This window comes from Semicossyphus pulcher, unplaced genomic scaffold (genome assembly GCF_022749685.1).
Source record: "Semicossyphus pulcher isolate SPU_LCO1_2020_fin unplaced genomic scaffold, fSemPul1.0.p SCAF_13, whole genome shotgun sequence".
NCBI classification, from domain to species: domain Eukaryota; kingdom Metazoa; phylum Chordata; class Actinopteri; order Labriformes; family Labridae; genus Semicossyphus; species Semicossyphus pulcher.
This window is the reverse complement of record NW_027211637.1, coordinates 6,358,072-6,416,098: the sequence shown is the minus strand read 5'-3', so window position 1 is coordinate 6,416,098 and position 58,027 is coordinate 6,358,072. Positions and strand designations below refer to the sequence as shown.

Here is a 58,027-nt window from a genome sequence, read left to right as displayed (position 1 = left end):
GAAACTTTATTTGTATTACATCCTGGAAGGATAATTAAAGCTACAAACTAACATATTGAAACAAAGGTACAGTAAGTTCAAATAATTCCGAATAAATTGAATGAGTACATTCAAATCAACTTACAACTCTGCTCTTAGTGTACTCACATAGTTCCATGAACAATTTTATATATAGATGGAGGTGTAACAAAAGAAGGCTCTATAAAAATAAAATCAACAATGATCTACAACATGCAATCCTAATGTTTCTGTAAACAAATACAAATGTCCAAAAGGTAAATGTTGAATAACAAACGCAATAGATTACTTTATATACACGAAGTTGGTGATACACATGTATACGTACAGTAAACACAGCGAGCGAGACTTATGTAAAGTTATAAGATATATAGCCCTCCACCCAATAACTAAACACAGGTTGAAGCTGACATTTTCGGGTAGAAAATAAAAATCACTGTTGCGGTAATGTTACTTTTTTTAGTTTTATTTAACACACATAAATAACCACAAAAACAGGTGGCAAATGACTGATTTTGTAAAAGTTATAAAGTTAGAATTTTGTATAAAATGTTTTTTTCTTCGATTACGAATGTATTCTCTGTTCTTCCGTTTCACGTTGTATAAAATATTAGGGAAGTCTATTGATATCAGTTGAGGTTTGTTTTATTTTGAAACATTTGACAGGAAGTTTGTCATACATCTTTTAGTGTACTTGACTCACTTCCAACAAGCATGGGCAAGATACCACCGGGGGCTACCAACTAAACACAAAGTGCAGCCTGTTGCTCGGACTCCATTGAAGCAACATGTCGTGGCTCTTCGGCTGGGGGAAGAGGTCACCGCCGACGGTGGACGAGCAGGCGGCGGCTGCTCCTGCTGAAGGTGGCGGGGGAGCCCCTGGAGGTTCAGGGGGAGACAAACCCGGGGATAAGTGGAGCAACTTTGACCCAACTGGGCTGGAAAGAGCTGCAAAAGCTGCAAGGGAGCTCGACAAATCACGTGCGTATGCATTTTAATTTAATTTTAACCAATATTTAACCAAAGTTTTTGATTCATTTCATCATATCTTTGCTATTTTTATGACCACAATGTATTAATCACTGTGTTAAATGGAATAACCAAACTTTCCTGTGTTGGCACGTTCTGTTCTTTTTTTGATTGAGTCCCACAAGCCGAATTCCTTAGAAAATACACATCTGAGAGTTAAGTGTCTATTGCAATCTTGCACACAGTGAACGTCATGTTTAATGAGCATTGCTGAACTGCCGGGTGTAATTATTTAATTCGGCTTATACCTATCAGATTGGGCTGCACAATATAGATAACAAATAAACTTTTTAAACTTGTTTTTTAGACCTCCACCAAGAACTGGAGGCCAGGGGCTGGCAAAAGCTGTGAAACATTTTTCACCCGACTGTTTTGCCTTATTGTTATGTGTATATACTTTTTCAGAATTCTCAAGTTTTGAAATGGACTTTGGCTTGTCTGTTCTCTCTCTTACATGAGGGGGGAACAGAACAAGTCAAGCTGCTGAATTACTTACATTGCAGCACAAGGCTTGCAACATGCGTGCTAGCCTATATGACCTCCACGCTGCACAGCAAAGTAGAGAGTTTTAGTGGGCGTGTCAGGGAGCAAACAGGGAACAAAGTGTCCTTGCGAGATCAGCCGTTCACCTGTCTCACACATCATTCTCTTCATGTCAGTATGTGCATTGGAACATACTTCCTGTTATTCACTGTGTGGGTGTTTTTTTACCTGCAGCTTGCCAATCACAGTACATATATGTTTTTAAATTCACCCTTCAAATTTCTGCCGTGCTCTCTGCAAACTCACTGACAAACAGGCTTGGATTTGCATCTTTTTGGCAGCTGTCTAAAGTTTATTATACTCAAAAGTCGAACCATAATTGTCCCGGTTGTTAACATTTAAATGGGTCAATGAATGAAGCAGTTTTTTCTTAATTATTTCAACAGGACATGCCAAGGAAGCGCTGGGTTTGGCTCGCATGCAGGAGCAGACTGTACAGCTGGAGCATCAGACTAAAGTGAAAGTAGGTGCTTGAGAAGGGGGATTTATTGCATAGACTGTATAAAAAGAACCCTAATACAGAGTCTAACCTTTAAAGTGCCTCTGAGTAGTGTAAGAAAAGCTACTTGGAAAACATTGATTTGCAAGCTACTCATTACTTCACACTGGAATAAATTGAAATACAAAATGCTCAAATTGACAAATGTACAAATTAATAAAATAAGTCACATGCCATGCCACAAGCCAAATCTGATGTCAGTCAATACATCATAAACCTCTTCAACAGGAATATGAGGCGGCTTTGGAGCAGCTGAAGGGCGAGCAGATCCAGCTCCAGGGCGAGGAGAGACGGAAAACACTTGCAGAGGAGACAAAGCAAAACCAGGCGGTATGGAAAAACACTGCAAGCATCATGCTATTCTGCCAATAAAACACAAGTTTCCCACACAAGTAAGATATTTTTAACATGTGAATGTAATAGTTATTTTCTCTATCACCTCTAGAGGGCACAATATCAAGACAAACTTGCCAGACAGAGGTATGATGATCAGCTCAGGCAACAGGTAATTCTTTTAAACGGACACTTTCAATTAATGCCTGCATACCTTGAACGGAGCGATCATGTTAAGTGCTTTCTGTCTACAGCAATTTGTTAACGAGGAGAACCTTCGCAAACAAGAGGATTCAGTGTTGAAGCAAGAGGCCATGAGAAAAGGTAGAAGATCTTGCATTTATGCTTTTTTCATCCACAAACAATGTTTGTTAAAAACTGGTTAATTGTCCTCCTTAAAGGTGCAATAAGTACGATTTGGGCTTCTCAGTAGCAGAGAATGACCTATAATATATCCACAGGTGCCAATAAGGTTAATATAAATAATAATAATAATAATAACTTAGACTTATATAGCGCCTTTCATGGGACCCAAGGCCGCTTTACAGAGTAAACAACAAACAGACAACAGAACAAATCAAGCAAACAAATAAGGCAGAAAGAGAGAAAACTAGCACTGAAAACAGGGGAAAGTGGTGAATTATAGTCCCAAGGCCGTGGTGACCCAATGGGTTTTGAGGGTGTTTGAGGGATGGAGAGCAGGCATGTATCTGTGGACCGCAGACTCCGGGATGGGGTATAGGGATGGAGGAGGTCACAAGGAATGGGTTGTGAGGAGGAGGATTTTATAGGTGATGCGGGACTTGACAGGGAGCCAGTGGAGGTGGATGAGGGTGGGGGTGATGTGCTGCCAGGGCTTGGTGCGGGTGAGAACCCTGGCGACTGAGTTTTGGACATATTAGAGCCTGTGCCGGTTGTTGAGCAACCACACAAAAGATAACGCCATGATCAGCATAATGGATAAAGGAGTGAAAAGAAAAGAATAAAAGATCTGTATCTTTAAGTTAAATCTATTTTTCTTTCATTCTGTCAGAACTGGTCATAAACATGTAGTTATTAATATCTGCTTCTTATCCCCCCAGCCACCATTGAACATGAAATGGAGCTGAGACACAAGAACGACCTGCTTCGCGTTGAAGCGGAGTCCAAAGCTCGTGCACAGGTGGAGCGGGAGAACGCAGACCTGATCAGGGAGCAGATCCGCCTGAAAGCTGCTGAACATAGACAAACTGTCCTTGAATCTATAAAGTGAGGGCAAAATGACTTTCCACCTTCCTTAATCCTCAGAGTAACTGGCATGTTATCTTCTAGTATCTGTCTCAGCTGTTAAACACGAAGTCTCAGAGGGCCTAAGTGAGTCTTTCTGCCACGCTGGAGGCGGTAGGTGTGATAATTGTGTTTTGCTCTTGGCAGGACGGCCGGAGCGGTGTTTGGGGAGGGATTCAGGGCCTTCGTCTCTGACTGGGACAAACTCACAGCCACGGTAAATCCATGTCAGACCTGTCACGCTTTGTCACACTTTAACCACAGGAGGACTGCAGAGGATTATGGGAAACAGGGGTCTTCATATTTGATATGACATACAGTATGTTTAAAGATATGTATGTTGGGTGTTTTTTTGCCACACAGGTTGCTGGGTTGACGCTGTTGGCTGCTGGAGTGTATTCTGCCAGGAATGCCACAGGCGTGGCCGGGCGCTACATCGAGGCTCGTCTGGGCAAACCGTCTCTGGTCAGAGAGACCTCCAGGATAACTGTTGCAGAGGCCATCAAGCACCCAATAAAGGTCACACTACATTCCACTTTTCACATTTACACCGTTTATGTGATGTTGGTTTCTGCTGATAAAATCCAACTCATGTAATCTTTAAAAGTATGAGATACATGCAGCATATGTGAGTAAATAGAATGTTTTAATGATCGTGCTTTAGAGATAAATTAATGCTTTTTATTAGAACCACTGTTCACAAATAACAGTTAAATGTCTGGAGACTTATTGTAATTCAGGTTTTTGACATCAGCCTGTAACAGCTGGAAGCGCATCTAATTTATTTTCCGACAAGAAATTGTTTAAATGATTTGTTTATTCATGTGTTGTCCGCAGCAAATCCAGCTTGTCCTGCCAAATGGACAGAATGAGGGAAAATTTCGAACATGAAAAAGGCAAAAACGCCAGTGTAGTGTGTTAAATGAATAAGTGCATTCATTTTATTTGAGATAAACAAACATAACATGGGTAGATGTGTCCTGAATGTAGTTATTTTTTAGGACACTATCCCAAAATCTGTTTTGCTTACAAGAAACGAAACAGTGGAATCAGTTTGCTGCAGAGCAGAAGAGTCAGTCATTGGTGATAAAGTGTTTAAAATGATGCAATGTCTCTGAAAAATTATAAATACATACTAAGAAATCTATTCATAAGCACTCAGACTTCAAACATAAATCATCTGACTAGCTGTCAGCTGTTAAATGATTTGTGATCACAGCATCATTTTTCTCTGTTTTCCTCATTTGTAGACAACTAAGCGTCTGAGAAGCAGACCACAGGATGCCTTGGAGGGCGTCGTGCTCAGCGTGAGTCATTTATTCTGATATCGTTTGAATTCCACCTTCATGTTATGACTTTGTAAAGAATGCTTAATCTTGTCATTGTGCCGTGGATCACACAGGCGGCTCTGGAGGAACGTGTTAGAGACATTGCCATTGCCACTCGTAACACCAGACAGAACAAAGGCTTGTACAGAAACATCTTGATGTACGGACCCCCTGGAACTGGAAAAACACTCTTTGCCAAGGTGCGGCTGGGTCAAACTCCTTTTTAATTTTCTTTCACTTTTCATGTTTTTTTTGTTAGATGTTCTATTGTAGTGGTTGACAGTTAAAGGAGAACACAGTGACTATTTTTACTACTTATTGCTGATTTAAATTCAGTATCGATTCAGTTTATGAAAGTCAAAAACAGCTGCGTCTTCCCTGGCAAAAACCTTTCCTTTGTGATGTAATGCATTATAAGTTTCTAAATTGTTTCAAATCTGTTCAAAAATGACTGGATTGTTGGCATGGCCAGGGATTGCCTGAACACAGAAAATACCACAGCAAGGATTTGATACATTTCAAGCGCATGTCTTTCTTCATAAAGCTGAGGGTCAATTGTGAAGCATTATACGTTCTATATATTTAACTTGCTCATACTTGAAGGTTGGTTTTGCATTTCAGTTTTTTTGCCCCCCTTAGAAAAAATATTTCCATTACCTTTCAGAAACTGGCTCTTCATTCAGGGATGGACTTTGCCATCATGACAGGTGGGGACGTGGCACCCATGGGGCGCGATGGAGTCACTGCCATGCACAAGGTGTTTGACTGGGCCAGCACCAGTGGGCGAGGGTAGGGCACTTCAATATGATCTATTAACATTCAATGAATTTATACCACAATGCATATCAGCTGTTGCATAATGACTCTGAATGTTCAATAGTTTAGACATTATGCTGCGTTACATACTGAGCTGCTGTGATTCCACTTGCTCATTACATTAAATGACCTAAAGGCCTTTTTTAACTCATTCTCTTTGATGTTCTGATTCCCTGCAGCGTCTTGCTGTTTGTGGACGAAGCTGATGCCTTCCTGCGTAAGCGAGCCACAGTGAGTTCAGCTGCAGTGCCATATGCATGGTGATGATGCCCTGTGTTTTAATCATATATTCATGAGTCATGATTTTTGCAGGAGAAAATCAGTGAGGACCTCCGAGCCACGCTCAATGCATTCCTGTATCGCACTGGGGAGCAGAGCAACAAGTGGGTATCTTACATTATTTACTGTGCATGGCTGGGCATTAAAAGGTCATTGCCATGACTGAAAAGGTCACTGACCAAGTATTGTCATTTTCTCTCCTCAGGTTCATGCTGGTGCTTGCTAGTAACCAGCCAGAGCAGTTCGACTGGGCCATTAATGACCGCATTGATGAGATTGTGAACTTTGCCTTACCGGGTCTGGAGGAGAGGGAGAGATTGGTGCGCCTGTATTTCGACAAATTTGTGCTGGGTCCTGCCACTACAGGGAGACAGTGAGTACACTTACTGTATTTCAATCACAGATGCTGTTGCTGCGCCATAGCAGAGGTGATTTACTACCACTAAGGAAAGCATTGGTCCCTAGAGGTAGCCTTGCTAGCTCAAGTTGCATAATGGTGTATATAATGTGTTCAGTCAAGAAACCAAAGTGGTGTCGGAGTCTTTACTTATTGCTTTTATGAAAGGGTGTTTAAGGACTCCGGAAATAATACAGAAGCTGTTGCAGAGTGCATTGGTCAGTTGAAACCAGCAAATGCAAGAACAATCAATAATAAGAAACACGTTAAAGCTCAAGGCTGTAACTATACCTCTTGTGCTCAACCTCAACAGGAGATTAAAGCTTGCTCAGTTTGACTATGGAGAGAAGTGTTCAGACATCGCAAAGCGAGCAGAAGGCATGTCCGGTCGTGAAATCTCCAAACTCGGTGTGGCCTGGCAGGTGAGTATTAAAACTGTTTCACATTAAATATAATTTCACTTTGAAACAAATCCAAAGCCAACCTTTCATTGATTTGTTTTTTCAAAGGCTGCCGCATACTCCTCTGAAGATGGAGTTTTGACCGAAGCGATGATTGACTCAAGAGTTGATGATGCCATCATGCAGCATGCACAGAAAATGGACTGGCTGCTGATGGAAGCAGGTGTGGGGGTCGGCAAGGTCGGCGTTCTTGTCCCTAAGGAAATGGCCGCAGGAATCGCAGCTCAGGAAGCAGCTTCACTTGCACAAGCCGAAGATGCAGCCCCAACTATACAACAGGTTCTTCCAATCCTTGAGGCTGTGAGCAGTGCTGCACAGGCAGAAGCAGCCACAGCACCTTCAGAAGTGGAAGCAGAGGTTATCCTCAAGGAAGCAGCAACCTTAGTTAAAGAAAGTGAAGTTGCAGGAACAGTTGAATCTATTGCTGAGACTGCTGCTGCTGTCCCATTGGTGCAGGAGGTTGAGGCCATCAAGGACCTGACTGAGGAGGTTCAAGGCACAGCTATAGTTACAGACACTGTTGTTCCTGAGGTGCAGGATATAGTCACTGAGGTTAAAGAGGCTGAGGGTATACAGGTTTCTGCTGTTCAAGAAACTGCTGCTGTTGGTAAAGAAGAATCAGCTACTGATGCGGCTGCACAAGAGACTGAGGCCACAGAAGTCAAGGAGGGAAAAGATGTAGAAAAATTGGAGACAACAGACTCTGCTGTGGCTCAGGAGACAGAATTAGAGGCTGTCTCTAAAGTTGTTCCAGAGTCAGAGGCTGCAGTAGCTGGACTCTCCCAGGAGGCTGTTGTCCTGGAATCTGAGTCAGCAGCCAAGTCTGTTGAAGGTTTAGAAACTGAAGCTACAGCCGCCGTGGAAGTCGGAACTGATGCTGCAAAGGTTGTAGAGGAAATGGCAAGCAATGTAGCTCAAGTAACTGAGTCCATGGCAAACATTGTAAAGGAGGCTGAAGTTATCGCAGCTGATGTTGCCAAGGTGGCTGAAACTGTTGCAACTGTCACTGAAGAGATTGAGGCCACAGTCATCAAGGAGGTTGAAGCAACGGAAAGTGTTATTCCCAAGGACGCAAGTGAGGTTTTAGCAGAAGCTGAGTCTGAAACATCAGAGGTTGCTAAAGAGGTTGAAGCAGTAGTAGCAGATGCAGTCAAAGAAACCGAGATTAGTGCTACAGAGGTTGTGAAAGAGGTAGAACCTGTGATGACTGCTATAAAGGAAGCTGATGTTATCCCAACAGAGGCTGCTGTTGAAACTGAAGCCAAAGTAGAATCAAAGGAGCCCCAGACCACTGCCATTGAAGGTACTGAGGAGGCTCAGACATTGGCTTCAGAGACTGCTGCCAAGGAAGCAGAAGTCGTCCCAGCAGAAGTTCCTAAAGAATCAGAAACAATCATTGCAGAAGTTTCCAAGGAATCAGAAGCCATCGCAGCAGAAGTTCCTAAGGAAGCAGAAACAGTATCGGCAGAAGTTTCCAAGGAGGAAGTCATCCCAGCAGAAGTCCCCAAGGAAGGGGAGGTCCTTCCAGCAGAAGATCCTAAGGAGGCAGAAATAATCACTGCAGAAGTCTCCAAGGAAGCAGAAGTCATCCCAGCGGAAGCTTCAAAGGAGGCAGATACTGTGGCTACGGAAGATGTGAAGCTGCCCGAGACTACTGAGGTTCCTGCCAAGGAAACCGAGTCTATAACAACTGAAGTCTCTGTTGACACGAGTTCAGCAGCTGTTCCCAGCCAAGAAGCCAAGGTTGATACAGAGGCTGTTGTGTCAGACCAGTCTGAAAAAGTTGAGGGTCCAATCACTGAGAAGTCAACTTCCTCTCAGACTCCAAGCACTGAAGAAGCTGAACCCAGTCCAACTGAGAAGCCTCTTTCAAACAAGCAGAGTGGAGATGACTCCGAAAAACCACAAGCCAAGCCAACAAAATGATCTCTTGGAATCCTTGATAAAATGCTTGTGTAAATGAAGAGCTGTAATAATTCAAACTGTTGAACCTTATGTCTGAAACATTCACCTTGAATTCCTGTCCTTTCTTCTATCAATGTTTGTAACTCAATTACTGTAAATGCCAAGATAAAGTTAATAGTTTGATCATGGGCTGTAAGCTTCTCGAGTCTGAGTAAAAGGATGTGTGGACCACTAAGATTATCCGGCTCCTGCGTTCTGCTTTCTTCCTTTCTCTTCTCTGAGCATCCATACCATTTTAACAGTCTGTGTCCGTCTGACATTTGCAAAATTTGCCCTCTAAAAGGAATTTTCATGCATGTTAGCTGACCAGTTCTGGCAAGAGTTCAACTACCTGTTTGCAGAACATCCCTCCCTGGCACTTGTTAGCAAGAGCGCTGGTGCAGTTGAGACCTGCCCTTGACAAATGTTCTTTTTTTCACCCTTCATAGAAGGACTGTGCGTTCTGCCAGAGACTTATTTAAATGTAACTTTAGGTCTGAATGTGACACCACATCCACAGTAACCCAGTTTTGCCAGTAACCAGTGTACATAAGGTGTGTCAGACTTGTGGTGTTTTTTTTTGCACCAGTGAAAATTGCACCAACATTGATGCAGTTAAAATTGGTGCCAAATTACTCAACAGCGTAAAAAGAAAAATAACATTGTGGAGCCATCTCTCAAGCACAAATCACGAAGCATTCGCTGATTCCAGTTTCTGAGATGTGAGGATTTTTGCCTTATCTTATCAGCAATTTTAATGTCATCTGAAGCTCTAGAAAATTGCCAGCGTTAAACATGAACTATGTCCCGTGGGCACAAGATTTCATGTCGTTCACACACTGTTGGTACAAAGTTTTTTTTCCCAATACTGTAGCCTAAACCAAAACACCATTACGGTTCAAAAACATCCAGATTCCTTCCCACTAGTGGCCTGGTTCCCACCTTTTTGATCCACCAAATCCATTAAATAGACCAGTAATGAAAATGGAGTTTAATAAGTTAACAGTTCTGTCTTATATCGAGCTAATGTACAAGCTTTAGCTAATTGGTTGTTGTACAAAAAAGCAAGACTAACAGAGACAGAGTGGGAACCAAAATACAATTTGTTTTAAATATAGTTTTCAATTTAAAGACAATATAATTTTGAGCTGTATGAACTGTATTGAACTGTAACAATTAAAACCTTAAGACCTAGGAGCTTGAAGGTCTGTGGAACCAGTCCAGTGGAAATATTCTAATGTCTATCCCCGATTGTTATGCACACTGATAGATTAAACCATGACTTGAAAATTGAGAATAATAAAGAATAAAATGATATCATTCAACGGTAGTTTAGAGTTTGTTAGAGTAATTGACATTGTGAATACCTGGTAACTTGAGGGACTGCCCATGCAGTTTAAAAATGTCTAAATACATCATTACTTAAAGGATGGCTTCTGTTGATTACCTTGAGCTGGTGGACTAAACAAGCTGTCATTTTATGGTCAAAAACAAAGATTTCTTGGTTTCCACTCACTCATTGTTTACAGATTTGATTGACATGAGTTGTATTCAATCCTTTGAATAAAGGAGGACCTATTTACTTTGACGTCATTATCATTGACAATGTGACAAATTTTCTTTTTACATTTCTTAAATCCGAAACATAAGTTTAAGTCACTTTTATTACTAATCAATGCCTTAATTATGCCTTATTTTAATATTTTTGGTGCATTTAATGTCATATTCATGTATTTATATTTGATTTTGGAAGTTTCCTTCTTCCATAATCCTATAGTTTTTAAATAGGTTGGATTTTTGTGTCATATTTCATGGCAGAATTTGATCCCTTTAATATGGTTTGGCATCGACGCCGGACGCCACCACAATGCCAATTTGTATTTGGACTAATTGCACTGTTTTTGGGGTGCGATAGCATATTTATCTAACATTTTATCTTTGGTTATTTGACGCAGATATGAAGCTTAATATGCTTATGATCTGTTTTCTATTGCATATGGTTTTACGGTTTTACACAGGTTTCTGGCAAAGTTATGATTTGGACCGGTTTTTATTTAATTGGGCTGAAACTAGTATTTTTGGCTTTCAGAATGCTTGTAAGACTGTACAAACAATTCAAAGGTAGAGGCAAACAACTAGAAGCGAGTTAGCCTACTTGATTCTCATATTTCTGTTTAAAACGGATCACAAGGGAACACAGCTTCCATCAGTACACCAGCAAGTATGGGAAGCTAACCTGCTAGCTAGCTTGACGGTCCTGCTCTCTGGACGGTAACGGGTCGAATTTATAGTCACGGTGGAGTGCAGGGACGTTAAAATTCATGCAAACGGTTCAATGGACTCAAAATTAGTTTCCCTTAGTGCAGCATGAGTCATTTGCATTTTTTATGAATTTCGGAATTAGCAGACCATCAATATTTGACACGTGATAAAAAGGTATCAACATAATCAAGGAAATTTAAAAGATGTCAACTAAGGCTCTTAACATGTTTATGCACGTTGTTACACTTGAGGGATTAATGATTAAAGAATGGTAAGTTTCTGCTGTAGTTTATACTTCCAAAGAATAATTGACATTGCTAAAACGTGTGTTAGGTAATACTATATGGGACTGTGTGCATGCAGGTTGAAATATAAATCTATTTGCTTAAGAATAGGCCTACCCAACCAAGGAGAAATTATAATTTTAAATTCACTGTCACTGGAACGAGTCATACTGTTCCAGTAACATTAGAGGGCTTCAGGATGTCATTGGCATTGTTAGTCATTTCAGAAGTGTTGTTAGTCAGCGCTCATGAAATTTCTATTTGAATTATAATAAACGGAACTGAAGCTGTCAGCGGGACCTCTCTGTATAATCTGTCTGTTGTTGCTGCTCTGAAATAACCTCTCACTATGAGAATGTGTTCCCATCTTCGCTCATATGATTGGAATGACACAATCAAACATCAGAGGTCACTGTTGTGCTTCAATGGCACTTTTAATAAAACAGACATTTCATCCTCACAACAGCAATGTCTGGACAGAGAGGACGAGGGGAGGGCCGGGCGAGGGTTCCCTCTGCTGATAGGCTGGTTGCTCCTGATAAGTGAGAGGGAATTGGATAAAGAAAATTGAACTGTGCTGTAGAGCACAGCGTTAGGAAGGTGGAGGTGTGTGTGTGTGTGTGTGTTCAGTGTTTGTTTATATGTGTGTGCGTATTGAACTGACTCATCTTGGCTGGCATTTATTTCTCCTCCCGTGTCCACTAAAGAATGACAATATAGCAAAGAGAACCCCGACCAGAACCCTACACGCTCCCCTCCCCCTCACATATTTACAGGAAAAATTAATACATTCAGTTAATTCACTAAGTAACAAAGCTAATTAATCTGTGTTTTAGCAGAAATCACATGGTTTCACATCCAGTTTTCAAACAAACTCGTCTTCCCGTTCCATTCCTCTAATCTTTACGCACACAGTCCGTCATAAGGTTTCTATTGATAAACGACTCACACAAAAATCCCCCCACGCACCCCCTTTTTAAAGACTGTTAAATCCCACTTTCCCATATTTATAACTATTTACAGAAGCAGCAATCTAACCATCACAAAAACCCACCCACCCAGCAGTCTCATTCACCCTTCCCCACGCCAACAAAGTCCCACTCCCACCCAATAGAGAAAAAAAATATCCTGACACCCGTCTTGCCGCCCCCTTCCATACGCTGCCCACATCTTACCCTGTTCTAAAAGAGCATGCCAAGTTTAACAATGAACACAGAAAATGTCTCTATACAGAAAAAACACCCTTAAAAATGTTTTTTTTTTCTCCCTCCTCCCACAACGGTGGACGTGGACATAAGACAAGATTTTAGTGGAAACAAATAATCATCATCTTGCTCCATTTTTGGGATTTTTTTAGTGCTGACAGGGGCCCGGTTTAGTCATAAGAAAGTCCTGTCATTAGGGGGGCTATATTATGAACAGTGGGAGGGCAGTTTTCCAGGGTCTCTGAGGCAACAGTTGGCCAACGGGCAGTTTGGGAAGGTGGTCGAAAGGGTTTTGGAGAGGAGAGGGGAGTTTTAGAGGAGGAAGGGTTTTTATTTTTGTTTTTATTTTGCTGTTTTAGAGTCAGAGGTGGCGGGGACTAGGGTGGCCGTTGTGGTAGAGCTTCTGCTTGATGTGGACCATGTTGCCGCTGGAGTCTTCCAGCTGTCTGAGCTGGGCTCGGCGACGGAGGTCTCGAAGGTTGCAGAACTGAGGCAGCCATGACCAGGACGGGGTGTCTGGAGGAAGGAGACAAGAGGCAAGAGTGAGGTCACAGGAGGAAGGTGTTAGCATGTGATTTATATTGTGCTTTTCTGAAATGGTTGATATATGTGGGTCTGTGTCCACCTGAGATGGATGCAATAACCCCATGATGGATATGACCCTTGATATATTTTGTTTTTACTCTAGAGCTGATTGTCAATTTGAAGCTATTAACTTGAATTAGTTCTAATAACTCACAATTTACTAACCAATTATGTGTGGCTGAAATCATAGACTGTGTAAAAGAGGTGTTTTTATGCCTACAGGTCTGTAAGGAGAAGCGAATGTTGAAGTGTCAGTGTAAACTTGCATTCTTTCTAATGACCAGCAAGAAGTTCAATGTATGGAAGCAAATAAGAAGCCTACTTCTTTCTTTTATAATCTGAAGATATAATCTCAAAGATGTTCATTTAAATAAATGTCTGTTAAGCCACTATCTATCACCGAATGTGGTAACACAATGGTGATTGAGCCTTTGCATTTGCAGTAGTAATAGTATTATTATGGACTCAAAAAATCTCAAGCTGTGCCCAGTTAGTGACGCATTTTCCATCAGCCAGCAGTGGTTGGTCTGCCAGAGAAGGTAGGCGGAGCTAAGCGGCTGCTTTTCCGCTCTCTGCAAGTGTTACGAGTAAACAGTAATCTACTGTGGCTGAACAAACAAAGAAAAGATCGACTACAGATACAACTTCAAAAGGAAATTCAAGAGTTACAACCATAACAAAGGGAGCCAACCGTGGACGTCTAGTTATCTAGGATGTATGCATCCATAGCTGCCTTTCATTGCCATTAGGTACTGCCAAATAAAATGAAACTGAGAATTTAGAGATTATATCTTTAATCTAAGTAAATTATTTTCTAAGAAGTTTACAGTCCCCTCAATATCATGGTGTTCCTTTTTGGTATTGTTATGGTACCATTTAGATCAAAACAGACAATAAAGCAGGGCACACTTTAGGACAGGGCTACATTCCAAAATGTTTTGTTCAGCTTTCCGTTATAGGAGTGGGCTATTCAATTTTTGGTAAGTACATTTTCTTTAAGGCCATTTTTTTGCTAGCATGAATAAGCATCTCAATTAATACACAATTACCTTGAATCATGGATGCACCTTGTAAGCTGATAACGTAGCATTTGCTAACCCCTTGCTCCTCTCTAGCTCCACCCTTTCATCCCAATATGCTACTTTCAACCCTAAAATACTAACCTGGCGACTGCAAAAATGGCCAAACTTAAGCCTTCAAAATAAAACATCCCAATGGGGGATGTCATGGTGGCCACGCAATCCATTTCTAACACGCAGTCTTTGATTTAAATACAACATCCATGGGCCTAATGAGGAAAATATGCTCCTAAAACAAAGCAGGACTTAAATAAATATTGCATCTGGTATTCATATTTTGTCATAATCTCCACATGCCATAATCTCATCATCACTGCGTCTTTACTTCTTCTCAAATGATACATAAACAAATGTAATCACAGTAATTTGCTTTGTTGCAAACCAACATTTGTTGTTGTGCAGACATGAGCGATGACAAGTGAATGTAAGCTTTTGAAGACGGCAGCTAGACAACACTCATGAGATCCACACACAATAGTTTGAAATCCTTCTTAGCCTGATTTTCTGGCTCTAAATCCAGTTAGAGGCCGACAAGACATAACAACCAGCAACAGAGAGGCCTGATGTCTGTGCTGCAAACTGTCCTTCTTAGTGTCAAAGTGAATGAGTCCTCTTTGACATTCATTCTGTCCTGGATTAATCTGTGTATTTGTTTATGAGGAGGCTGATGTTGGCTGTAATATGATGGCTTCTCTTTCATCGTTATGCTCCTCAGTTTCAGTTTCCCTTAATGGTATAAACTCTGCTTTTCTGTCCTATTGAGAACACAATTTAGATGAAAATGTTTTATGCATTTAAATTGTCAAATCTAAAGTAAGCGAAAAATATAACCTTTAAAAAAGCTGGTCGTGTACCACAAAATCAAATCTTCCATGTAAGATTTAGTGTTTTGAAAAATGGGCCAGTTACCTTAAAAAAATGACCCAGAATCCGATGCATTAAGGTTTCTGTGCTCAACGGTGCGAATCATAAAAGTGAGTTATGAGCTCCACACGGACCTCAGACTGGGAAAGCTGGTGTTTGATATGTCTTTTAGTGACCAGCTTCATCACAGCTGTAACAAGTTTTAATCCTGGGAAGTAGGGGTGAGGTTTTTACAGAGAGGGCAGAGCGATGGAGACGAGATAAAAGATTGGAGCCCTGAAATATTGGATGAGAAATTGTAAATGGCATCAATCTGTTCGAGTGCAGCACGGTGTTGCCCTTGATTCTGCACATTTGTGTTTGGGATGTTGCACATGTGACATCTCTATTAAACTGGCCTTATTTCTCTACAAGCAGGTGAGATCAAGGCTGAACCCTCCATTTTTAATGCAGCGTCTAATTTACTTATCTTCCTTTGTACAATTAGCGGCGACCTTGCTGTACATACATTACACACAGGCTTTACAATAGAAAGGTTGACCTGCTGTGAAATAAGCTTCTGTCTTTTAACAATGACTTATTTCATGAATGCGAGGTATATAACATGAGCAGGGGACGGGCAGAGCAGACATTCGTGCTTGTCGGGTTATAAACCGGAGCCGGCGAGGCAGAGCGAGGTCCACAGAGACAGCAGAGAGAGAGAAAGAGAGGAGGGGAGAACCCCAGACAGCAAACCCAGAAGCAAATGGCCCTGCTAGAGGATGAGCGAGAGGAGGGGTGGTGGAGGTGGTGGTGGTGGTGGAGTTGGGGAGGAGGGAGAGAGTGAGTTATTTATAGCTGTGAATGGGTATGCTGTCCACAAGGACTGCTCTGAAGGGTATCCAAAGGAAAAGGGGCAACGAAGACAGGTTTCTCTCATTTGAATAAAAGGATGGAGATGGAGATGGGGGGACGGAGTCAGGAGAAATGATAATGCAAGGTGGAAAATGGGAGGCGAACACACAATTGTTATGCTCTTTTAGAGGAGAGGAGAGGGAGAGGGAGGTTAAGGCTGAACAGAGAGCCATCATTTTCTTCAATTATTGAGATAGTTTTTATGTTTTGCAAAAGAGACTCTAATCAGTATCAGATATTAACGGAGCATCAAGAATAAGATATAAAAAAGTAATTGCATCAGGAAATGGCCAGTAGTAGATTCAATAAGTGAAGAGGGAGGAGCTAGAGATAGAATTAGGAGGAGGGGGGAAGCAATGGGAATCAATGTGCATCTCAATGTACTCCATGTGTGTGTGCGTGTGTGTATGTGTTTCTCACTTGCCATTCCAGCTGCTCTCTCTCATTCTATTTATAGCTCTGGAGGAGAAAGTGTGTGTGTGTGTAAGTGGGGGTGGGGATGTGACAGCATCACCATCCTGCACCCATATAACACACACACACACACACACACCCATCCCCGCTCTGTCAGCCTCACCTTCACTCCTCATCTCGGGGAGGCTAAACGAGTCTGACCTAGCATCAACGTCACAGCCGACACACACACACACACACACAGGGACACACAGAAGCGAGGGGCATTCCCTCCCAGTACAAAGAAGAAGCCTATATCCCCCCACTCCATTCTGCTGATGATGAATATGGATGCTCTCTCCTCCCTGGGTGTTTTTTTTATGATGATGTATTTTACACTTGTGCACTGGAGAAAACAGCACTGTCTCACTCCCTGCTGCAAAACCGTCCACACCTCTGAGCAAAGCAGCAGCCTGCAACTATTAAAGCCTGTACAAGTCAAGCCCCTTGTTTATTCAACATATTCACACGGTGCCATTTCCTCCGGCGTCATGTTAATTTCTGTTTTAACGTAATACAAATATCACAACTAAGGTACATTTTAAGAATAAATTAAGAACCTTAAATATCAAAGAAATTAATTAAGGTCATATATGACATTCTGCATGTTAAACAGGATTCTATTTGTGGGGCTAACTTAGATAACGCTAAGCTAAGGTAGCCTACTCACTCTGCTAATTACTGCTTTACCCAATTACTGTTACAGAGACACGAAATGCGAGTGAGCTATTTGTTTTTCTCTTGTTTCATTTCACTTATGTTAGGGGTTGTCCATTGTGTGATGCTTGAATGTCTTGTTTTGTTTTGTGTGGACCCCAGGATGAATATTAAAGCTAACTAACAGGGTTTTTGATAAATATGTCGAGGTGCGAGTTGTAAACTTTGGGAATCTGTTATCATTTAACTGCTCCCGATTGATCAGCAACTGAAAAGACAATTGATGGTGAAAATCAGTGGGGACATTGAGTCATATTTCAAGGTGAAACAACATATTTGATAACCCAAAAGCTACTGTTAAACCACAGCTATTGTTAGCATTCAACCACTTCCTAGCTAACATTACAGACTATACGCTAGGAAAGGCTTAAATTCATGTTACCAAATTCTTGTAATAGACCAAACAGCAAGGCAGTGGTTGAATGCTAACGTTAAATGTAGTTTAACAGTAGCTAACAGGTTATCAAATATGTTGTTTTACCTTTAAATGTGGTCAGATAGCCCTTGGAATTTTTATCACCATATTCACACAACGGCCATTTTCCTCTGATACATTATTTTAGGTTGCAAACACAGAGAATCTGACAAATTGTTATCCATTTGCCACTTCCTTATTAATTAGCAACTTAAAATATAAAGGAGAGGGACAACACAGAGGGATACTATCAGGACATATTTCAGGTTTAAACAACATAAATAGCTACTGTTAGAAAACCGCTAACATGAGCATTGCCCCACTTATTAGCTAACATTCCTGTTTGATAGTGTTACCCAATACAACTGAGAGGGCTAAAATAATTCTGAAATTGTAACACCACACTCTTATAGATAAACACTAATGTTAGCTAGGAAGTCGTTGAATGCTAACGTAAGCTTTTGTCTAAAGGTAGCTAATGGGTTATCATTTAGCCTTGTCTCATATTCTTCTGGATTTTAACTAGCAATTGTCTTTACAGTTGTTGATCAATTGGGCAGTGGTGAAATTATCACAATTTGTCAGATTCCCTGAGTTTATGTGATTTTCAATCTGGAACAAAGCAGTAGGACAGTATTGCCTTTTTATAACAGCATTTGAGCTTCCCAACCTCAGCGTGATGTCAGAGGAAAATGGCCTCCATGTGAAGCAGCTCTTGATAACACAGAAATATCTATCAAAAATATCTATATTGTGTCCTTAAACCCCTATTTGTGCGTTTCCATGTGGATTTCATAAAACTTTGAGTATTAAACGACGTTCTTAGATTGTTGCTTGATACTTTCCAATCTTGCCTGAGGAGCTTTTTCATAGCAGTCCAAGTATCCAGGTCACATATCACCTACTTTAGCGTTCATCCTTTAAACTGAAGATCCAGGCCACCTCCATTATACAGGCCTGCCCCGAAAAAGCAGGGAGCAGAAGGAATATTTAAGCTCCAAATCCTGATTTTAAAAGCTTTTTTTAAATATTCAGTATCGCTAAATTTAGCTAATTAGTGCCAAATGAATGCAAAAACTTTGTTAGCCTTTCCCCCCCAGAGTTTGATCCTGGCAGGGAGGAAAATCCTGTGAAACCTCTATGAATGTGAGAAAAAACTGTAATCCTGGATGCTAATGCTGCCCTCATCAGTGAGCATCATGCCAGTGAACAGATATGAACCCTCTATGTTGACGATGGTTCATGTCTCCTCAGCAGAGCTCCAGACTATGAGGGATTTCAAGCTGCCTGGTCGTGATTTCACACTGGTGTCTAATATCTGCTTAGCTTCAGGGTCCCTGAAAGCCTTTTATTTCTTTGCTCTTGTCTGCACATCCACGCAAGCCAAACAAACTGTTACCCCACATGTTCTGTCTCATTAAATCTGCCGCATTTTGCTAAAGTAACATGCATCCTTCATCTGTCAGCAGGAGATGGTAAGAGAAAATGAAACAGATATTTCAGAGAGAGAGAGCGCTGACAGGAGACAGGAAATTAAGGAGCAACTATCACACTCAGTTGGATTTAAACACATGGTATGCGGGGATGCAGCTTTCACTTCAGCACAGCAGATGGTGGGAGTGAAGTCATTTCTCAATCTAGAGCCTGGTTTGAACCAGCCTTGGTAACTGCACTGTGTGTATTCTTACATTTACTCTATTAGATATCACACAAAAGCTTAAAACAAATACCAGCTTGGCCAGTTTTCCTCATCATGCAATAAACTTTCAGCTATTACTGCACATGAATTCATGTTATCTTCAGTCTAATGACAATTGACAAGCTGTGCACTACACACATCTACACACTGAGACACTTTATGTATCAATCTGCGTCTTATGCAGACCATTAAATGTAACCCACATTTTACACATGGACACACTTTCTTACTATATGAAATGTCCTTATTGCCATAACTGCCTGTATTAAGACGAAGCAAACATGCACAAAGCATACACGCACTAACGAGTCACTCGGCCACAGTTCAAACCAGGACGATCTTGCACTAATGTGACAGCGCTAACCACTGAGCCACCGAGCGGTCATAATGTTCTCAATGACTGGGCTTGATGACGCAGACATTTCTGGGCCATACAGCTCCTCTTGATGCAATAGTGAGATCATTAGTCGAGTTAAAGGCCTTGCACTCTTATGGTAAAACAGCATAGGCGATTTAACAGTTTTGGTTGATTATTAGACATCTTTTCAGGAATGTGTGGGTTGGAAAGTCGGTGCTTGATTGACCCATTAAGACAAATGTACCTTTTTAACAGTGTGCTCTGCAAGACCTGATGGGAACATTGAGCTGGCAGGGTGTGGGCTCTGCCACTACTTTAAAGCTGGGAAAAGATTAATTTAATTACATCTTCTGATAGAGATTCAACGTCATACCTGATGTCTTAGCTGCTGCCTGCCCTCCATTTAAGCAGCTTTTCCCACCCTTGATGCTAAAAAAAGAAGTGGCGCAGCCAAATGGAGCAGAGCCATTATTTTTAATTCATAAAGTCTGGTGACATCACAGACGTCTAGCAAAGCTCCGCCCACATTCAACCTCAGTCTGATCAGCAAGAAAAAATAGAAGCACCTGTGAGAAAAATTGAAAAGGTGGTGCCAAAGAACGGCTATGTGATCCAAATCACATACTTTTTCTTCTTATAATAAAACGAACTGCAGCTGCACTTATAAAACACGAACTGTGCATGCAGTGTACTATTGGTGCATACTGTTTCCTCATAACATTGTGGCTTGAACTTTGACCCTCTTGCTCATAAATCCATCAAATTTTAAATATTGTTAAGAAAAAGGTTGCCTTGGGGAAACAAAATGTCATTTGCTGAACAAATACTGTCAGATGTATACATGAGCTGTGTCTCAATTCAGGGGCTGCATCCTTTGAAGGACGTGGGCTACGAAGGATGAGTCATTCATAGCCTGAGTAGACCACTAAGGCCAAACTGAAATGAGACAGCCTGGTCCACAGAGGATTTACTGTTTGTGTCACCAGCTGTTCCCACCCTTACTTACGCCATCTTGTTTGAATTGGCGCGCAATGAATCTCGGGATATGTTGGGCCGCGAAGGATGCATCCGATGGATCCTTAGTGGCCAAGGAAAAGGAGGAAGCATTTGTCGGCCACATCTGAACGAGCCTTCGAAATGGGACAGCCTTCGACGTGCCGCTGTGACGCAATTGGCCTTCAAATACTTTCTTTCGAAGGATGCAGCCCCTAAATTGGGGCCAATATTGAAAGCTGTTACTGTTACTTTGAAATATAGGTAGTTTTAAATGAATTGTAGCTAAGCATTATAGTATTATTATTTTATTCAGTGTTATATGTTAACAAAAACTGTGGCTCAGAGTGATAGGGCGGGTTGTCCTCTAATCGGACGATTTGCGTTTAAATCCCCAGCTTCTACAGTCTGCTTGTCGAAATATCCTTGGGCAAGAAACTGCTGTGATTGTATGTGAATGTACTAAATGGTGACCTGCACGGCGCTGTCAGTGGTGTATAAATGTGTGTGTGAAAGGTTGGATGCTGACATGTAGTGTAAATTGCTTTGCCTGGTCAGAAGAGTAGAAATGTGCTCTATAAGTGCAGCCCATTTTTATTTTTATAGTTATATGATACATAAATGTGAAGTAACTTCCACTGTGCAGAAGATTGTGAGTCAGAATAGCCAAAAAGCATGCTGGCTGGCAAACAGTAAAATTTGACCAGATGCAGAAGGACTTCCTGGTATTTTTGACAAACATCTGTTTGGACATACTAAATCATTATCTGGCAGACTGAATAAAATGGAAGTTTGAGTATTAGAACGCAGCCAAGGTCATTTTTCCTGAAGACATTTATATATGTCACAGTACAAAAATCACAGGTGTCATCACTGAATCGTTGAATCATCACTGTCATGGCTTACTGGGTAACTTGAATGTAACAGAGGCCTCGTTAATTGTATTAGTAACACCTGCGCTTTTCCGACTGTGACAAGTCAAAATGTCACGTGTAGATCTTCCTGACCAAAGCAAGGGCACAATGTTTTCTGTCAGCATGAGCGGATAAACACATCATCCTGGCTCAGCGATCTGCTCCCAATCTTCAATGCATATTTCGCTCTGCTCAGCCAGAGTATAAACAGATCAAACAGTATCTAGTTCTGTAAAAAGAATAGGTGTGCTGTTAATATAAAAGGAATAGTTACATTATGTTGGGAGCCAATGCTTATTCGTTTTTTTGTTTCCTGAGAAGAGTGATGCGACTCTCCTGTCTGGGCATTAACTATGGAGCAAGAGCCAGTCTTCTGTCTAATTTGAACTAAAACATTTATTTGCAACGCTCGGCGCTAGACCTTCATCAGGCAAATGGTTTGTGACAATGAAAAGCCATCTTAAATACGGAGCGGCTGAAAGACTGCAAGTAATCAAATCCCTCACGTGCATTAGGAAGGCATAAAAACCAAACATCAATTCTAAATATGTCTCCAGTATCATACATGGAGATAGAAACAACAGAACAATTATATATGTATCGACAAAATATTGACAATAAATGGGCAGATTATTATACAGTTAATGCTAAAAGTCCAAAACAGCAATATTTATGGTTACGTTTGTAGAAGAATCTGCGTTGATGCATTTATATGTCACTAAAAAACAGCAAACATAAATAAATAGAACCCTTAATAAAAAATACAACGAGGTCTTAGGAAATTGCATAGGGCAAACGTTACTTCAGTTTGTGCATATGTTAACATAGAATAATCAATGTTTTCTCTAACCTATCACCCCTCAGTAGATCTCTGTAAATAGATCATACCGCCGTCTTAAAACTACACATAGAGGGTGTCATTTAAGGATGAACATTGTATATAGAAAAAGTCAACACCAATAACACATTTACTTAGTATCCTCCACAATACAATAAGGGCTCTAAAATCCATGCTGCATCAGTGCAGATAGATAAATGGGCACATCTGGCATGGCTCTGTCCAAAGCTCAAAAATACTCCGACAGCCTCTAAAGCTTTATTTTTTAAACACGCTATACCTTGCTCGCTGAATCTGAACATATACCACTATAAAAATGGCAATTTGTTGTTTTACAGTGACTGAGTGCTAGAACTATTTCCTGGCCAGGCACAGTGATCTGGTTATATGGTCCTGTTGTTTCCATGCAACCCAGTCTCAAGGTAGTTTGTCAAAAAGCAATGAAATTAGAACATATAGGTTCTTCTATGAGGTCATGAATTATGTGTTTTTCCCTTGTAAGTCAGTCAGCCTTTCAAACAAATGGAGTTCAAGCCTTTAGGAAGTAAATTGACGTATTATACAGCCACAAAGTCTGCTGAGACAGTGGTTGGGGGGATTGTTGGTCAAACAAACGTAAGTACGAAAGTCAAAATTGAATTTAATTAACTGATTCTAAGGACCAGTTTGCCGATTTTCAACCTCAGTCCTATCATGTTATTATGGGGAGCTAATGCCATTATGGTAGGAAAAAAATGCAATTTCGCTCTGTTCCTTTGGAGGACGCTATCCGCTTCTCCAATGGGCCCTGGAAAACCTCTGCAAGAGTACGTAAAACGCGCCCACCGGTATATTCTCGTCATATTTCGGATTCTGTACCGCTCTGAGCCATTGTCTGCAGCAAAAAAAAAAAGGTATTTGGAAACAAATTTGACGCTCAGATTTGATCTTTTTTCTACACCTGGTAGTTTTGGTGCCTTAACGAACAGAACTGTGACCCTTTTAAGTTGCGGTACTAAAACTACTATAAGGTTTGGGAAAGATTGGCAAAATATTGGGTCAGGATTTTGCAGAAAACTGTGAAGCCTGTCAAGGTACTTTTTGTGCCACCATCACTTAATGTGGCTGTGTCGAGTGACACGAAAAGGCTTTCATTTTGCAGGCACTGATTACTGACACGAAAAAAGGAGAAATTTGTGTCAATTCATACTAAATATTCATTATAATTTTGTGACTATTTCACAAAATGCCATGTGACCAGTTTCAAGATTTGAGATGTTTATTGTCACTCCGGTTACACAAGTACAATCTTGTGGAATTCTTTAGCCAGGAGGCTCCATTTAAAAAAGGGTACGTATTAAATATTAAAGTCATAAAATATAATAAAATAAATATACAAAACAAAAAGGAAGCAGTTTGCCAGGCAACCAGCTGGGAATACTAGAAGTCACTGTGCCGGAAATCATTTCTATAATTCTCCTTGACCTTAACTTAGCCTTGGACAGAGTGGACTACAGTATTTGAATCATTTCTCTGAAAAGGCATTGTTTCTGTCTGATATGGTACAAAACATGTTTACTTTATAGCTGATTAAACAATTTCCTTCTATTAAGTTTGATGGACCCTACTCTTTTGAGGAGTTCTCCAGGGATCTACCTGGGGTCCCTTATTATTTTCTATTCAGATAAGGGGATAATAAGGGTTAAACAAGTTGAAGCACTACCAATCTTATGTGTAGTCTTGTCAGCCTCTCAACAAACAAGAAGCCAGAAGCCCTCAATCTCAGTTTAATCATTAGTTGCTCAAGTCGAGTTGTTGTGTTTTATTCAAATGGAGCACATCGCTAAGATGAGATATTCCCTTATATAGCGCTGGAGAAGGTCACTCGTGCTTTTATCTCCTCCAGGCTTGATTGTTGTGGCGCACTTACGGTCTTTGCAGGAGAAATATCAACATACTACAGTTAATGCAGAGCACTGCTGCAGGTCTAGTCATGCTCTCCAAGAGAAATGACCCCATTACCTAAATCCTCGTCTCCCTTCACAGACTGCCTGTCAATTGTAGAATTGATTTTAAGGTTTTAAGTCAGCTTATTTGTGTGATTTGTTAACCCCAAGTGAGCCTGATTGCAGCTTGAAATCCTCTTTCAGGGCCCTTCTGGTAGTTCACAAGTCTCTCCTCATCACCATCAAATGGTAGACTTGCTATGTTTAGAGTGTGGTTCACTCAGCTGTAGGAGTCTACGTCCAAGGGAATCATTGTTGCAGTGTTAGTGTCCTCTTTTGAGTCCTTACTCAAAGCACACTTTTATCTTTTCCTTTATTTTTTTTTCTTGTATATCTCTATTTATTTATTATTATCTCATACATAGATAGACAGCTAAATTTCAAACATAAAGACCAGCTACAGTCATGTTTTAAGAGATATAAGATGCTCTGCTTAAAATAATCAATTGTGTCTGATATGTTTTTTTCTGCAGAATAGGTTTAATTACCTTGTAAAAATCCCAAGGCAACTTCTCCTTCTCTCTCATTAAAGAATATGTGCTACGTTTCTCCTTTTGTAAAATGACAGCCATCGTTTAGCAGCAACTTGTTAGCTAGTTTGAAATGTATTAATGTGTAATGTAATGTATAATGTATTTGCAAAAATTATGATGAAGGTTACAGCTGGCTCGAACATCGCAGAAGTGGTTGCCATAGGTTGCACATAATGATATGCATAGCGTCACCCCGTCCATTAACGGGACTGGCTCCTTAGGTTTGTGACGTCTCAAACCTGCCAATCTGAAAACGTGTTGTTCAGCCTGTCCTTGGTACACTGCAGTTTAAAAGCAGACAGGCCCAGCCATGGAGACGACTTCTTATGTTGTCCCTGATATGTCTTGTAGCACATGAAAAACATCACATGGAGATGTTTACAAGGTTAAACACTTGATTTTCAATGGAGGGGGTCTGTAAGGGAGTAAGGTAGTCTCTTGTCATGAATGGCATGATCAGGAATATAAATTTAGGGCATAACCAGTATGCCCATTAGCTAACTTGTAACCTACAAAGCTGTTTTTTTAAATCATATTTTTGTGTATAAATATACTTATGCTTTGCTAAATTTCCAAAATAAAGATATCTAGCCACGATTCTCTCAAATATATTGACGGAAATATGATTTCGCCCATCAGCTAACTTGTATTCTGCAAAGCTTTTTTTGGCTTTCCATTGAGGTTTGACTCAGCCAAGTGTTAATTAAGGGTTTCATCATAATTCCAACTGCTATTAATATTTTATTTCACATTATTGCAGTGCCCTGCTACTTTTCTCTTAAAGTGTCCCGATTGAGATCATTAAGGGGTTACAAAGGTAGACAGAAGCTAAAGTTAGCAGAGTTTATTCTATCTAAACTAATGCTACTCAACATTTTAGCTAACAGGCTTATTGTGATGGACCTGGTGTAGATATACAGGGCTTGGATTACATTACTGTATGCCATCAAATTAACTTAGGAATGATATAATGAAGTAAATATTTATGGGGAAATTAATTTGAATCAGCAGTTTGTGAAAGAAACAACAGAAAAGGGATAATTCAGTTATTTTGTTGCATTGACTAGTTGTTTCACCAAGACCTGTCTCTATCCCGAATCAGTTAGGAGAATCGACACCATCGCAATTCTCATCAAGGTTTGACTTTATGTAGCTAATTGACTACTTCATAAATACTGACTTTAATATATTAAAAACATAGTAATTACACTTAATAGTCGTGCTATTACATTAGCATATGATTGCTGCTTTTTCCTGAAAACAAATTTAGAGGAAATAAGGTTTGAAGTGTACCAGCTGTCCAAAAAACGAATTATTTAAGCCTCAACTAATGACCAACGTCTGAATCATCACATAGTTGGAAGGTTTAGTGTGGTTTTCTGAGAGGTTGCAGTAAACTGAGAGAAAAATCAGTGATAGGAGCCATAAATTGGCCCAGCAATGAGGGGGAAGGCCCTTTACCAGAGCTCCACCACCTGCTGTTTTAACATGGTATGTGCTTGCTGTGCGGATGTGTATGGTGGATAGAGATAAATATATTTCTGCATGCAGGCATTTTCCTAGTAGCCTTTCAATTGACACCACAAATCCTGCTTATTTTGCCTGTAGAATTACTTCCTGAGTTTTCGTTTCTTGTAACATGCTCTGACTTATTTCATTTCCTGTGGCATTGCAATCACAAGCAAAGTGAGAAGGTAAAGATTTGTATGATATGAAAGGGATTTAATGAGCCCCTTTTTGAGTTTTATTCGTGTGTATCTGCAGCAGACCAGCTGATAACGTCCAGCTTACCGTAGTAGCGGCTCGCCCTCCAGGCCCTGACGGCACAGTGTAGGACTCCGTCCAGCCACAGCAGCAGCCAGCTGATACAGAAGCCCAGCAGCAGCCCCAGCATCAAGTCCATCTCCTGCTTGGTCACACTGTCACTCACAAAGTAGTTCTCTGATGAGTCCACCAAGGAATGGTCCCCGTCATATGGGATTACATAGTGGACATGATGCCTGTGGGGAGGACAGAGAGAGGAAGGTGATGGAAGGGTAAGATATCCGTAAACCAACATAAATCCCAGGTCAAACTGAACATTTCTTTGCCTTCTAAAACACATACAGAGAGGTGATAACCTGAAGGAAAAACCTAAGAAGTTGCCAATAAAAAGTAAACCATTTGGCTAAACCACAGGCCTTAAATACAGCATCAGTACTGTCTGGGATATATACGCTCTGGATCTCCAGTGTAGGCACGAACACCACTCATAGATTTAGATGTTGATGATTGTGTTGTACATAATGTTGCTTGAAAAATCTCTTATAGGAGCTTTTCTTATTTTTTCTCAGCTCATTTAGCCAGATCTTAGTGTAGTGACTATCCAATATTCCACTGTTCTAAATTTAGTCACTTGCGTAGGAAGGTCTTGACGCGTGTCCAAAAACAACTGTCCAGAATGAAGATGACTTGGGGTGCTGTTCCTGTTTATTGCAGAGTTGAGACAGACCGAGAATGACTGCCAAGTTAATGTAATGAAATGATGATAAATCTAATATGGTTGCGTTACATTTACATGCTTACGGTTAAAGATATAATCTCAAAGATTTTCATTTAAATAAATGTCTGTTAAGTCTGAATGAGGTAACACAATGGTGATTGAGCCTATGGCCCACTGATGAAAGCCTTTACGTTTGCAGTATTATGGACTGGGTGTCGGTGGTGGAAAAAATCAAGTTAGTGACGCGTTCTCCATCACCCAGCAGTGGTTGGTCTGCCAGAGAGGGTAGGCGGAGCTAAACTGCTGCTTTTCCGGTCTTTGCAAGTGTTGCGAGTAAACAGTAATCTACTATGGCTGAACAAACAAAGAAAAGATAGATGACTACAGATACGACTTCAAAAATAAGTGAAAATCCAAAGAAAAAGAAACAAACTCGACGCTCAGATGAAGGAAACAGTCTAAAAAGGAAAGCAACCGTCAGCGAGGAAAATCAAGAGTTACTACCGGAGCCAACTGTGGACATCTGTATATGTGGAAAGTGTGCTCCCGCAATTACCGTTTATCGCCATAAGGTGCCGCCAAAGAGAATGAAACTGAAATCTTCAAGATCATATCTTTAAGTTACAGTAATAATCGTTTGTTCCCTCCCTTCCTATTCACCTGTGACCTATAAACACCTGACCTTGTCATGTGACCAATTACCCAAACACTATACACAACCTAGTGATCAAAGTGAATCATTCTACCAATATTTATACAAAACTATTAAAACATAAGACAATAAACATTATGCTAAATTGGCTCCTACAGTTAGATTAAGTTTGTCACTCATAACTTTACTTGAATAGGTGATGACCGTTAAATTTGATTTTAATCATTATTATTATGAAAATGAACTAAAAACACATTGAAATGTGAGGAATATGAAATATGATTTTATTTACTTGCATTCACTCAGCATGCAAACATTTACCTCTCATTTTACATGCATTCACACTATTTCACCAATCACATGAAGCTCCAGCTAGCCAACAGCTACCTCTGCATAATTGGTGTTAATTTGGTGGCAACTGCAAAGTTATCTAGCACAGTGGCTGAGGAAGGTGAGGAGGGGATCATAATGTAGCTGACAATGACCTTGTGGTGAAAGAAAAGCATTTCAACTATTTGGAATTATATTAAGTTCATGTGAGACGCCATGTTAGTAGTAGACGCCAACACAGGTCAGTATAAGACATGCAGAACAACAGAGAGACAAAGAACTGTAACGTTATAACTAAAATGCACACTTCAATATTTCTTTATTCATTACAAGTCATATTGTCATTGCAACCTTAAAGGGGACATATTTAAGCTCTGCAATCAATTTTCTATTATTTGAATTGGTTTTTGAATCACGTTGGAAAAGTTTGTTTCATTTAAAAATTGTATGCATATTCTAATTTAATTATTTTTCGGAGCCTCTCCTTCCTCCTGACACAAACAAGCTGTTTTTCCATTCAAAGGTCAGACCTTAGCCATGATTGGCTGACAGTATTTAGTGACCGCGTAGCCCCTCCCCCACGTGGGGGAGCGGCTGCACTGCACTGTCACTCCAAAGGTGTAGAAAACATGGCTGCTCTAGGATCGGTTATTCGGCCTTATATGTACAAGCCAGAATCGCCAAGAGGTATCGGAATGGTAAGCTGAAATCTTGACTTGACTACAAGCTTGTGCAAAAATGCAGCTTGAGACGAATGACGGTGAGTGACGATTGGTTGATTTCAGCAAAAGCAAGGTTCTACGTAGAAACCTGCAGCTGTTCTGAAAATAGATGAATATCCATTTAAAAGATACGGCCCCTTTAAACAATGTTGACACACATTGCAGACTTCCCTGATACGGTGCAGGGCTACTTGAAACAGGATTTTCCACACACCCTTGTCACTGTTTGATAACCTAGTGTGCTTATATATACCCTTATAGCATATACTGTATATTGCAGCATGCAGCATCTATGTGTGTGTAAAGATGGTAAAAGTGTCTAGACTGTCTATCTTGCACAGGCCTATGGTGTTTTTATATTTCATATGCCCACTTTAGCTTGGATGATGTCTAGAGATTTCGATCTAAATTTTAATCAGATTGCACTAATCCGCACTTTGCTGGGTGTCCCCAGGCTGCACTCCAGGCAGCTGTGGCTGAAAAAGTTTGAGGAAACCGGCCTGGACTTGCGATTTTACAGAAAAAAATCGAGGACCAAAATAAGGAGAAGAAACACTGCACCACATTCTTCAGTGACTTCTGTTTAAGTGCCTTTTTGCAAGGCATTTCCTCCAGCATCCTAAAAGGTATCAGCCACACCTGCTCGGTAAAACCTTTCTGGGTGGGTAAAATTTTGCAAAGACAAATACATAATCTAAAATGGCCTGATTGTGCATGTATTGTTACTGAATGACCTTGCAGGAGATAACTCATATAATGCAAGATCAAAAGAAGCTCTTACTAGAAGGTCTCTTTAAATGTGTTCCAAGTTGGAGAGAAATGAAGGGACTCAATTTGAGTCTAATTTTAACTGTTTTTCCACAAATCCACAGGGTGTGTGATCGCTGCTAGCCAGGTATCCACATCTCAAGAAGAAGAAAAAGGTAAAATATGGAAAAATGACGCTGACAAGGACACTTCATGTTCAGTATGTAGTAAATCAGTGAACAAGTCACTGTGTTATATTACAGCTAAGGGACAGCATGACATTATTAAAGGCTGCAGCAGCTGCAGGTCAACAATCATCCACTTCCTTACATTCACTTTACCACATCGTCCAGTGTTGACTCTGCTTCATAGTAAAACAGATACATCCACTTTATAAACCTTACTCTACTAATATTACCTGCCCTCCTGAGAGGGGATGAAGGCATTTTCAGATCTAACAACACAGCCAGCTTTCTGACAAACACTGAGGGAACACACAGGGGGGAGCTGAGAGATTTACCTGCTGGAAGTAAGTACACATACACACCTCTGCTCACACTCTTAGGGGCATGATATTCATTCAGGTTTAGACTGATGCAGGTTTTAAGGCCATTAAGTCTTTTCAAAATAAAAGAGCACTCTAGTAATTGTATGCTACACTTCTATACAATTGAAATATGTGCAGGAGACAGATTGAAATAAGTAGTAGTATTAGTAAGAATTGAAGCAGCATAGACTGAGATATCCTCACTTGTAGTTTCTGCTATTGGCCAGGCTCCAAAAACTCTGGACTCGCTCAACATCTTCTGCAACATGAGAGTGTTTTTTGTTAGACTCTCCCTGCCTGGTAAATGCCCACACCTTTACAGTTCTACACCCACACCTTGGTTCATAGATTTATAAGGCAGCCCCCGAATGATCAACCAGCAGTAAGCTAATGAGAAGACTTTTAGTCAACCAGGTTTTCATAGGTCGGTTAGTAAGAGAGAAATATATCAGCTCCAAGTAACGTTAAAAAATCAGAGTTTACGGTTTATTGACCATAGCTGGGGAGGGACAATGTTATGCTATGTTGACGTTAAGTAATTTTCAGTCTGTTTTTGGTTGTACGACACATTCAGAATCATTACCACTTTTGTTTCTCGCATTGTTTGTCGTTAGCAGCAGCGCTTTTCACATGTGCACTTGTAAAATATTTTGGAGGCTCATTATAACGCTTTTGTACGGTGTCAAAATGTTCATTATAAAATTCTTATTCAGCTTAGAAATTTAAAACATTCTGATGCCTCAAAGAAAACACATGTTTAGACGATTAATATCATAAACCTGCAACGACTACTTGAGTAATGGCTTATGACTATCAGTCAAATAGGGAAATCTTGAGTCAGTGCACGCTTTGCTTATCTCCATCCATAACTGACACAAAACCGAATTAATGAAAGCTGCTATGCTTAGCATTCAGTGTCTGTTGGGTTGTAACTGCTATGATGCACTGAAAGTTTACTGGATCTTTAACTGATGTTGCCAAAAAAAATGCTCAAAGAGAGGAAGAAGTGAGGATCAGAAGCAGCTGTGGATAAACAGACAGAAACACAACTTCCTCAGAAGAAAGTCATCCCCTCCTTTTGATTGACAAATGGCTTCAAGGCGGTTCAGTGCAGATATATTACAGCACTTAGCTGTGAACACGGACAAATAAAAACAGTTCTTGCAGATTTGCACCTTAAGTATCTGACTGAAAAAGTAGCAGGGCCACAAGGGGGAATCAAACCCTCTGTTGGACCTCACTGAGTCACAGAGGTCCATTAAACTTATTCTACATTTAACGATAGACCAAAATCTTCCTCCAGGTTTCTTTCATTCCCAACGTCTGTAAATAAATATAAACATAAGAATATAAAACAACATAGTGATCCTTCCTGTTTACCTTTAAACTGAACTTATGTGGACTTGCAATCCTGTTTGAACCTGAATCCTAAAAATCATTGTGTATGTACCTTTTTGGGTATAAAAATAACAACTAGTAAATTTTTCTGTGCTATTTAAGAATGAAACTTCCACAATAAGAGCTTTTAGATCATCTTAGGACAACTATCCTGCAGCTCTTTACAACAGCCTGACACCAATTAGCAGGGCGCACCCAGCAACACACAAAGTCCACTCCTAGATCTTTCCCCTGCCTCAGAGGCAGATATTGTAGGCCAGGCGTTGGCCCGTCAGAGAAACTACAACCACATCCAAATCAGAGCGCAGAGGCTGCCAAATAAAAATGACACTGGCTGTGTCCTCGAGCCTGATAAGGTGAACGCTGTGGGCGTCACGACACCTCCACGCCTCACGGATGGAAGGGCAGGCGAGTGAAGCCCGGGCTCAGGACTGCTCTGTTTATCCCACATTTCTGCTGTTTAGGAGAAAACAGGTGAGTGACTCTGATTCAGGAGAGTTTCCAGGTCAGTGAAATACAGTTTTAGGTACAGTAAGCTAAAGTTTAACTGAGCTTATGTTGGTGTTTTACTGTTTTATTAGTGCAAGTGCATGTCTGCATTGGAAAAAAAAATCTTAAATATAAAAACACGGCTAAATTCTTCTTTTATGAGTTTATTTTTTGCAAAGCTCGCTCACATTTGTAACCGGGCCTCTTTTTGCAGCAGCTAGGATGACATGATTGTCAAAATATTACTAAGGAGGACTACCAGTTATGCATCATCTCATCCCAAATCCTGTCATATCGCATCTGTGAGTGTGTGCGAGAAGCCTTTCCCAAACTTTGACTCAGATTATCCCTCTCTGACAGGCGTAATCTAATAGCACCTGATGATGACCCATTTGTGGATTTACAGGCTTAAAAACACACAGTGAAACTGGCCTCTTAATGCTGCTAATGAACTGCTTGTATCAGCCCCCTCACTGCAGTATGCACGGTATAGACTGCTGTTTTGTTTTAATGTGCATCTGTTCAGCTTGCACCAACATAGTGACATCTCCTCTGTTCTCATGGCTGCAGGACACAGGTCAATCAGAAGATCTGGGGACAATAAAGGTGTAAATCTATTGGATAAAAGGACTCTTGCTTTAAATCCTGCTCTAACACTGTTGCCATACCCTCTGGCACTGTAGACTTAAAAACAGAAAAAACAGAGGCCCACTTGTGCCTCTGCTCAGCCCCTGCTGTATTGCATGCTTACAGTTGCTGGAAAATGCACAATAATGTTAATTAAATCCGGAGTAATTTATTAATGAGTGTCTTGCTGCTGTTTTTCCCCACTTCAACCCTGCTCTCACTGTGACAGCACACAGCAGGTAGGCTCATGAGCAGCCTCAGCCCTGTAGCCCCTTAAGCCGTATAACCACATCACACCAACACTCATATGTTCATCATTCGGCTCAGCAGCTTTATATTCTCGCTGTTTCGGCCTGTTTGCAGCGCACTTGATGCTCAGATTGTTTTTGAACGGCCTTATATTGCTCATAGTTCATTACCTATTTATGGCTCCGACACACACCTTCGTATATGCAGCAAAGCCGAAATCCTCGCAGCCGAGAGCTGTATTATAAAACACACACCGACCGAACGTGTCATCGCTATTTCTGTTATAGCGAGAATAAATGTGAAATCTGTGAAAACACGAGCCGCTGAAAGAGCGCAGACAGCCTGAGATCTGGTTCGTTTTGCGGGGCTTCACCGCCAGAAATCTTCGAGGCCTCTTCAGAAAATTAAGAATTGACGGGTAGAAAAAAAACACACACCACCATGTTTATCCCAAATAATGTACGAAGATGACGGCATTTACCTTCCACAGTTGCAGTGACAGACGCGGTCCTCCCCTCGTAGATGCGGTAAGATGTAGTTGTGAAAGCGATCCAGTAGTGCGTTCATGTCCATTAAACAGGCTATCGCCTGCAAAGAAGCATGCAAGTCAGCTGGGACATGTCAAGCAATAAGGCTAGGCTACTCCTGCAGACAGGGGAGGATTCTATTCATTATTATCATTAAGACACAAAAACAAGCATCATGAAGGAAAGGAGAGAAAATAGCCTTGGCACATCCTCCCGTTTCTAAAAGAGGGGGACTCTTGCCTCAAACGGACTTAGATTATTTATTTATGACAGCAGGTAATTATAGGTAGGCTAACCTACTTCCACATGTCATTGATAGGCCTGTTTTATTGTAATTTCTCTTAAAATGTGATTAATTTATGGCACATTTGAATTAATCTGATGATATATTAGCTTTAGTGAGTGAATTAGAAAGCCTTATTGTGGCTGAGGGAGGTGAAATTTCTTACCATTACAATTGAAGCACCAAGAATCATAAAAATCATGGTGGTTGTGATCATATGCATCAAAACTTCCAAACTGGCCGCCGTCCTTCAGCCCGGGCTTCTACCCGCGGCAGTGGAGACGCTCCGGCTGGGCTCTGGGCACTCTGTCCCGGCAGGAGCCGCTCATGGAGCCGCCGCGCCGCTCCTGGCTCCCCGTCCCTTCAAACTGCCCGGTCTCCCCTCCGTCCCCCCTCCTACACACGGCGAGCCGCTCTCTCAGCCTTCACTGCGCCCTCTCCATCCAAGTATCCTGTCCCCCCCCCCACCCTCCGCCTGGTCGGTCGGTCGGATGCGACTGCCGCTACAGCTCCAAGGAGGCAGTCCTCTCCTAATTACCGATGCAAAAGTGATCCGTTCTCCCTGATGTGCTTCTATCTCTGGCCCAGATTAAAAAAGAAACATAAAGAAAACAAGTGCTTCCTTGATATCCTCTCCGGGTTTCCTCGGTGTCCTCAAGTTATTCCAAACCGGGCTGCGCTTTAAAACCGGCGAATTCTGTCCTCCATCGGCGAAAACGGTCGATTTCTCTCGCTTTCAAAGAGCTGCACCAACTCCTCTCTCGGCCATCGCCCTCGCCTTTCTCGGAATGCTTGATAACATCGACATGAGGTCCAGATCGGGAACTAGACCCACCCTGCGCCCCGAGTCCAGTCCGGATCCCGCAACGGCAGCTGCATCAACGCCCGGAGCCAGACACGCATGATTATCCCATCCTGGCTTCCAGCAGCTACACGAGCATCCACTCCCACCTCCTGTGCATGTGCGCGCGCACGAGTCAGTGTACGTGCGCGTGTGCGTTAGAGAGAGAGAGTGTATGGTGGGCGGTATGAGAGGGGAGAACTGCACACTGCCTTTATGGCAGCGGCCTATAGGCTCATTATTTATAGTGGTGGATACCTGCAGATGCACTCGAGGGCTACAAGAATGGCACTCTTCATCATGATTTAACCTCCTCTTTTTCCACAGGCTTAACCCCTTTATATCCCTAAACACCGCCACCAGCCTGGACACACACATGCAAACACACACACGCCCTCGTTTTCTATTTTTCCTCCAGACGTTGTAGCCCTTTAGTTTCTGATCCAGCGCCATTTAAGCGTTTTTTTACTCCTACTATCCAGCATGTTTAATGTCTAAAGTGAGTGTCTGATCTGTTATCTGTCTCTTTTTAAGGTAGCAGTGACAGAAGCTCTCTCTGACATAACTCTCCAGCAAAGCATTGCATAAAAAGTACAATGTCAAATGTGGATGTGTCCGGTTAAACTTTTTGACACTTACAACTCCTGCATACATTTCTGTTGCCCCCCAGCCTCATATAATCAAAACCACAAACCACCCATTAAGATGTGAACCTGAGCAGAAATGTCAGGGTAAGCGGGAAGCCAACAGTTCTCAAAGGCATCCAAGCCAATCAGCCTTAGTTAACAACATAACAAAAAACACATCAAAAATATGTTTTTTACAATGTATAGTGAACAACATTGTTTCAGCACCATGGACAGTGACCATACAGCAGCGATACAAACACTTAGAAAATATATGAATAAACATTAAAGTTGATTCAGCACCAAGGACAGCAACATTATTTGGCATCATTTTATATTAAGGTACACTCAACATTAGCTAGTTGCTTATTAGCATTCACGTTAGCAGCTTATTGGGTCTTCATTAGCCATTATGAAGCACCTTTTCTCCAAGACCTTATTCTACAGCTACTAGGCCTTTGAATCGTTTTTCTTCGATAACCTCCGAGGACCTAGCCACACAATACTGAGCAAAGCATATTAAGATTGTAATTCTTATACATTAACTGATTTACAAACAATACGCCGTTGTTGCAAGGCTAGTGAAAGTCTTGGTCTAGAATATGGTTAGTCAGAATGAGCAGTTAATAAATGCTGTATATCTACTAATTAAGAGTCAAGATGCTGCATGATAATAAACAACTATTTAATGGTCCATATGTGTACCTTAATATAAAGTGTTACCAATCAATTTTAAGAACAGAACATTTTACATGCAAGTTGCATTAATTACCAAAATGGAAATACTGTGACAAAACAATCAGTCTTATGGTACTCTTTATAAAGGGTTCGTTGCTGGTACAGACTTGGAAACATCAGCTGTCGTCACCCACAGGCTCACTGCTGGTGTTAAAGCCAAGCTGGGCCCCGGTGTCGCAGGCTCTAATTAAAATCTACAGGGGGTAGAATGGGGGTAATGTAAACATTTATTAGCACTGGGAACTGAAACCTGAACAATCACAATCATGAATGCAAACTCAACGTGGAATTTAAAGCATTTGTTTGCTGAAAAAGTGGCCAGCAGATCGCTGGCTCTTTAATGCTGTGTTTGCTTTTGAAGCAACTGGGACGACTACAGAAGCAGCAGATAAACGGGACCAAACATGCAAACTAAAAACAGCACAAATTAATAACAAGTCAAAGGCCCGAGGCATCTAATGGCCTTGTTTCTGGAGAGATACATGTTATTGACGTTTTCACATTTTAATAGCTTTGAATAGCCCTATTTAATATCTTTTAGTCAGCAGCTGACATTTCTAGAACAAAACTCTGAAAACTTAAAACATAAATTCAAAGGTATCTGTACTTTTTGACACCACTTGCAGTAAGTCAGAAAAGGTTGGTTCTTAATTGAATGAACTGATGCAGTAAAGTCCTCTGTCGTGCATCTATAGTACCATAGATTGGTCACTTGCATTGAAATACCACTAACACTGGAAGTAGATAGCTGGGAAAATATATTTCTCTTTATCACAGCTCTACATTTTAATGTATTGACTGTTAAATGAGCAGTCTAGCCTCTATATGTTGAGCATTAAGTTGATTTGGCAAAATCAAGGTTTTTATTATTAAAAGTGTGTAAGATTGTCTGTGTACCAGGATGGTTTTTCCTCATACTGGAAATTAGCATGGGCAAAGAGGTCTTTATGACCTATATATTTCATAGCTGTATAGTTCTGCAGATGTTATTCATACTAACACCCTAGTTTCCTGTCAAAAGCCCTTGAGCAATCTGCCAAGGATTGCAACTTTTGCTATGAAACGAGCATCTGTCACAAATATATCATTGTAAAATCAGTTGAAATGGAATGTCTTAGACATAATGTACTATTTCAGTTTGATATCAAGTCCAAATGGCATTCCCTAATGGTTTTATGTGCCCTGTTGGACTGACACATTCACACACACACACACACACACACACACACACACACACACACACACACACACACACACACACACACACACACACACACACACACATTATAAATGATATGTTGTCCACGCCTGGCTGACTGCTCCTCTGTTTCACTCAGGTGACTGACGCATATTGCTGCACATGCACACATGCATGGATAGCCTTCAGGCCATTACATCTGTGCACACACGATGCCATCACTCACTGGGTCAATAGGAAACCACACAACAACTCACATCTGCAAATATATGTCATTTTTCTTTTATGCCAGCTGGTTTGGTAAGAATTTATATTATATATTTTTTCTACTTTGAAGGAAAAGAATAGTCATTCCGCTTCCTGCTGTTTTCTGATGCAGTTTTATGTCTTGAGGCTATGTTTTTTTTATTATTTTTTTTGCCTCAGTGTGTCTGCTGTTCTTTTTACATAGCAAACATCCTGTTTATTGCTTCCCAGCCCACTCCTCCCCCACATTATTTTCACCAACTGTGTGGAGTCATCAGAAGGAGTTGGTGGTGAGTAGATTTTCTAAGAGTTGAGGGGAGCAGAAGGTGGAGTGATTTTTCAGAAGCTAAATTTCTTTCAAAAACGTAACTCAGCCTCCTACTTTGTCCTGAGTCACAGTCTGCAACATAAAATGAGTCAGAGCCTTTTGACTCCTAACATATATCACATAGATAGATAGATAGATATCTAGATATCTAGATAGATAGATTTACGTCATGTGTAACAAAATGTTGTTGTAGTGGATACAGGCATATTGTTTTTATTGCATAAATCTGCTGCTGCAATTTTTAATCGCCTCTGCAGTTTGGCCCATCCCCCCTTCCGTACATCTTGATGTTCGTCGACATACGTATGCGGAACCTCGGTTGTAAACAAAAACGGACAATCACTACATTTAACTTCTGAGCCAAAAAAACGATAAATAGTTATATCGTATTGAACACAACGTGTTAAAGGTAAGCATCAATCTATTAACTACGTCGAGGTCAACAGTTTCTAACAGTGTACTACATGATACAAGTAGGAGGATATGATTTGTTATGTAACTAGCGTCGATGTCCAGCCGTTGGATGCTAGCTTGCTAGCTAGCTAGCTAGCTACTAGCTGTCAAACTTGATGTAAGCTAACAGCTTGTCAGACGTCGATAATATTCTGTTTTTCTTGGCTAACTAGTAACGTTACTTAGTACTACGACTAAGTGTGTCTTATTTGCTAGTTAACGACTGAACTACTATCTAGTTAGCTGTCTATATAACTGCTTGTATTGACATAGCTTCACTAAAAATGCTATAAGGAACATTTGGTTAACACTTTTAATATCATTTCAGCGTCGATTATATCACAATTTATCTCAAAACGTGAAACACAGACATAGCATAGCCAGCTAGCTAATGTTATTTAACATTCTTACTTTTTATCCTTTTGTTTAAACATGCAGTGTCGAGAAAGGCAGTTAGAAGTGTGAATCAATCCTTGATTACACTGGAAAATATTGCTTCATTTTTTAGTTATATTTTGAATTTGGCAGCATGCACTTAAACCACCAGACAAAGATGATGGCTTGCATGCTACTGTCCGTATGTAATTTATAATCTAAGGATCTCGGAAGTAAAGTGTCAAATTCCCTGATGAGTTTGGCAATATGTCATCTACATTAGAAACAGACAAGAGCCGGTTGTTTATATCTTGCAATTTAGAGCTTCAAAGCAGACTCATTTGGTACTTTTATCACTATGTTTATGCTTAATTATGTTACATATATTATCATGTTTTTGTGTTTACATATTCTGCAAACTTTTCATCCCCCCAAATCTGTTATTTTTATCTTTAAGATAGGTTCCAGATGCGTGGCAGAGGTTGATGCAAGTGCCAGCTCTTTACTGTAAGAAGACATATTTGGGTGTTGTTGGCCCACAAAAGTGACTTCCGCCATCATGTCAAGGAAACAGACGCAAAAACCTGTTCGGAGCAACAAGAAGAGTGAGCTGGAGCGCAAGAGGGATGAGCGTGCAGCACGACGGGCCATCGTAAAGGACCGCAAAAACCGACCCCAGGATTGTGATGAGGGCGCAGAGTTTGTCAGTTTCTCCAATCAGCTCCAGGCACTCGGGCTCAAGCTGAGAGAAGTCCCTGGAGATGGGTAACTACCAGTAAAAAAAATTGTTCTTCTGTGTTTTCTTTTACCGTCACTTCAACTCCTGTCTTATTATTTTTTATTATATACATAATATATAGGCTACATAAAGACATAATGTCTTTTAGGGCCATGCCTACTTCTCCTGAGCCTATAATCAGTACAATCTGCAGCTGCATGGCTGCTGTTTATTATGGAAAAATCTCACTACAACCAAAATTTGACAATGCACACCTTTGTCAAAAAATAATTTTTCTGTCCCAACTGACATTGCCAGCAGTAGCCATTAAATATTGGAACATAACATGGACAACTATCTTGAGGTCTCTCTAGCTAAATTAAAAATCGAAAATGGGATTTTAATTGATTGGCTATCAGTCATTTTTACTAATTAGGGGAATGTCTTGGAGCCCTATGAATAGCAGGACGAATTAAGCCACTGTTATTGGCTAACACCTAAACACTTGGCAGCTTATGCCTACTCCAATGTATGCATTAGTGGAATACAAGCCCCTGCTTTTAATACAATATAATTTTAATTCTTGAAAAAAACTTTTCCACTGAGTCATGGTGTAGGCTTACGAGTAGTGTGGACTTACGAGTCACTGTCTGTTTCTTACAGCAATTGCCTGTTCAGAGCTCTAGGCGACCAATTAGAGGGTCACTCCCGGGGTCACCTGAGGCTTCGGCAAGAGACTGTCCAGTATATGATGACCCATCGACAAGACTTTGAACCCTTTGTGGAGGACGATGTGCCATTTGCACAGCACTGTAAGAACAATAACCGAGTGGGTGACACTGAGTACAGGAGAAATAGAGACGGAGAGAAAGTCAGATACAGATAGGAGACTACCCCATTCACAATTGAATGTTCTGTCATTTTTCTGTGTGATGGAAGTGATCAAAAACTATGCAGTGACCCCTAGTGGCCATCAGGCCTCAAATAATTTATTTTTAAACTAGTGAATCATGAGATAATTACATTTTTTTGTAAAAAAAACTACGAAAGAAACAAAGAAATTATTTAAATACAAGTATTTTAACAATTAAGAGGTATGAAATGACAGTTAGGAGCAACAATAGTGTAGAAGAGGAACTGTTTATCTGCAAGTGGTGAGGCCATAGACAGAAAAAATGTTCTGTGATCACAGTTTAAGATTATCTGGTAGTTAATTGTTTTTGTTTTTTCTCCACTCAGTGTCCAATCTCTCTCAGCCCGGTACGTTTGCTGGCAACGACGCCATCGTTGCCTTTGCTCGTAGTCAACAGGTTAAAGTGGTCATCCATCAGCTGAACACACCCCTGTGGGAGGTAGGGACAGAGGCACAGGCAAAGACCTTCAAATGTTATCACATATTCTAAGGTGGTATTATGATGTGAAATCTAATATTCTTTTGGCACACCTTCTCATTGCAGATAAATGGTGCAGAGAAGCAGGTGTGCAGAGAGCCGTCCTACCGTTACGGAGATCATTATGACAGTGTAAGGCGGACTGGGGACAACTCTGAGAGTCCTGCTCAGCTCCGCATAGAGGTATGTTTGAGTTTATTAGCATTTAAGCTGTCTTTTAACAACTGAATTGAAACATTAATAACTATCGAAATATGTCTACATGATCATACGTCTAGCATATATAAATATACATACATACATGACATATATAAAATGATAGACATATAAAAAAACATGCATCAACCTGCACGTTCAAACAATTTCAAATACAACAACACAATTACAGTACATACAGCCGTGCATGCATTTTAAACAGACACAAGGAAACAAACCAATCAACCTTAACATTTCAGACATATTTTGTTCCATTCTTTTCTGTGTTGTACAGTCTGACCGCCGCTTTCAGGTTATTTGTCCTTCACTGGACATGTTTAACATTGTTGCTGCTTCATTGCTGTCTGTTTGTGTTGTCTGCTTTTTTCTCTGGGAGCGAATCATTGAGTGGATGTTACTGTTTTGTCATCTCCTTGACCAGCTGAATGGCTGGCTTATACTGAATATTATGGGCAATCAATGGACAAGCATTAAGGAACAATTGCCTCTCATCTTACTGTAGCTGAAATCATTCAGTAAATCCCAGAGCTACCACTTTAGATGTCAAGAGCACATCATGCAATGTTCAACATTTATGGGTTTAAGTGGTGTAAAAGTGTTTTTGATCTCCTTTTATCTCTTTTACCGTCCTCTTCTTTCATCATCCCTCTCTCTTCTCTTTACTGTGTTATTACATCTTTTGTCTTCTTCTATAACATTATCTTCATTGCACCTTAATAGTGTCTGCTTTTATTTGGCTAATTCTTAAAATTTCTGTTGTTCTATTGCCTTGTGAGTATGCCACTTTTGCCTTATCTGTCAAACTTTTCATAAATCCTGCTTTTAAAGATGTTATATAAATACTACTTTGGGTAGACGGTAGCTCAGTCTGTATGGACTTGGCTTGTGAACTGGAGAGTGGCTGGTCCCGGTATGGACCAAGTGTGGAGTTGGGCTGGTAGCTGGAGAGGTGTCCTTGAGCAAGGCACCGAATCCCCCACTGCTCGGGGCGCATGTCCTTGTGCAGCCCCCTCACTCTGACATCTCTCGATTAGTCCATGGAGTCCTCTTTGTGCATGTGTGTATTTCAGGCCTATGTTTGTAAAAACAGAGTGAAAACATTGAATTTCCCCTTGGGGATAAATAAAGTATAGCTTCTTTTATGTGTTTCTGAAGTTTTCTCACTTTTGCTGCTTCCAGAATCTGCAGAACTCACGAGGCCAGCAGCGTGAGTTTGGAGACGGTCAGAGGGACAGACAGAAAAACCCGTCTCCGACAGCCTCAGAGGAGGACAACGTGATCCTGAGCTCTATCAAGAATCGAGGAATCCAGGGTCAGAAGTTTCTCCTGACTCATTAGCTGCAGGAAATAAAAGGCTGTCAGGGCGAAAGGGAACAACTAGGAACCAACTTTGTTACAAACTTTATAACCACTGTCTATTTAAGCACTTCTATTCAGCTAAAAATCCCACTTTTCTGAAAAACTTGTCGGTCACAATTTTAGTTTTCTTGACATTAACAGAAATACTTGCATCACACTGACTGCCCTATTCATATGTTCATGTGTATGTTTTCTGCTTCAGGTGATGAGGAGAACCTGCTACAGCTGAGCGCAGCAACCATCAACGCTGAGTGGCTTGTTGGCTCCATGCTGGGCCAGTCCTGCCAGGGCCAGTGTGACTCAGGATCCTGTTCAGCCTGCAGAGCTGCAGCTGCAGACTGCAGTGAGCAAAAACAGCCAGCAGAGGGCAGCAATGTACAAAAACCAAAGGTAGGCTCACTTATTACCAAGCTAATCGGGACAAATTGCTTTGGATCATTTTTCGAATGACAGTTGAAGTTGTCAAAACAATATATGAAATTCTTAACAACACCGCTCATAGAAAGAGCATTTCTTAATATGTGTTACAATTTATAAATGATAAAGCATTAGGGCTGAACGATTTTGAAAAAACATTTTTTTGACTTGTGTTGCAATTTTGACATGATTTGTGAAATTGACAGGAATGATAATTTTTAATTATTCATCAGTTTCATTGAAAACGTATTAAAATGATTATGGTGTGATGTTTGCGGGGATCTAAACAAAACAAAGATATTTGATATTTGTGTCTGTGTATGATGTGTAGGCCAGAACATCTTTGCAGCATAATATTTAAATTAAAATGGTATTTTGGCACACATTTCACAGGAGGAGGCAGGAGGCCACACTGCAATTTTGGTAAAATTTTCAGTTAATTGTTCAGCCCAAAAAAACAAACAATACAAAGCATAATTGTTTTTGTGATAAAAATAGATAATGCATCTTCTTAGTTGAATAGTTTCACTCCCCAAAATGTATTTCATTGTGTAAGTCACCACATGCAGAATAGTCCATCCTAATGTTGAAACCTGCAGAGTCATTGATTCGCACTGACAAGTTATATAAAGTCTTCTAAATTGATAAGTTGATTGTCAGTTGTCTCCAAACAAACAGGAGCAACAGAAGGTGTAGAACCCCCCACTACCATTTATAATTCCACAGTAGCTCTTTTTGGTATTGATGTGCTACATGTCTTTGCTCTGTGCAGAGCTTTTCTCTTTTACTATATTGAATTATGTTGTATGACCTTTGCAGGAAAGAATGTTTTTTATGCATGCAAATCTTAGTGCTCTTTTTTCTTAACAATATGGAATGTAAAACCTAGAAGAGCGTTGACTCTGATTTGTTAGGTTGCTTTAGAAAAATATCTGGAAGGACATTCGTGAAGCTTGACAACCAGAACTGGAAGAAGACTCAGGGGACTCAGATGGCTGAAGTTCAGGAGTTTATATCGCTTGATCAAGGAGAAGTGACAGAAACAATACACTTGGAGGTGTTGTGTAATGCCAAGTCAGTTCTAACAGACCATTCCTCGTGCTCAGTATTTAACCTTTCAGATGAAGTTCTGTCTATCTATATAATATAAAGATATCCCTAACGCCAATAGGTCCCAACTTAGGATAGCAATGTAAGCACTCTTACTTATATTTCACTAAGACAGACAGTCTCAAGTGTACAGAAAGGCATGCACATGTGTGTCTGGAACTAATATGAGGCTGGAGCCGCTCTGTCCCTAACAACAGACAACTCGAAGGTCGACTTACAGGACCAGTGACTATCTTCATTACACACAGAGGGAATTTACGATTAGCTATGTCTTGAGGTCACTCTGTCCCTGGGAACCCTATCACCCTAACTCTGACCTCTGAGTCTGTTTAGCCTCAGTGGATGCTTTCACAGAATATCTCTTTGGACTGATATAAGGAATGAGGAAAATTCTATCACAGATCACTCCTGTTTGATCACAAGATCGACATTAACTACCAAATTAATTAACCCATTAAACACGGAAATGAAATCGCATACACTTGACATCACATATAATCCCTATTTACAGATTCTATATAGAAATGTAGACTCTGTAGGCAGGGACGTGGATTTCCTGGATGGCAAGTGTTCTGGTTTCTGTTTGTACTACGCTTTAAGTCCGAGTAATTTCCCCCCTGGGGATCAATAAAGGATTTTCTTATCTTATTACCCAATCATGTATCAAAAGGCTACAGCGTATGCAGGAAAAACAGTCCGTGTGGAGAGCAAAAGCAGGCGGAACGTAGTGTGCCGTAATGACGACGCTATCTAATGATGATTTAGCTTCTTATTAATCCCTATAAACAGAGATGCTAACAGCTGACAATCCATTCTAAATCATAAATTCAACTTGAGATAAATTCCCTGACGCTGTGTCACAAAAGACGTTCAGCGTTCAGATTTCCAGACTTCCTTGATGCATCAGAAATGATCGATCCGACCTCCGTTCAACAAACGATTATTAAAGATTTTGTGGCACATCGGACAATGCTTTTAATCACAAGGACAGTAGGCGTTTAGTGAAAACATGTAGAACAAGATTGTTTGGAAATTCAGAGACAATGAACAAACTTCCAGAATCCAATATTATTTGTACAAGACATACTAACAGATTGGGATCCTTAGGATTACACAGTGTCTTTATGCTTTACAATAATGTATTGCTGTATGTATGAGATGTTTTTTGAAATGCGTCTTTAGTGCTGAGAACTTAAAAAATATTTTAAGAAATGTGCTAAAGAAAATTTTAAAAAACTGTAATTATAATCACTCATAAAATACAGGTCTTCATATCATTAGATGTGTACAGATTACAGCAGTTTTACTCTTAAAGGGCCAGTTTGCCGAATTTCAACCTCAGCCCTATCATGCTTTTATGGGGAGCTAAGGTCATTATGGTCTGTTTCTCCAATGATTACGTGTCTTACATCGTCTGGCGGAGGCCAGGGAGCTTGCTAAACCACACTTCCTCAATCTCGGCCTCGTCAGGTTTGAAATGTAGACTGCAGACCTGAAGATTTTTTAGACGATCCACAGGCATATTTTCGTCGTATTTTGGATTCTGTACTGTTCTGACCGATTGCCTGTAACGAAAACGTTAGTATTTCACTCCAGCGTCTCTCGCTGGGCTGTTCCCTTCAGAGGGAGAGGCGCAATGCATGCTGGGTATCGTAGGAATGTAGACTGGGCGAAACCACAACCTGTTTATACAACTTTGTCTACAGCTATGGCGCCAATTTGACGCCAATATTATTGTTTCTATCGATTAGAGAGAACACCAACTTTGACTGACAGTGGCTTTTTCCAGGGGGGCAAATTGCTCCTTTAAAACAGATGAAGACTGACAATGTAAGGAAAAAATACTTGGTGGTTAAAACACATTATAATTTAAGTGAATCCCTTTTTGTTTCTCATTTCCAGGTATCCAACAAGCAGAGGAAAGAGCAGCAGCGACAAGAAAAGAAGAAACGTCAGGAGGACAGGCATCGGCAGAAGTTTCTCCAGAGTAAAGGGAGTCAAGACCAGAACCAGAACCTGCCAGAGGCTGTTACTTTAGTACCAGCTCTCAACACTCTCAGTATATAAACTGGAGCATGGCCAAAATAACCCACTGCTACTCTAGCTACTGGTGGCTGAAGCTGTCCACAAAGTTTTGCACATAGTCAGAATTGATTCAGTCACAGTGAATGACTTTTCCTGAAGACAACCCTATAGTTTCCTTGCAAATGGTATTACAGTGCCTGCAAACTTGTGTGTGTGTGTGTGTGTGGGTGTGTGAGGTGTGTGAAAGTTGTAAAAGAGAGTGAAAGAGCATGACTTTCAGTGTTTCTGTTGGGTTTTGATTGAGCTCAGTCCCTGGTTCCCTGGTTGGTGATGGTGAAAGTAGAAACTCCTCACATCTGGTCTACCTACCACGCTATCTAGCCTCTTCTTCGCAGGACAACTGGCTTTTCATGATAATCATGCAGAAACTCTCGTGCTGCTGGGCTTTTGTATTCGCCACAGATTGAGTTAGCGTTCATTCAGACGTTCAGATCATTATGTTAGGTCGATCTGACCAAAGAACAAAGTGATGAAAGAGTGGCAGATGAATGATTGTTACTGTGTACGGAATGTGGCAATAAATAATATTGATAAATGATAATTTTCTGTTTTTGTGTGCCCTAGAAAATATATTAAAATTATTAAACGGTTTTTAAATTAGACGTAAATGAGTAAAAGTAAATATCAGACATTTGCACCATTGTTAAAAATCTTATTTCCTCTTTTATTCATATCCTTTGGTGTAAATAAAATAACATAAATATTGCAAATCTTACATAAACATGGCATAACACACATAAGGCAGATTTGAGAAAGTGGCTGAGGTTTCATTACATACAAAACAAACATGGCTACCCCTTAGTCAAAATTGTTTCTTGGGATTTATGTACTCACACGTCTAGCAATTAATTGGTAGACGTGTGACGAAGTGTGAGGTTAACTGTGATGTAACCCCAAAAAAGTCACTGTATTAAGTAAATTATTATAAACAGAAACACACAACTCAACATAATAATACGTCCTGTTTCCACCTAAACTTCCTGGAACTTTAAGTCCAGGTACTCCTTTTCAAGGAACTAAAAGGTTCCTTCAAGCCATTGTTGACTGTGTTTCCACTGCAGTCTATAACCATGTGAAGATTATTAGTCTGCTGATGTATTATGTTTTTACACGTACTATTGCACATGACCATGCACTAGTGCTAATGCCACATTAAGCGTCAGGCATGGATCATTATTTGTGTGACACTGCAACCAAAGTTTTATCCCATCCTTAAAATAATTGCTAATTAGGGCCTGTACTTTGTCAACAGTCCATCTATCATGCTCCATACATAAAAAACATTCAAGTCAAAACTAGAATTATCGCCTTGCGGATGTATGTCTCCGCCAACTAGTCTAGTTGAAGTCTGTGTAGACTCTAGATGTTGGAGTTATTAAACAAAAGGTATTAAGTGTATGTTTTGGCGAAATGCAAGTAAATACTATAGCGACACGTATGATTCCAGTGAATGGTTTCCACTGAGAAATATGCTGCCCTCACCTAGAGACTACTTTTCATGAGGAGAGAGTACTGATAAAGAGCTTTGACACATGATGCAAGTATCATCACCTTAAGTTCAATATTAGAAAGATCAAAGAGCTTGTTGTGGATTACCAGAGGAACTGGAGGCCCCCTGTCCTGGTTGTCATCCAGTGAGAGGAAGTGAGAAGGGTGGATTCATACAAGTACCTTGGGGTCTAAATCAATACGAATTGGATTGGAGTGACAATATGAAGCATTATGCTCTCACTGTAAAATTGACCTTTCATCTTTTGGGTATAAAATGCCATCACTTCATCATTTTAAACCTTTTAGAAATGTGTGTTAAATTTTGTCATAATTAGTTTATGAATTCTTGAGTTATGGCCACAAATGTGTTTTGTGAGGTCACAGAGACCTTGACCTTTGACCAGCAAAATCTACTCTGTTCATCCTTGTGTCCAAGTAGACGTTTGTGCCAAATTTTAAAGAAATTCCTTCAAGGCATTTCTGAGATATCGTGTTCACAAGAATGGGATGGATGTGAGATCACAGTGACCTTGACCTTTGACATTTGACCACCAATATCGAATCAGATTATCTTGCGTCCAAAAGGACGTTTGTGCCAACTTTTATTAGAATTAGCGTAGGAATTCTGGAGTTATAACCTGAAATGTGTTTTGTGAGGTCACAGTGACCTTGACCTTTGACCACCAAAATCTAATCAGTTCATCCTTGACTCCAAGTGAACAGTTGTGCAAAATTTGAAGAAATTCCCTCCAGGTGTTCCTAAGATTTCGTGTTCACAAGAATAGAATGGACATGAGGTCACAGTGACCCTGACCTTTGACCACCAAAATGTAATTGGTTCATCCTTCCACGGATGGACCCGAAAACATAATGCCTCCGGCCATGGTTTTGCCGGAGCGGAGGCATAAAAAGGTGGCTGAAAACTGCATAAAATGCTGCAAATACTCGACCAACTGAGAAATGTTCTCTGCTGTGTGCCCGACCCAAAAATGTACTTTGGGAGAGTGGTACCCAAGCAGGGGTTTTTTAGGAGGTAAAATGATGCCCCTTGAACCCAATTTAGACTCTGGTCCCTACTGGGGAAAGGCGCTGAGTTCCTAGAAAGGCATTGAAAACAGGCCTATGGGTATTCTGCAAATACTTCCGATCATGCGTCGCTGTCCTAAATACGATCCATCAGAGTTGAAAGTGTCTGTTGTCTGCTTGCCTTTGGAAAAACTGCTGCCTTGCAAGTGGACTTACAAATCAATCATTAGCATTGTGAACTTTGGATGAAGAGCGGAGAAGTGGTCATATTAAATAAGTTAATGAGTGAGTTTGAATGAGAAACATTTACCATTTTACACTTTTAACAAACCTACAACAAAGGATGTTTTAATGTTTTGCCATCTTTATTATCAGTTAACATATAATCGAGTATTTGACTGGCAGTTTATTGTACATGTGTAATCATTAAACCAAGGTAGATAATTGGTAGAAAGCCTCACCACAGGGAATACTAACATTATGTCGACTTGCACCATTGTTTTCAGTTCAGTTGAAGCGATTTTCTAACAGGTGATTGGGCCTTGAATTCTTGATGTTGATATTTTGACAAACGGCTTTTAAGAATTTCCATATAAGAAGATAATTTTCGACCAGCATCAATGAATGTGGCAGTACGGCAGGTGGTGTTACTGTCAGTTGTCCGTTGACCAGAAGCTGCCCCTTTATCATTACCTGAGTGGGATTGCAATTTGAATATACTGCACCGGTATGCAATAAAGAAACGGGCCTGTTGCATGAAGGTAGAGTAGACTGAGCTCATGTAAAATAATTGAATAGGAGTGATAAGTCACGCTGGGAAGAGAAAAGAGATTTAAATGTTATCCATGTCCACATAAGAACTTAACATAAGCACAGGTAGACGACAATGTAAAGCCCATTTCTGCCAATACAATGAAAGAAATTAGGAAGCAAATCATAAGTATAACGCAATATTTTAAGATACTAAATTATTATTTGTGATCGTTTAACTTATTTTTTCCCGAAACTGACTCAATATGCTGAGAAACTAAGTCATTATTTTGGGAAAGCTGCTTATTACAAGATACTAAGTTATTCTGGGAAACCAAGTCATTACTTTGAGACTACCTACAAACTCAGTATTTTAAGAAACGTTGTCAATATTTTTTGATGTGTCATTATTTCAAGAGAATTATTCTGTCATTATTGTGAGGAAGTTTGTCCTCATTGAGATGTTGCATCATTTTTTAGGTAGGTAATTCATTTAAGACACTAAGTCAATATTTCAACTAGGAATTGTAGGACACACTAGGAATTGTGAGAAATGTTTATTTTATTAAAACAGCATAAAAAATGGACTGCGAGTCAAGACAGGGGTCACAGAAATAATTGTTGACAGACTTGACAAACTATGTACACTTTATTCTAAATACACTTCTGTGTTGGTAGGTCGCCTTACAGTGAAACATACATGCTGGTGTAAATTACATTTAAAGCAAGACTATGTAACTTTTGCTGCATCATGTTAAATGCAAATACCGATGGTAGCACAAGAACATAATCTTTAAGCTAGCAAACTGACTCAGGAATGTCGGGAACACAGGGGTCAGTTTTTACAAACATACATTTTCATAAGTGAACATAAGCTACTGTTCGTACCAGACTCAAGTGAGGCTGCAAAGATGTTTAATTGCATATAAATTCAACTCTCATTTGTAAGAAGATGAACAAGTTATATACTGTTACAAAATGTACATAGTCTTGCTTTAAACATCTGTATAGTCAAAAAGCACAGCTGCATTGTAACATATTCCACCTCTGTTTGTACAGTACAATAACAGGCGTGAAGGCTGGGTAGATGTGTGTTGTTGTCACTGAGGTTTCTGGGAGGCTTGTTCTGAAAGTCCAAGTTATTTGATGATTCAGTAGAACATAATGTCTCCTCCACCCCAGGTTATGTCTTAATCCAGTCAGACATCTGTGTAAGTGTTCATCATTTTCTAGATCGGTGTCATCACTGAAAGCTGGTGCTCTAGAAGTCCTGTCTGATGTTCTCCTTGTTCTCGTCCCCCTGCTGCTGTCTGAGCGTGGTCATTTCATTCTCCAGCTGGACGATGGCCCGCTCGATCTCATAGTTCTTACTGACCAGGGACACCCAGCTATTGAGTGACAAAGACAGATGTTAGAGGAAAATCTTACTACATGTTCCTCATGAACAGTAAACAAACTCAAGAAAGAACATACTTTGACTCCAGCTCTCGCAGTTTGGCTCCTCCTGCCAGCTGATCGTTCTTCCTCTGCCAGTTTAAATCTTGTATTTGCTTTCTGTGGACCAAACACATAACTTGGTAAACATGTGAAAACTGGTTGAAAAACTGATTCACATGCCACAAATGTTCCAGTGATGAGTCACCTGAATTTCTGTAGTTCCTTTTGAGCCATCTCGATCATGAAGGCCAAGTTACTGAAGAGGAAGATAATATAACACGTTAGCAGACTTTAGAGTCATCATACAGCAGAGAGTATCTTTTAGTGACGGACTGCTGTCACATACTCGTTGTAGACTTTCCATGCGTTGGTTCCATACTGGGACATGAGCTCCAGGTTCTCAATGCGGACCGCCTGGTGCTCCAGCTGAGCCATCGAGTTGTTCACACACTCCTGCCACGCTGTGATGTCATTCTTTTGTCCTGCTGAAGGTGCTGGCAGCTCATATCTACAAAGAAAATAAACAGCCAGAGGAAATAATCGAAAGTTGTAGCCACACAGCAAATACAGCAACTGCATCTCACAGCAGTTTGCATTATCAATCAGTTATCAATCAAATGTTATTACACGGCTGTGTTAAATACTTGACTCTGAAGAACAGACTATTGCTAAGGCTCTAATCACACAATCCAGAGGACTAACTGTAATCATATCAATCCTCCAAAAGAAGTCTGGTAAATTTGACGTTGATTTGTTTACAGAGAGAAAAGAGACGAAAACAGTGGAGAGAAAGCAATAAAGGTCAAACGACACAAAAACTGAGAGATCCACAAAACTGAAGACGGCACATGAAGTAAACAGACGGTGAAGTAAAGACGGTGAATGGAAAAGAAATCCACAGTCTCTAACAGTGCCGATTCATGTCCCGTTCACCTCGTTTTACTCCACCGTCAGTGGAAATGTTTCCATTTAATGCAAGTATTAACAGCTTGGATAGCTAATTTTAATATGAGTATTCACAGCGTGGTTAGCTCATTTTAATGTGACTAAAAACAGCTTGGTTAGCTAATTTTAATGTGAGTAAAAACAGCTTGGTTAGCTCATTTTAATGTGAGTAATAACAGCTAGGTTAGCTCATTTTAATGTGAGTAAAAACAGCTTGGTTAGCTCATTTTAATGTGAGTAAAAACAGCTAGGTTAGCTCATTTTAATGAGACTAAAAACAGCTTGGTTAGCTCATTTTAATGCGAGTAAAAACAGCTCGGTTAGCTCATTTTAATGAGACTAAAAACAGCTAGGTTAGCTCATTTTAATGTGAGTAAAACAGCTAGGTTAGCTCATTTTAATGTGAGTAAAAACAGCTTGGTTAGCTAATTTTAATGAGACTAAAAACAGCTTGGTTAGCTCATTTTAATGCGAGTAAAACAGCTAGGTTAGCTCATTTTAATGTGAGTAAAAACAGCTAGGTTAGCTCATTTTAATGTGAGTAAAAACAGCTTGGTTAGCTAATTTTAATGTGAGTAAAACAGCTAGGTTAGCTCATTTTAATGTGAGTAAAAACAGCTTGGTTAGCTCATTTTAATGTGAGTAAAACAGCTAGGTTAGCTCATTTTAATGTGAGTAAAAACAGCTTGGTTAGCTAATTTTAATGAGACTAAAAACAGCTTGGTTAGCTCATTTTAATGCGAGTAAAACAGCTAGGTTAGCTCATTTTAATGTGAGTAAAAACAGCTAGGTTAGCTCATTTTAATGTGAGTAAAAACAGCTCGGTTAGCTCATTTTAATGTGAGTAAAAACAGCTAGGTTAGCTAATTTTAATGAGACTAAAAACAGCTTGGTTAGCTCATTTTAATGCGAGTAAAAACAGCTCGGTTAGCTCATTTTAATGAGACTAAAAACAGCTAGGTTAGCTCATTTTAATGTGAGTAAAACAGCTAGGTTAGCTCATTTTAATGTGAGTAAAAACAGCTTGGTTAGCTAATTTTAATGAGACTAAAAACAGCTTGGTTAGCTCATTTTAATGCGAGTAAAACAGCTAGGTTAGCTCATTTTAATGTGAGTAAAAACAGCTCGGTTAGCTCATTTTAATGAGACTAAAAACAGCTTGGTTAGCTCATTTTAATGTGAGTAAAAACAGCTAGGTTAGCTCATTTTAATGAGACTAAAAACAGCTTGGTTAGCTCATTTTAATGAGACTAAAAACAGCTTGGTTAGCTCATTTTAATGCGAGTAAAACAGCTAGGTTAGCTCATTTTAATGTGAGTAAAAACAGCTAGGTTAGCTAATTTTAATGAGACTAAAAACAGCTAGGTTAGCTCATTTTAATGTGAGTAAAAACAGCTCGGTTAGCTCATTTTAATGAGACTAAAAACAGCTAGGTTAGCTCATTTTAATGTGAGTAAAAACAGCTTGGTTAGCTCATTTTAATGAGACTAAAAACAGCTTGGTTAGCTCATTTTAATGTAAGTAAAACAGCTTGCTTAGCTCATTTTAATGAGACTAAAAACAGCTAGGTTAGCTCATTTTAATGTGAGTAAAAACAGCTAGGTTAGCTCATTTTAGTGTGAGTAATAACAGCTTGGTTAGCTCATTTTAACAAGACCACAGAGTTAACCGTTGCTATGGACGCAGCACTCACTGTGAGTGTAACAGACTACTTTTAAACGGGTAGATAATACTTTCAAAATTAATAAAATCCTTTCCACATCAATATATTAATAAAATAATTGATTTTGTACATTTAAAGTTGTAGAAGAAGTGGGATGATGTATAGTGAGCAGGTTGTTATCGCAGCATGAAGCCCCAACAGGGTGAGCAGGACCCTGATGCGGAGCAGAGAGGTCTCGTCTGACCCTGAAGGGCTGAGAACAACCTGCTCACTATACATTATCCCTTACTTAAAATATCAATTGACTGTCAGATTTGATTACAATTTAGCAGAATAAATATGATACTTTAACACTTGAGCAAAATACACTTTAATCACGTCACAACAAAAAGATATTGATCTTAGAAATAAACAATAAGTAAATTAATCAATAATCAGAATATTATCCATTTTAACAGCTGAAAATCTGTAAAACATGTTATGGGCTTTTAGGTATAAATGGCGAACTTCACTGAATCCATTTACTCAAATCTGAATATTGTTTTGTAATGTTTTCTAAGTCTACTGTGATATTAAACTTTACATTTTGGGCTGTTGGTTGGAAAAAATACGACATTTGAAGATTGCACAAAGTAGACTTTAGAACCTGTGATTGGCATTATTTTGCATTTGCTGCCATTTGATAAACCAAAGGCAATCAGTAGATTTGTCTCAAACTAAAAATAAACATATACGTGTGTTAGTTACAGGATTGCTGGAGGTCTTTTGAAACTCAGTAAAGAGTCCTTAGCAAAAATACCTAGTGACAAATTATGCAACTTCTCGTTCTGTTACAGGAACTTAGGGGCAGACATAAACGGAACAACCTAAATAGACTACCATATGTATCCATCACTGAAAATATTTTAGTACATTGCTCAGAAATGTTTTCTTACTATATGCACGTATAACTCTCTTTAAAGTATAAGGATAAAGCACAAATTTAGGCTAAACGATGATCAACATGTTGAGGCAGCAGTATTTTTGCATGGCTGCAGCTGTGTACGTATTAGGTGCCCACAGAGAGACATAAAGTCTCTCAGGATGAACATTGTCTTCTGCAGTGTGTCGGGTTTACCTCTTCATGCTCAGGAGATCCATGGGCTGCCGAGCTGCCAGACGCTCAAATTCATTCCTCATAATTTCGGTCTAAAAGAGTGAAGAAATGCTGTTATTTCTGTCACACTTGGTGAAGCTTTGAGGAAATTTTATTGAGGTCTGACGAGTTTGTTACCTCAAAAGTAGAGAAGTCAGGTGTGGGCAGGTAGCTGAGGTAGTTCTTGGTCGGTCGATATCTCCTGGTCTCCTCCTCCACCAATGCTGCAGCCTGAAGGGACAAAAGTTACAGATTATATTTTTGCAGGGTTAAAACACAAAGTTTGTAGCTGCATTTTCGTATAGTTTAGAGTTCCCATAATTTACACTTTTCTGATGTTTGTTTTTTTAAGTACCAAAAGCCATCTCAGTAAAGTTGTACCTCTCAGCTCTCATGCTTTTCTCTGCAACATCAGTAAGACCAGGCAATTTTGATTTGATCAGTACGTACTTTGAGAAACCTGCAGTGTATCGTGTCTGAGTGAGAAAGCATTCAATGCTAAAATCAGCCAACAGACTTTTTTTTTTTCTTTTCAGAAAAGTAAAAAAAAAAATTAACTACTGGCTTCTAGTACTCCTGTTTTGAGAAGGCTGTGCAATGATACATCAACTACCTAGAAATTGGTGTTGTGTTTTTAATAAATAAAAAACAACCAAAACAGGGTTGGACGATGGGTGCAGGTGGGCTGTGCTTGGGGCATGAGTGCAGTGACTGTATAGTTGTGACTGCACAACTTCATCAAAGCATATAGCACCTAGAGCTGACTTATAATGAAAACAGACATAGGTCTAGATTTTAAAAAACAGATGCATGTGGACAGGATGTTGCACAGCAGGTTTAAGGTTACACTTCATTGCTAAGTATAAAAAACATTTTTTACTGTTTCTCCATAATCCTGTCTTATGGAAGAGAAAAGCATGGAAAAGCATGCAAACCAAACATGGGCAATGATGTATCTTGGAGCCCTGGGAGCCAAATAACCACTTTAAATACAATATTTCACTACTGCAGTTTCTCCTCTCTAGTTGAAGGTGCACTCAGTGTCTCGAACACCTCACAGCACAGAAGCTTGGAGCATAACTCTATACTGAATGCAACATTAGCTCCTTTTATTGATGATGTTTAATGAAGCCGCCTTGAGATGTCTATTCAAGAAGTCAGGTGTGAGCCAAGTCATTAACCTTTAAATGAGCTGTTCTTTCAAGGCAAAGGGGGAAACGTACAAAGAGGGATATTGTACACACTGGCTCTCTGACAGAGAACACATTATCGTACAAAAGAACATTGCATTCAATCTCATAGTCACAAGAACTCCACATCTCATAATAAGGGAATCCTAATCATTTTCAAACTACGACATTAAACTAACTATGGATCCAATCCTTTACATTTGAAAAGGCTGAACCTTACGACACTAAGACTTATATTACTTAACGGTTAATAAACCTGCATTTTTTTTTTTAGAATTTGAAACGCAAAAGCAATAATGACAGAAACAGCCCTTTTTGTTTCATGTTTGCTTCTGGGGTTTGCAGCAAGAGTACTTGAAACAAAACTAGTTTCTACAGCAACATGACTTGACTTGAAAAAATAATTCTGAAATAATTCTGCAATGCAGTGCAATCATATTTTTCTGGTCAGATTTAGATTTGTATTCATGTTGCTATTTATAGAATGCATAGTCTTGTGCAATACTTCTGCCTATTTATTAGTACCACGTGCAGTATCAGGAGCAATATAATATTTTCTTAATAACTCAAAATCTTGTGCAACAGAAGCTCTTACTTTGTAATAACTGTCTGTACTACTGTCAATTTAACTGCCACCATTACTTTCTGCCTACTTTTATAGATGACTACTATAATATTGTTCTTTCTTTTAGGCACCGTCTCTTTTGCATTAACCCATACATTTTATATTTTCACTTATGAGTTGTTGTTTGCGTTTTGTATTATTTGTATTGACTTTGGAGCTATCTGGCACTGTAACTTCCTTCGGAATTAATAAAGTTTTATCTTATCTTAGTATCATATACCATAGTGTAATATAATACACAGTCATATACAGTATGGTATGGTAATAATAACGTAATAATGTACATTATGAACACATACTACGTATAGAATATTACAATATAATATGATAATAAAATGATTGCAGTGCGATAGTGTGGTAAACAGTAAACATTTTCATATTTAGAGTTGCTTTCTATGGGCCAAACAAAACAACTTAGAAGACATTCCTGATAGAAAGAGAATTAGGTAGCTAATTTATTTTACATTCATTTATTCATTCATTCATTTTCCTAGCGGGAATTCGCTCTTCAGACAGACTGTACATTGTACGCACAGTGCTTCTGACGGAAGTTAACATGAGAAGCTAATCTGGAAGAGACGTTATTCAGCGTTGGCTTAGTAAATCACTAAACAACCAAGCATTTATATATAACTATTGCTATCTCTCCTTGTAACAAATGCTCTAGTTTCTGGCTGCTAAGAGTCTGTTCAATATTTAACAAAAGAGTGTGCCTTATAAAACTAGATGCCGCATGGCTAGCTCACATGCTGTAGTTAGCAAACTTCAGGTCTGGTACATACTAATTGCCTGATTACTCACCGCTTCTCTGACACCTGCTGCATCGTACCCTTGGTCAAAATACGGCAATGCATCAACGAACACCTCGCCAGCTACCGAAGCCGTTCCGGCCATTTTTCAGTAGTCCTTATGTTAGTTTTTCTTTGTTTTATGTATCTCTTCTCTTGCAGCTAAAAGAACTCCCTTGCTAACCAAAACAACGCTTCCTGCCTGGAACTTCAAAATAAAAGTCTACCACGACCCGAAGTTTTTGGTTTAGTGACATCTAGTGGAGTGGAATGTAACTGCGGTTTGATTAAATCTGGCTGCAAAGGACCAAGGATCTGAGGACAGGTAGTCAAGCTTTCTCCGAAGTTTTAAAGTCATTCCAGTACATAAGGGGAACGAAATTAGGTATTCAGGTTCCGTTTAAAGAGAAAGCAATAATAGAAAATCGCTACTAATACTAAAAACTATAGGATTTGAATTGTACAGGTAATTTACAAGCATTACTTTAAATTAAAATGGCCCAAAGGCAAAGATGAAAGAAAACAAAACTGTTATGTACAGACCAGCTGTTAGTTAGTGAGCCACACAGAGCGATTTCTTTTTCTCTCAAGCATCCACTTCTCTATGAATTCTTGCTTAAGCTCAAACATTAACTGCCTGGTGAACTGCAGACAGTTACTCTTTTAAAGGCAACTATCAGACATGCATTAAAAATATATACACGTATGACGTGAAGGAACCAAGTCAAAACAGCCCCTTGACATTTTGTCAAGGGAATTATAAGACTCAAGACTTTATAAGTCCAGGCATCCTTAAAGACTCATGCACCCCACCACATTATTGTTGACATCA

At 39.9% G+C, this 58,027-nt stretch overlaps 4 protein-coding genes across 4 annotated transcripts; 2 read left to right on the top strand and 2 right to left on the bottom strand.

The window, feature by feature from the left end:
• Positions 1–806: 806 nt before the first annotated feature.
• On the top strand, positions 807–8,895 carry LOC138590429 (A-kinase anchor protein 12-like). The gene is made up of 16 exons (XM_069661069.1): positions 807–999; positions 1,977–2,053; positions 2,318–2,419; positions 2,535–2,594; positions 2,677–2,746; positions 3,505–3,670; positions 3,836–3,905; positions 4,052–4,207; positions 4,939–4,995; positions 5,091–5,216; positions 5,681–5,805; positions 6,012–6,063; positions 6,145–6,215; positions 6,317–6,484; positions 6,822–6,930; positions 7,018–8,895. Exons 1-16 carry the CDS (start codon positions 807–809, stop codon positions 8,893–8,895), a joined length of 3,480 nt encoding a protein of 1,159 aa, XP_069517170.1.
• Positions 8,896–12,059: 3,164 nt separating this feature from the next.
• On the bottom strand, positions 12,060–34,471 carry tmem240a (transmembrane protein 240a). The gene is made up of 4 exons (XM_069659420.1): positions 34,211–34,471; positions 33,716–33,822; positions 26,783–26,991; positions 12,060–13,180 (listed from the first exon to the last, which is right to left on the bottom strand). Exons 1-4 carry the CDS (start codon positions 34,265–34,267, stop codon positions 13,026–13,028), a joined length of 528 nt encoding a protein of 175 aa, XP_069515521.1. The 5' UTR covers positions 34,268–34,471; the 3' UTR covers positions 12,060–13,025.
• Positions 34,472–38,334: 3,863 nt separating this feature from the next.
• Positions 38,335–46,677, top strand: otud3 (OTU deubiquitinase 3). Its single transcript, XM_069660364.1, has 8 exons — positions 38,335–38,430; positions 39,307–39,614; positions 40,231–40,379; positions 40,807–40,919; positions 41,025–41,141; positions 42,354–42,486; positions 42,736–42,923; positions 45,963–46,677. The coding sequence occupies exons 2-8, from the start codon at positions 39,409–39,411 to the stop codon at positions 46,125–46,127; spliced, it is 1,071 nt and encodes a 356-aa protein (XP_069516465.1). The 5' UTR covers positions 38,335–38,430; positions 39,307–39,408; the 3' UTR covers positions 46,128–46,677.
• Positions 46,678–49,966: 3,289 nt separating this feature from the next.
• On the bottom strand, positions 49,967–57,384 carry bcas2 (BCAS2 pre-mRNA processing factor). Its single transcript, XM_069660564.1, has 7 exons — positions 57,209–57,384; positions 54,731–54,823; positions 54,575–54,645; positions 51,196–51,357; positions 51,055–51,105; positions 50,886–50,966; positions 49,967–50,800 (listed from the first exon to the last, which is right to left on the bottom strand). The coding sequence occupies exons 1-7, from the start codon at positions 57,299–57,301 to the stop codon at positions 50,674–50,676; spliced, it is 678 nt and encodes a 225-aa protein (XP_069516665.1). The 5' UTR covers positions 57,302–57,384; the 3' UTR covers positions 49,967–50,673.
• Between the last annotated feature and the right edge of the window lie 643 nt (positions 57,385–58,027).

Bases quoted from the DNA above. Each gene is read 5' to 3' on its own strand.
- otud3 (XM_069660364.1), top strand. From the start codon at position 39,409: ATGTCAAGGAAACAGACGCAAAAACCTGTTCGGAGCAACAAGAAGAGT. The intron at 41,142-42,353 runs GTATGTTTGAGT...TGCTGCTTCCAG, and splicing joins CTGCTCAGCTCCGCATAGAG to AATCTGCAGAACTCACGAGG. The intron at 42,924-45,962 runs GTAGGCTCACTT...TCTCATTTCCAG, and splicing joins GCAATGTACAAAAACCAAAG to GTATCCAACAAGCAGAGGAA.
- LOC138590429 (XM_069661069.1), top strand. From the start codon at position 807: ATGTCGTGGCTCTTCGGCTGGGGGAAGAGGTCACCGCCGACGGTGGAC. The intron at 2,420-2,534 runs GTATGGAAAAAC...TATCACCTCTAG, and splicing joins AGACAAAGCAAAACCAGGCG to AGGGCACAATATCAAGACAA. The intron at 6,485-6,821 runs GTGAGTACACTT...CAACCTCAACAG, and splicing joins CCTGCCACTACAGGGAGACA to GAGATTAAAGCTTGCTCAGT.
- bcas2 (XM_069660564.1), bottom strand. From the start codon at position 57,301: ATGGCCGGAACGGCTTCGGTAGCTGGCGAGGTGTTCGTTGATGCATTG. The intron at 54,824-57,208 runs GTGAGTAATCAG...TTGTCCCTTCAG, and splicing joins CAGCAGGTGTCAGAGAAGCG to GCTGCAGCATTGGTGGAGGA. The intron at 50,801-50,885 runs GTATGTTCTTTC...GTCACTCAATAG, and splicing joins CTGCGAGAGCTGGAGTCAAA to CTGGGTGTCCCTGGTCAGTA.
- tmem240a (XM_069659420.1), bottom strand. From the start codon at position 34,267: ATGCATATGATCACAACCACCATGATTTTTATGATTCTTGGTGCTTCA. The intron at 33,823-34,210 runs GTAAGAAATTTC...GCTTCTTTGCAG, and splicing joins TTGGTGCTTCAATTGTAATG to GCGATAGCCTGTTTAATGGA. The intron at 13,181-26,782 runs GTAAGCTGGACG...TCCTTCCTCCAG, and splicing joins GAGGGCGAGCCGCTACTACG to ACACCCCGTCCTGGTCATGG.